The sequence below is a fragment of the Nicotiana tabacum genome, chromosome 1 (genome assembly GCF_000715075.1).
Source record: "Nicotiana tabacum cultivar K326 chromosome 1, ASM71507v2, whole genome shotgun sequence".
In the NCBI taxonomy this organism is placed as follows: Eukaryota; Viridiplantae; Streptophyta; class Magnoliopsida; order Solanales; family Solanaceae; genus Nicotiana; species Nicotiana tabacum.
Genome location: NC_134080.1, coordinates 34,452,375 through 34,524,463, shown reverse-complemented (window position 1 = coordinate 34,524,463; position 72,089 = coordinate 34,452,375). Strand labels below are relative to the sequence as shown.

At 37.2% G+C, this 72,089-nt stretch overlaps 3 protein-coding genes across 4 annotated transcripts; all 3 read right to left on the bottom strand.

Annotated features, from left to right (window-relative positions):
- Positions 1-15,043: 15,043 nt before the first annotated feature.
- Positions 15,044-19,291, bottom strand: LOC107795169 (monooxygenase 2). 2 transcript variants are annotated; one of them, XM_016617751.2, is made up of 6 exons: positions 19,089-19,291; positions 18,374-18,520; positions 17,395-17,460; positions 16,568-16,733; positions 16,275-16,425; positions 15,044-16,061 (listed from the first exon to the last, which is right to left on the bottom strand). In XM_016617751.2, the coding sequence occupies exons 1-6, from the start codon at positions 19,160-19,162 to the stop codon at positions 15,496-15,498; spliced, it is 1,170 nt and encodes a 389-aa protein (XP_016473237.1). In that variant the 5' UTR covers positions 19,163-19,291; the 3' UTR covers positions 15,044-15,495. The 2 variants fall into 2 exon arrangements, with proteins under 2 accessions (XP_016473237.1, XP_016473239.1); XM_016617753.2 differs by having other exon boundaries at positions 16,568-16,728; positions 19,089-19,247.
- A 767-nt stretch (positions 19,292-20,058) lies between these two features.
- LOC107773675 (uncharacterized) lies at positions 20,059-26,917 on the bottom strand. The gene is made up of 9 exons (XM_075249691.1): positions 26,782-26,917; positions 26,524-26,646; positions 23,790-23,870; positions 23,605-23,693; positions 23,416-23,490; positions 23,016-23,077; positions 22,865-22,933; positions 20,960-21,145; positions 20,059-20,460 (listed from the first exon to the last, which is right to left on the bottom strand). The coding sequence occupies exons 2-9, from the start codon at positions 26,644-26,646 to the stop codon at positions 20,381-20,383; spliced, it is 765 nt and encodes a 254-aa protein (XP_075105792.1). The 5' UTR covers positions 26,782-26,917; the 3' UTR covers positions 20,059-20,380.
- Positions 26,918-38,857: 11,940 nt separating this feature from the next.
- Positions 38,858-42,707, bottom strand: LOC107813122 (uncharacterized). The gene is made up of 4 exons (XM_016638337.2): positions 42,337-42,707; positions 40,886-40,988; positions 39,292-39,453; positions 38,858-39,200 (listed from the first exon to the last, which is right to left on the bottom strand). The coding sequence occupies exons 1-4, from the start codon at positions 42,660-42,662 to the stop codon at positions 39,033-39,035; spliced, it is 759 nt and encodes a 252-aa protein (XP_016493823.1). The 5' UTR covers positions 42,663-42,707; the 3' UTR covers positions 38,858-39,032.
- Positions 42,708-72,089: the final 29,382 nt, after the last annotated feature.

Sequence of the window (72,089 nt, the reverse complement as noted above, 5' to 3'; positions counted from 1 at the left end):
TCGTAAGCATCCAAGAACTAATCATATCCTTACCATACCGACTCGGCCTACTACCAAACTATCCCATCTATCCGAGTTTCCTTCTGATTTACCTTCAACTTGATACTCCTTCTTGCTATAACATCACAATTCCTCAACCCAGACTTACCACACGAGACCCAAGCATAAAGCCATACCGTCCTACGGTCCATAAGCCGCTGAACACTCTCTAGATATTCCCAATAACATCACGTTCAAAATGCTTACCCTGAAGAGACTTCCTATGAATCCAAATCCATTACCCTCACCTTCCTAATACTGATATATAGAATCCCATAATTAATATAGAAAATACCACAAGTCTTGACATCTTCCAACGAAAACTCAGTTTCTAGCCACATATACCACTTGAAGATACCCAACTATTACATGTAAAAATCTTGAACCCATTTGAATCATTCTCGAGATTCATCCACTCTACTCGAACTGAAATTAGCCTTATCAAACAAACTGAACAACACGTGCCTCATTAGCACTCTAACACCACAGAAGGTGACATCATTCCATTACAACCAAGCAACTTCCTATGAAGCATCCTATAACCTTTGTTAAGAATTTTCCTTTACTCGAGCCATCCTCGGTCTCAATCTTCGTCGGCCATAACTGATTCACCTGAACGCCTCAAACTAGAATCGACATAGCACATAATTGTGCAATCAACTAGTCAATAGCAGACTCCCCCACTTGGCTCGAAGCCATAAATCATAACACACTTAATAACTCATAACGCATATACTTTATTGTTGCCATAATACAATAGTGAGATTAAACTCAAATCCTTTGTAAGCTTGTGAAACACAGACCATCTAGTACTTTGAATCTTTTGTCAATCTTGCATTCATCCTCGCAACAGCCAAGCCCACTCTCTTAAGTGACCCAAATTTAAATCTTCAACACTTATATTTCACTTGTAAATGAGATATTCTAACAGACAACATGAGGATCACATAACCTCAGAACACTCCACAGGAGATAACCCACCTGTTTTACGTCCAACTAACATTCCTATATACCTTCCACTGTCATAAACATTACACAGTCACTTAGCCTTCCTGAGCTTGAACTCATACCGCAACATCAAATTTACTTCACTCCCAGCTGTGAAACATAAAAAGATTCTTCATACGCCCATAACTCAGGGCTATACCTCAAATCGAGATGAAAATCAAGTACCTAATATTTCTTGCTGCCCCAAAGCAGACCCTTCTCACCTCATTCGATTCATATGAACACATCTCGCAGTCACTTCACCCTCACCACGAAGCTATCCAGTCATTACTTCCCTTAACATGGATATAACAGAACATATAGATCCAAAAACACGCGCTCGCGAAATCAACAGCTCAGGGCTCAAGCTATAGGTAAAATCCGGCCCCAGGTCTTCCAAAACGGCCCAACATCAACACACAGATATCACATCTCGCCCCTCGATCAGGGAATCACAAGCCATCAATGCATATCTGATACTGAGCGCTCATGCGCGCATACGAACGCGTGGAAAGAATTCAAAGAGTTGCTTTTCAAGCCGAATCAAGGACACACGATAAGAAGTCAAGAATGTGAAGTTTTTTCTAAATGTTTTGCAGCCTCCCGAGGATAAGTACAGACGTCTCCGTACCGATCCGCGAGACTCTACTAAACCTGCTCATGACTCGTGAGACCTATGTAACCTAGGCTCTGATATTAACTTATCACGACCCCAAATCGGACCCGGTCGTGATGGCGCCTCTCGTGAAGACAAGGTCAGCAGACACAATTCCCAAATCAACCATTTTCCGATAAAAGTTGTTTTTATACCATTTACCAAGGTTTGAATACAACAAGAGTCTAAAAAACCCGGTTGTTTTTATAAACCCAGGGTCTCACTAGTCATGAGCATCTACCAAGGTCTAAATACGAAAAGAGTCTAAAAATGTACTAAATACAATGATAAAAATGAGAGGACGGAAGCAGTGCTGCGAACGTCGTGCAGCCACCTTGCTAAATCTGATGACTCCGCGTCTGAGCAATCAACACCCGCTACCGGGTTCCAAAATACCTGAATCTGCACACGAGGCGCAGGGAGTAATGTGAGTACTCCAACCCAGTAAGTAATAAGAGTAAATAAAGACTGAGCAGTAGGAAACGATAAATCCACATTTATGATAAACTCAATAAGCACAACAGGCTTTCAAATCGGAATACGAGTCAAACGTCTCATTTAAAATCCAGCTTTTGGTAAAAAATCATTTAAAATGCTTTCCAACAGTTTCAATAGGGGTTCGATACCAATTATAATAAAAGAGATGAAAACCATAATCGGCCCCTCGGGCAAAAACTTAGTTCTTATACAACCCCTCGGGCAAAAAAAACATAAATTTGTACCCATTTCTAACTTAAAAACTTATGTTTGAATGAAAGATTATTTAAAACGTTTGTTCAACATTTTCAATAGAGGCTCGATCTAAAGATGAGTGAAAGCAGTAATTAAATCCACATATTCGATAAAAAAAACTCACTTTAAGGAGGAGTGAAAAACAGTAAGTTCATAACCAGGCTCCTCAGGCAAAGCATCACTCATGTACCTGTATATATATTTATAGCCCCTCGGGCAAGCCTCTCAGTCACTCGTGACTCAACTCTTATCACTCAATGCTCACACTCAGCACTCACACTCAATAGGTACCATATAGTAACCGATGCGGCGTGCAACCCGATCCATATATCGTTGCGGCGTGCAACTCGATCCATATATCGCTGCGGCGTGCAACCCGATCCATATATATAGTCGACTGCGCTCACTGGGGGACTCTGGAGGGGCTCCTACAGCCCAAACGCTATATCGTTGCGGCGTGCAGCCCGATCCTTATATATGTGTGTATATATATATATATATCGGCTTATACATACATAAATATATATTGCTGCGGCATGCAACCCGATCCATAAATATATAATCCTCACAATTATGCTCTCGGCCTCTCTCAGTCATTAACCTCACTATGAGACCCTCGGTTATCTCAGTCATTAACCTCACAATCAGACCCTTGGTCTATCTCAGTCATTAACCTCACAATCAGACCCTCGGTCTATCTCAGTCAATACCCTCATTATCAGACCATCGGTCTATCTCAGTCATCAACTTCACAATCACTCGGACAATCAATAAAATAGGAACTCAACCCAAACAGTTTTCACATTTTAAGAAGTAAAGTGATAAAACCAGATTTAAACAATAACAGGTAAAACATGACTGAGTATATGCTTTCAAAACAAATGGAGTGAGGAAAAATAGTGAAAATGCCTCTAAGGGTCTCAGCAGGTCGGCACAAGGCCCCAAACATGGCATACAACCCAAAATATAATATAAATCTCTAGAACATAGAATATCATAAGATTTCAAATCAAATACGCGACTTAACAGTCGTACGGGACGGACCAAGTCATAATCCCCAATGGTGCACAACTCCACGCTCGTCATCTAGCGTGTGTGTCACCTCAAAGTAACACAACGATGTGTAATTCGGGGTTTCAAACCCTCAGGACAGTATTTACAATCATTACTTACCTCAATCTGGTCCAAACTCTAGCCCGCGATGCCTTTGCCCGCACGAATCGACCTCCGGATACTCCAAATCTAGCCACATCAGTACATAATCATTAAAATATGCTAAGGGAACAAAGCTAACTCGAAAATATCCAGTTTACATCAAAAATCTCGAAAGTGCTCAAACCCAGCCCCCGAACCCATGTCTCGGAATCCGATAAAAGTTACATCAGTAGAATCCTCATCTTCTCATGAGTCTATACATACCAAGAACATCAAAATCGGACCTCAAATGGCCCCTCAAATCCAAATTTCTAGGTCTCCAATTACAAGCCCTAATTCTCCAATTTTAAGCTTTAATTTCCACATATTTCATGATTAAACAAGTAGGAATTAACATAGGATCGAGAATAGAGTTCAAAAATCTTACCTCCAAGTGTTACCCTTCGATTTCCTCTTCAATCTTTCTCAAAAGCTCCACAAATCGATCAACAATGGAGAAAATAGACCAAAGCTCGCGAAACTCATTTTTTAAGCATTCTGCCCCAGGGATACCCGCATCTGCGGTCCAAAACCTACTTCTACGGTACCGCATATGCGGTCTAATCCTCCGCTTCTGTGGAATTCACCTACCAGCCGCAAACCGCATATGCTATTCTCCATTTGCATCTGCGATTCCGCAAATGCGATCCCATTAGCCGCGTCTGAGGTTTCCTATTCCTCAAGCCTCTCCCGCTTCTGGGACCAAATCTCTGCAGTGCCGCACCTGCGGTCCCCAAACCGCAGGTGCGGAAAATACCAGAAGTAGCAATATCAACTGCTGCAACAAGATTCCAACCTCTCCGTTAACCATCCGAAATCACCTCGAGGCCTCTAGGACCTCAAGCAAAAGGACAAATATAACCCAATACCTTATACAAACTTGTACCAACCTTCAAAACACCTCAAACATCAAATCAACCAAAACACATCGGATTCAAGCCAAACTTTCTAAAATCTTCCGAATTCCGTTTTTGATCAAAAACTCAATCAAACCACGTCCGAATGACCTGAAATGTTGCACACACATCCCAAATGACATAACGAAACTACTGCAACTTCCGGGATTCCATTCCGACCTCTATATCAAAATCTCACCTATCAACCGGAAAACGCCAAAATCTCAATTTCGCCAATTCAAGCCTAAAGCTTCCATGGACTTCCAAAATGCATTCTGATCACGCTCCTAAGTCCCAAATCACCTAACGTAGCTAACCAAATCATAAAAATTTCGATCCGAGATCATATACCAACAAGTCAAATCTTGGTCAAACTTTTCAAATTTTAATTTTCAAATTGGGAACTATTCTTTCAAATTCATTCTGATTACCCTGAAAACCAAAACCAATGATTTATATAAGTCATAATACATCACGCGGGGCTTTTCATGCCCGAGAACTAGCGAGCAAAGTGAAAAAGCTCAAAACGACCGGTCAGGTCGTTACAATCCTAAAACGTGAAGTTTAGCTCCACATAGATATGATAGTCAAATAAATCATCCAAAAAATATAAAAATTACTAAATTTGGTGGAAGAAAGATGAAATAATGAACGTCAGCCTCCACGGCGGCGCCTTGCTCTCCCTTGATCGAATTCCTTTCAAAAATTGAGTTTAAGGACTATTTATATGTGTAGAAAAAGTTCTACACAACTTTAACCAAGTCCAAGCAAAAAAGAAAAAAGTTGGCCTCTGGAATGTGCTAGGTGCACCACACTACCTGTAGCATTGACTTTGGATGCTATGGTGAGTGTTGGGCACTGAGGATAGCACTAAAATTGAGTGTCGTATCCGATGCTAGAACTGGGGATATCATTGAAATTTAGTGCTATAATGGGTGCTAGGCGCTGGACTCCCCTCTATGTGCCTTGCCCAACTCTTATCTTCCATCTTTGCACATTCCCTATTATTTTTTGCCACAAATCATGCACATTTACTTTATTCGCTTTCATTTGTTCCTACACATACAAACATCACAACTAAGCTAAAAACTTCACAAAATATTTTTAATACCACTAATATTACGCTGGATTGCAAGGTAAATGACATCATATTGATAGAAAAATACTTTTAATATCTCAAAAAGAAGTATTCTAAAACTATGTCTAGATTCATTTTCACACCATTATATTAATTGGTCATTATTATAGTAATAATTTTAATATATTTGTAACACTAATTTATTTAGTTTGAATTCATTTGAATGGAAATCTGACAATTAAGTGATAGTAGTTATTATACGTTATTTGTTAACGGTTTTATCACATTATCTCATGGGTTACTTTTGTAAAAGATTTTCAAATTTGACACTTAATGATAGCTATTACACGTTAGTCTATCACATTGTCTTTATGATTACTTTTGTAACAGAAAAGTTTTTAATGTATTGCTTTGATTGCGTTTTTTTTTCATCAGATTGTGAAGTTTTGGACTATATACTTTGTTGTTTTTCATCTTTTGAGAGTAATGAAAATAACAAAACTAAGAACTTTTCTTCTCTCTTCTTTGTGTTGGGTTTTCTTCTCGTTAAACTTTATTGTTTATACTCCTAGTTATACTAGAAGAGCTTGTTGAATCCTGGGGGATACGCCTAATATTATTTATCACGGTGTGGGCAAAATATTCTTAAAGACAGTGTCCTTGACACGCCTCAAGCTAAACCTTTTATTCTCCATAATCATCCAATTTCTTCCCACAATCTTAAAGATATTTTACGTTGTTATTATGGAGAATAACACTGCTAATGTTGTTGTCGATGCTACTACTCCTGCTGCACCAACTGTTTCTGTTGTTGTTTTTGGTGGAGATAATTTTAACCGCAAGCACGCTGTTTTTGACTGAGGAAAAGAAATTGCTACTAGAAGTAGCCTTGTGGAGGAGAACAACCGTAAGAAAAAATCAAGTAACAGGTATGATAAAAGAAATGGTTATAAACCCAAAACCAACAATAAAACCTTCAAGGAAAAAGGCAACTGTTTTGTGTGTGGTACACCTGGCCACTATATTGCTCAATGCCGAAAAAGGCTTGGGAATGACAATCCCACTAAGGCTAAAGTAAATTTGACTGAAGCCAAAGTGGATGATGTAATTGTTGCGGTTGTTTCCCAAGCGAACCTTGTGGCCAATGTGAAAGATTGGGTGTTAGATTCTGGAGCCACTAGGCACATATGTGCTAACAAAAAAGACTTTGTGTCTTACGCCCAAGTTGAGGAGGGAGAAGAAGTTGTCTATCTTGGTGACTCAAGAACTACTCAAGTTCTTGGAAAAGGCAAAGTTCTTCTCAAACTCACATCTGGCAATACTTTGGCATTGAATGACCTGTTGCATGTTCCTAGTATCCGAGCCAATTTGGTCTTTGTGGGATTATTAGAAAAAGTGAGGGTGAAGGTTTCTTTTGAATCTGATAAGGTCGTGTTGACCAAGAATAATAATTTTGTTGGCAAGAGTTATCAATGTTATCAATGAAAATGCTAGTACTTCTGCTTACTTGATTGATTCTTTTAATTTATGGCATGCTAGATTAGGACATGTTAGTTTATCTTATATTAAAAAAATGCATTCTGAAGGTCTTATTTCAAATATTAATTTTTCGAATATTGATAAGTGTGAAGTTTGTGCAGAAGCTAAACAAACTAAGAAATCATGTGCTTCAGTATTTAGAGAATCTGAATTATTAAGTTTAATTCATACTGATTTAAGAGACTTGAAACAAACAATGACTAGAGGAGGGAAAAAATATTATGTGACTTTTATAGACGATTTTTCTAGATATACAAAAGTTTATTTGTTGAGAAATAAAGATGAAGCTTTTGATAAGTTTTTAATTTATAAATCTGAAGTAGAAAATCAAAAGAGTTAGATCCGAAAGAGGTGGTGAATTTATTTTGTTGAATTATTATTGTGACAAAGAAGGCATAATTCACGAGATAACTCCGCCATATTCTCCACAATCAAATGATGTAGCGGAAAGAAAAAATAGGACCTTAAAAGAAATGATGAATAGCATGATTGTTAGTTCTGGTGCTCCGGATAATCTTTGGGGTGAAGCCATTTTATCTGCTTGTCATTTGCAAAATAGAATTCCTTATAAGAAAACGGATAAAACTCCTTATGAATTATGGAAAGGGTATCCACCTAATTTGAAATATTTGAAAGTGTGGGGGTGCTTTGCTAAAGTTATGTTGTCTGATCCTAAGAAAAGAAAATAGGATCTAAAACATCTGATTATATATTTATTGGGTATGTTGAAAACAGTGCAGCATGCAGATTTTTAGTAGTCAAAAGTGATGTACTTGAAAACAATACTATTGTTGAAACAAAAAATGCTGAATTTTTTGAAAATATTTTTCCTTTAAAATTTGAGAAAATTTCTAATGCTCCTATTATTCCAAGTGATAATATTTCACATGTTCCAATTGTTCAAAATGATTTTGAAAGTGAGGATTTAAGAAAAAGCAAAAGACCAAGAAAAGAAAAATCTTTTGGTAATGATTTTTATACTTATCTTCTGGATAATGATCCTTTAACATATTCTGAAGCTATTTATTCATGCGATGCCTCATTTTGGAAAGAAGCTATTGATGTAGAATTAAATTCAATTTTACAAAATAAAACTTGGATTTTAGTTGATTTACCTCCGGGGACTAAACTCATTGGTTGTAAATGGATTTTTAAGAAGAAACTCAATCCGGATGGTTCCATTGATAAATACAAAGCTAGACTTGTTGCAAAAGGTTTTACCCAAAAGCAAAATGTTGATTATTTTGATACTTATGCTCATGTAACTAGAATTTTCTCAATTCATGTTTTACTTGCCTTGGCTTCTATTTATAAACTTTTTATTCACCAAATGGACGTTAAAACTACATTTTTAAATGGTGATTTGGAAGAGAAAATTTACATGGAGCAACCTGAGGGTTGTATAGTGTCTGGACAAGAAAATAAAGTATGTAAATTGTTAAAATCTTTATATGGTCTAAAGCAAGCGCCTAAATAGTGGCATGAAAAATTTGATCAAGTATTGATTAATGATGGTTTTTCATCAATTGAAGTAGATAAATATGTTTATACAAAATGTGTAGATGGTACATGTGTTATTATTTGCCTTTATGTGGATGACATGCTTATTTTTAGTTCTAGCCTTGATTTGGTACATAAAACCAAATTTTTCTTGTCTTCTAATTTTGAGATGAAAGACATGGGAGAAGCTAGTGTTATTTTAGGCATGAAAATTATAAGAGATGGCAATAGTTTAATGTTGACTCAAGAATATTATGTTGAAAGGATTCTTAAAAATTTTGATAATTTTGATGTGGTACATGTAAGCACTCTTTATGATGCAAGTAGTCAATTAAAAAAGAATAAGGGAGATCTTGTATCAAAATAAATATGCTCAAATTATTGGTAGCCTAATGCATTTGATGAATTTTACTAGACCTGATATTGCATATGTTATGTGTAGATTGAGTAGATATACTCAAAACCCGAGTCATGATCATTGGAATGCATTATAAGAATAATGAAATATTTGAGAGCTACCATGAACTATGGTATTAAATATAGTGGATTTCCCACTGTACTAGAAGGATACAGTGATGCTAACTGGATCTCTGATTCAGATGAGACGAAATCCACTAGTGGTTATGTGTTCACCCTCGTTGGGGGTGCTGTGGCATGGAAATCAGCTAAACAAACAATAATAGCTAGATCTACCGTGGAATCTGAGTTTGTGGCATTGGAATTGCCGAGTGGTTAAAGAACCTTTTGGCGAGTATTCCATTAGGAATTAAACCGACGCCTTCTGTGTCGATGCATTGTGATTGCCAAGCTGCAATAGCCATTGCCAAAAATAAATCCTTTAATGGGAAGAGTAGACATATCCGATTGAGACATAATGTGATAAAGCAGCTGCTGAGAGATGAAATTATTTTCATAGATTATGTGAAGTTGGCCGATCCTCTGACTAAACCTTTGGGAAGAAAATTAATATCTGAAACATCGAGGGCGGACATAGGTGGTGCATGGCTGTCGTCAGCTCGTGTCGTAAGGTGTTGGGTTAAGTCCCGCAACGAGCGCAACCCTCGTGTGGAATGGGACTTTTGTCAATTTGAGTGATATCAACTATGATGGTAACTCAACCTATGTGATTGGAGATCCAATGAAGTAGGTTCATATTGGTAATAACAAGTCATTAGTTGATCAAATGTGCATTATTAATTATATCCCTTCCTATGGTGTGCGTGTGTATATAGTGCAAGACTGCAAGGAATGAGAGGCTGAGTTATTAAACTCTTAATCTAATAATCCATAGCCTTTTATAGGTGGTGTATTATGCTGCAGAATACACTTGATGGATGGACCTATATGAGTGTGGTGTGGGGCCGCTCCTATGAAATTTATGGAAAAAAATTTCTAGAGCACTCATAAAAACCAGGCGCGCGCATGGCCTATTAGCGCAAAACCGCGACAAACAACAAAGTGTGTGCGGGTATAATGTGATAGATAAGACACTAAACTTACAAAAGAATTGTTGGTTCGTAGAAGTTTTGAACTTCACCAATTGTTCTGTAAGTTTAATCTTATTTTATCTAGGTCCGGTTCATAGTCCAAGAGACACTAGATTCGACACATTATGCTCATTTGTGAAACCCAGCAAATTATTTTATTATTTATTATTTTTTTAATACTTTTTTTGAGATATGTGGGGATTGATAGAAAAATATTTTTAATATCTCAAAAAGAAACATTCCAAAACTATGTCTAGATTCATTTTCACACCATTGTATTAATTGGTCATTATTATAATAATAATTTTAATGTATTTGTAACACTAATTTATTTAGTTTGAATTCATTTGAATGGAAATCTGACAATTAAGTGATAGTAGTTATTATACGTTATTTGTTAACGGTTTTATCAAATTATCTCATGGGTTACTTTTGTAACAGATTTTGAAATCTGACAGTTAATGATAGCTGTTATACGTTATGGCCTATTACATTGTCTTTATGATTATTTTGTAACAAAAAAGTTTTCAATGTATTGCTTTGATTGTTAACGTATTTTTTTTCATCAGATTGTGAAGTTTTGGACTATATATTTTGCTGTTTTTCATCTTTTGAGAATAGTGAAAATAACAAAGCTAAAAACTCTTTTTCCCTTTTCTTTGTGCTGGGTTTTCTTTTCGTTAAACTTTGTTGTTTCTGTTCCTAGTTATACTAGAAGAGCTTGTTGAATCCTGGGGGATATGCCTAATATTATTTATCACGGTGTGGGTGAAATATTCTTAAGGACGGTGTCATTGACACACCTCAAGCTAAACCTTTTATTCTCCATAATCATCCAATTTTTTTCAACACATATTAGGCATATTTTTAGCCAAATATTAGTGGTGCTCTTTTCTTTGTTACTACTTAGGGTTTTTTTTCTTCTTTGTTTTCTTCTTAATTGCAAAACAAATTTGTTAAACTTATTGTTGTTTTGACAAATTGATGATTGGGGTTTGTTCTTTATGATATTTGGAGGTTATATTTCAAATTTGAGCTCGCTTAGAGTAGATTTAGGTATTGAATCGTGTGTTAGATTATTGAAATTCGAAGAAGTTTCTATTCCCGGGCAATTTCCACTTTAGCCCTATTTGGCCTCAGGTGTACGAAGACATTGGTTGAATTTCAGGCCTACTTGGCCTTGAGTGCATCTTAAGTGTAATTTTTGCACTTTACACTTAATTGGCCTTGAGTGCGTTGTACTTCAGAATAAAAAAAATTCTTCAAATGCAGACCTGATAAGTCCGAAGTTGATCTTAGAGTGAGTAAACTTGCAAATTTTTATGCAAAGTGGATGTAATTTCAATAGTGACCCAAAAACTGAGTATAGATGCAAATGCCAAGAGAAATGGCACAACACGGTTATTCAATGGGCTAACTATGTCGTTAAGTGTTGAGCAATCTTCATTTGTAGCCAGCCGCTAGAAACTAACATCAGCTGCTAGCCACAAAATTGTAGTATGTATTTTATAGCCCAAAGTTAATTAAAAGGCTAGCCCAAGACCACTGCCACTCTTCCCCCTCTCTAGGGCATCCTCCTCTGCTCTCTCCGCCGCTGTCAGAATTCAAATTACACCATCCCTTCATCCTCAGCCAACACCAGAACCACCACCTCCTCAAAACCCTAAGCATTTGAACACAATGTTGACGGCGGATTAACGGAATTTTGCCCGGGAGATGACGCAATGAAGAAATTTGTTCCGAAATTTAAGAAATTGACGCCGGAAGGGAAGCAATCTTTGCTTGAGTATCACGGAGTTTCGGTGTATCAATCAATGGATAGCTTGAAATCCAACAACGGCGTAATGAACACGTTAGCAACATGGAGAAATATTGAAGAAGCTGCAGAGAATATTAAAACACTGAAAAATTGTACCTTTTGATGAACTAATGGTCACTGAAATGGCAGTGAACGCGTGTCATCTTTTTCTTGAATTCTCTCTTCTTTTGTTCCACTCTCTGTATAGCAGCTGCACATTACACTCACCATACAAATATAACATTCTCAAAACTCTTGGACCTAGGTTTGTTTTATTTGATTTTTCCTGTACATGTATATCATCTCGTATATTTGCAAGTTCATATTTTTACAAGATTTTAAATGGGGTTTTACAGCAGATCAGGAAAAATCAAATAAAATATATTGGTATTATTACAAAATATATATATACACAAAATAGACTATCACTATACAAAAATTATACAAAATAGACTATCATTATACAATTTATATACAGTAGACAATATATATACAAAAATAGACTGTCATTATATAGAAAATATACTAAATAGACTGTCATTATATGAAACATATACAAAATAAACTGTCACTATACAAAAATATACAGAATAGACTGTCACTATATAATTTATATACAATAGGCTGTCACTATACAAAATATATATAAAATAGATTGTCATTATACAAAATATATACTAAATAGACTATTACTATACAATAAAATATATAAAATATAATGTCGCTATACAAAATAGACTGTCACTATACAACAAATATACAAAATAGACTGTCCCTATGCAAAAACTATACAAAATAGATATTTCGGGTTATTTGATGTAATATGTTTGGGCCGGAGGGCTATTTTCTGTCAATGGGAAAAAATATGGGCTATTAAAATTTGGAATTTTTACATTCTTATACACTATATGAAACTATATTACTCCTCCATACTCAAGTTTTACTATAATTACATTTTATATACCCAATTACCATTTATGTACATTTTAAGAGAATTAATGATAATAATTAGTGTCCTAAAATTAATCTAACTTATTGTCACGACCCGGATTTCCCACCCTCGGGAGTCGTGATGGCGTCTACTAATGTGAGCTAGGCAAGCCAATCCTTAACAGCTTACTTAATAAGTTTTGAAGCTTTGAATTCGAATTTGGGTTTTCAAAAAATATTGTTTGTTTGGATTTGATGTTGTTGCAAAGAATTGAGAATTCTCTCTACGTCTCTCTCTATCTCTCAATCCCAAATTTCAGTAATGTAAAGCAAAGGAAAAGAGAACAGCAATTCTACCATTCACAACTATTAAAAAGCTTTGAATTCGAATTTGGGTTCTTAAAAATCATTATTTGTTTGGATTGGGTGTTGTTGCAAATAATTGGGAATATAGTTTGGAGTTTATATCTCAATTTTGAGGGATTTTCGTGAAGATTAGACTTGGTTTTAGCTTAATTTCAAATTGAAACTCGAAGAAGAAGAAGAAGAAGAAGAAGAAGAAGAAGAAGAAGAAGAAGAAGAAGAAGAAGAAGAAGAAGAAGAAGAAGAAGAAGAAGAAGAAGAAGAAGAAGAAGAATTTTCAGGGGTTTTGGTGAAGATTAGACCTGGCTTTGGCTTAATTTCAAATTGAAACTCGAAGGCATGACATACATTATACTGCAGAATTGTAGAAAAATTATAGAAAAATTATATTCTGTTGTTATATATTTTTCTTTTATTTATTTAACTATTGTATGAAAGTTGAACAACATTGTATAGAAACTATATTTAAGTTGTATGATATTATAGTTGTATATAACTGAGTAAAAATAATGTATGAAAATTATAGATAAGTTGTATAGTATATAATTAGTTGTATGAAATTTATTTTTACTATATATAAATCAGATACAAAATATACAAAAGACATAGTATATAAAATTTGTATTTAAGTTGTATGTTATTGTAATTGTATTTAAATGGCTGAAAATAATGTGTGAAAGTTATAGATAAGTTGTAGATATATTGTATAATATATAATTAGTTGTATGAAATTTATTTTTACTATGTATAAATAAGATACAAAATATACAAAAGACATATTATATAAAAATTATATCTAAGTGATATTATATTGTAGTTGTATATAACTAGGAGGTGAGAGAGGCTTTGGCAAAGGTGTCTTCGTCGCGTGTTATCAGGAATGAAGAATAATACCACTGGTTCCTATAGAGTTGGCAAACGTTAAAATTCCAGCTTTAGGAATCCCTGCGACTTTCTCACGCCTTTGAACGCAACAGGTGAACTAGTTGCCCGTACCCAAAAAAATTTTAATCAAAATGCAGACAAAATTGGCTCTTTGTCCTCCATATCTACTCCAGATTTAAAGTAAAAAATATATATTAAAGTTTTGTTTTATTAATTAATGTTTTGATTGTACCAATCTCAAACCAACTTAAGAAGCGTAGGAGCTTAATATAAATTAAATTTTGGACTAACTAATTAAAGATTTAATTTTTTATGCTACTGCATCATTGTTTTATTGTGAATAACCACTCTAGCCTGAAAGTAACGCCTATTATCATTAACTGTTTGTTTGAAAAAGAGTTAGTGTGCCAAGATAGAGTTTAAAATAATTGTTGATGGGTATCTTGTCCATTTTTTAGTGGATTGTTGCTAAAAAGAGTGGCAATTATTTGCTTTCTGTTTGGTATTGTATGGAAGTATCTGACTTTTAATTTGTATTGTAGGAATTCGAGAAAATGAAGGAGAAAGACAGAATCTCGAGAGAAGAGAGGAGAGAGGAGGGAAAAAAAAGGAAAAGGGTGTAACTAAATCCCTTAATTGAAGGCACTAAAATTGGATTGGGAGCCTTTTAAGGTGGAAAGTATATATTTTGTAAACAAAACTTGTGTAGGTAGGGTAATTTAGTAAACATGAACATTTAGGGTAATAAAGTTTCCAATAGTGTATAAGAATGAAAAAATCCCTTAAAATTTTGAGGGGCTATAGAGGGTAGTTTTCTCTTCTCTAAGTCTTAGGTGTTTGGTTTCCACTTTATTGCCTAATTGACCATGTATTCAAATGGAAGACAGGAGTTGCATTTTAACCATTCAGTTCGAGTTAATTCAAGGTTATGTTATTTGTTGTTTAGGTGAAGACCAACCAATCAACTTTTAATTTAGGCACTAGTTCATCTTCATTTACATAATTTCAGTCAGAAGAATGGATTTCAACATCAAAAGATCCACAACATCCTGCATACATATGTACTGGAGAGCCAAGCAATTATAATGTTTGTTTATTAACCAGGGACTTGCTATCGGTGCTTCTTCATCCTTTTCGCTAAAGGTCTATCCGAAACAATCTCTCTACACGTCCAGGGTAGGGGTAAGGCTGCGTATATACTGCCCTCCCCAGACCCCACTTGTGGAATTACACTGGGTTGTTGTTTATTAACCAGGGAGGAGTTTCAATGGAACATGCCACAAACTATGCTGTTGACTAAGTTATACAAGAAGAATAGTATATCATAATGGCCAAAAAAAGTTGGAATTTCACCAATGTTGGCACCTCTTTCTTTCTTCAGTTCAACAGTTTGAGATGTATGGACATACATTTCAAGAAACAGTGAGTTTTCCGCAATCGTAGTTAGCCATTCTGAGTGTAACTGCTATAGTGACTCCAGCCAAAAAGCGTTCTCTTAAGAAACTGATTACCTTGCTACCACTCTCTTGTATAAAACCAGATAAATAAGCAGCACTGATGAATGTAAAACTCCTCCATCTCCTCCCTTTAGCATACTTTTCAAGTCCTTTTTTGATCTTTATAAATTCCTCCTCGTCCTCGTCCTCATCTTCTTGTTCAACTCCTCTATCTGTTATCGGTTTCACCAAAGCTTCTCTGAGGCATTTTGCAATAACAACACTGTCTTCTAAGGCAGAACATCCACCTTGACCAAGGTCTGGAGTCATGGGATGAAGTGCATCACCTACTACGCAAATGTTATTCTTCAAAATATTCCCCAGCAAAACATTCCACGGCAATCTCAATTTCAGCTGAGCGCAAGATATACAGTCTAGCGTTGTTCTCTCTACAACGGCGAAGAGTTCTTTAGACACATTACTGGCCTTGTTCAACACAAATTGCTTCAGTTTAAGTGAATCTTGTTCTGCATTTCCATCAACTGCAGTCCAATTAAAAGGGAACAATTAAACATGTTTAGATTGATATTCTGTAATGAGAAACACAAGTTCTTAACATCACCAAATTAGAATAATCTGTTTGCAAAATAACAGTATGTATGAGCTTTGCTCACAATGGATAGCAGATGGTGTGAATGTGCAAAACTAATACAAACTCTTCTCATCACTAGGAAGAAAGCCAAACCGAAGTCCACCTCCAAAAAATGCATGGAACTTAGGCTGATAACCATGTTTGTCCGGATACTCAACGAACCCTCTAATTGCAGATCTCCCAGAATAAACAGGTTTCTGAAGCCCAAGCCAGTTTGCCACCACAGAATTGACTCCATCACACCCAATTAAGGCCTTAATTGAAGATTGTCATAGTTAGTCATATCAGACTACAATAAGGAATTTTATATTTGAAGCTTCAATACGTATAAGGATTCCAAGGTTGAAGAAAAAGCGATCTTGGACCATAAGTGAAAGATTCCACAGAAAGATATACCTTAGCTCTAATAGTGGAACCATCTGCAAGATGTACCACTTTCATTGGTCCAGATTCTTCAATGGAAACAACCTTGGAAGAATATCTAATAGCGCCTTGAGGCAGTTCATTCGCTAATTTCTCCAACAGATCTTTCCTTCTCACGCAACGGCTTTCATAATCTATACTGAAACATGATATAGCTCGCCTTAGATGACTTTCTACTGACTTCAAAAACAGAAATTTTGGCAGAGGAATCAGTCCATCCGGTAGTTGAAGGAAGGCATACTCAACTCAACAAACAGATCTAAGAAACACATTGTCAGCCAAGAGAAACATTGTTCAAAGATGAACTTTCTTTTTCGTAATCATAGGGATTAGGACAATGAACCAAATCACTTCACCAATGAACAATCAGACAATTGGTATGCAGCATCCCCTGAATACGCGATGGTGCAGTGCATCCTATTCATACTTAAGACCTTTGTGACATATGTGATTGTTCTGTCCAAAGATGTCGTGAGATCGTCAAGGCTTATATGATAGTACACGGAGATTAAATACATTAGTTTTTCTTGTTATACTTACGTTACTTCGGTGTTTTTGAGTTAATTTTTATCATAGTTAGAGATTTGTATGTCTATGTAGATTGTGATACTATTTTAGAGGATTCCTAATTTGTCTTAAAACCTAGATTATCTAGTGTTAGAACAAAATGTACCTAAATAGAGGTGACGCATAAAAAGATTAATATAACCGACCCCAACTAATATGAGATTGATGTATAGTTGATCGATTGATTGAACAACTATACAAATAAATTAATCAGTTAAGCATTGAATATTTACCAGTTATCATCCACAAATGATACCTCCTTGATAGGTGCTCCTGAATCCGCAGAGAAACTTTTAATCCTGCAGCAATAGTTGATACTTGATAAAGAGTAAAACACAAGAAATCCCATGCAATTTGGACAATCAAATACTAGTGTAGTTAGTTGTGTGAATACAGCTTCGAGGGACTGATCGAGGATGGGCTTTTACTAATTGAGGAGAGCACTTATGTGATTGTACCTTGATCTAAAGGAATGCATTTTGCTATAGGATAAGATATGGTTAGAGTGTTTATGTGATTGTACAGAAGCGACGACAACAAACAACAACAATAATAATGAGGACTGGAAGAGCGACTAACAAGATCAGCAAATAAAGCCATTGCTCATTTTTGGTTTAGAAATGTTCTAAAACCAAACCAACCAAATCAGTTTAGCGTTTAACCCCTAAACAATGGGTTTTCGGTTTTGCAACATCAGCTTTGATTATGTGTTTGGTTTCTGATATCTGGAAATTTAATTTTGGCCTCCCTGTTTTCTATATGTTTAATTTTCCACATTTCAAAAACAATTATTTTTCTCTTTATCAGCTGTTTGAAATTACTGCTGGACAACCTCCCCCCCAACCCAATTCAATATATATTGATATAGAGACAATTTCTTTTGCTTTTCAGCTATCCGGAAAATAAATTTATTACTGAACTAAATAAAGGTGTTTAGTTGATTTTCCTGCTAATTTTAACCATATGAAATCGCTATAAAGTTAGGATTTCAGTGATATTTTTCCAAAAGGTTTTGACTGAAGTTTAAAAGACGAGACTTTCCCAAATCAGTTCTTCTATGACTAACTCCAATCAGGTATAATTGTTTTCTTCTGAGACCAACCTAAATTAATTTTTCCAACAACCAATTTAGAAACTGATCCGTATGCTATCGGATTATGTTGAATTCAATCAGATATCTCATAAGATTGAAATATAAGGGGAAACTCTTACCCAGTAATGGATAAGGAACTTTGTCTAAGAGAGTCTCCAATTCCCAGTGCATCCAAAGCTCTCCAGGCGTTAGTCCATAATGCCAGAGCAAATCCAGTCGCTCGCAACGAATCTGCTGATTCCAAGACAATACTCTGCAGCCCCACCCTACAAAACAAAGCATTTATGCAATTCGTCAAACATATTTGTGTAGACACAAACGACATTTGTAGAAAATGTTTTTGTGTACCAAGGTTTTTGATGGAATCCCACGTCGAAAATGGATGGGTTCCTTGGACTCTTTAAATGGCTTGGCCAGTCCTCACCCTTTCAGTGATGATGGAATCCCTCACCGACACCGGAGATGGATGGGTTCCTTGGACTCCTTATATAGCTCGGGCAATTCTCACCCTTTAAGCTAGCTTTTGGGATTGAGTTATGCCCGATTCTTATCAGGTTTCTCCGCCACTATATAGACACAACACTAACTCTCAACTCAACAAACATATGCAGTATAATACATGACACATTTTGCTACTGGTGAATTAAGTTTTTGAAGGTAGTGAATACACCTCTCAATATATACACAAACTTTTAAATTTGTCTAAGCCCCTTTTACATAACTCGTAGCTTATATGCCAGATCTGTGGTCGTCAAACAAGTACAGCTCCCAAAACTCAACATACTTATGCAGTAATATCTATGATAAGTTTTGCTAGAGTATATTCTTTCTTACCTGTGAAGTGCCAAACAAGTAGCAAAACCAGCTATGCCAGTACCCACAATTACAATGTTCTCTTCTCTCTCCATTTTTTTTTACTGAAGCTCTTCTTCCACTCTATGCTTTTGCTTCTTCCCAACTAGGAACTGTCCTCAAACTGAGTTTGTCTCCTTCATTAAAGGAAAGGGAAATCTGATCTTAATATAAGGCTATAAGCTTTAGGCAATCATTAAAATGGTCCCAAGAAGATGAAATGACATAGGCACATACTTCAGCAATTGAATTATAATAGTAATATTATAATTCCGACACCATGAATAATCTTCTGAGGTTCTTGGAGCCTAAGTAACGAGCCATGTTCTCCCAGATTAAAATAGTTTTCTGAAATTAAAAATCATTTCTTTTGGTTACAAAAAAAAAAAAAAAAAAAAAAAATGTTTTCTGAAAGCAAAACATTACTTTCTCAAAAGATAGATGGGTTATTTTTGTCGTTTTAAATAAACTAAAGCTAAGCTAAACTTTCTTCTACGTTGACCCACAACCTTATAAAAATTTGTATCATTTTGACTCTTCTTTATAGGTTACTTTTTCTCTCATTATCATGTTCAAACTTTTTCTATAGCTCCCTTTTATCCTATGCTAGTTATTAAAATTTACAATTACATTGTACTTCTTAGTACTGTGTTTATATTAGTTCTTCAAAACAAAAAACAAAACACGCTTGATATCATGCAGGTTGTTTCGGAATAATTTTATAATGTCATATGATGTAACTGAAATTAATAACGTGAACTGCTGATAGATAATTATGCAAAGTAAAAGGTTGCCTGATACAATTTTTGTTTAGAAAAATATCAATCCACACACAACTGTATTCTAATCACTTTTTACATGGATGGGACATTTTGTTAAACACCAGACTAATCTCAATTGCCATGCAACAAAATTGAGAAGATAATAAAAGCTGATGGCTGTAAGAAGCAGATACAGTAAACAGGGTATTATTGGCAGTCCTTGGGAATGAAGTCAACACTGAATACCTGACAAACATATAAAAGAATGTGCTGCTCGCTATTGAAATTACACTTGATCAAACACCTAACCTACTTGAAAAAACATGAAAGATCTTAAGGAAAACAAAAATGCTCACCACAAGGAGGGTGGTACTGAGTTCTAATGCTAGTCTACACTGATTACATTATCAAAATAACCTAAAGTTAATACGAACAAATGAAAGAAAAACGTTGAAAAAAAAGGAGCAGGCACTCATAGAACATAATCTCTGTGTTGCTTCCAAGTTTGACCAACTAAGCAGCAACATGGATTGGTGGCCCATTAGGTCTGAATCCACGTCCCCTGCCACGAGGTCCCCTGCCACGTCCACGGCCTACAGCAAAATAAACCCTTAGGAAGAGGAAGCATGGGATCAATAAATTACAGCAATAACTACTAGTTAACCTTCCACTTGTTAGAGTAGCATTTTCTTATGTCCACTCACAATTTCTTACACTACTTCAGTAATAATGAATTTTAAAACTCATCATGCACGAGGCACAGTTACGCTAGTGGTAAAGCTCCTCTAGTGGGAAATCACTGTTAACCCCTGTGCGGAGGGGGTGGGTGGGTGTAAAATATAATTATCATCTCTTCTGTCCATTCTATACCATTTTGCTCTGAGCAACACTCTCTATAACTGGAAGCTTATTGCACTTAACACAACTCCATTAGAGGGCAAAACCAAACAAGCTGGGGAAATTTATAAACATGAACACAAAGGTTGTTAAATTTTAAAAAGGGAAGAGTGAACCAGCATTAGAAATGTCTTAGAGGAGTTATTTTAATTACTCAGAGGAACATACAACTATGCAAAGGCATCGACACCTTACCTCGGCCCTGAACAGGTGCTTCTTGGATGTAGCCACCAGCATCTTGCTGAGTGTCCAGAGCACCACCATACCCTCCTCTTCCACGCCCACGGAAGTTCCGACCCCTGCCTCGACCCCTGCCCCTGCCGTAGCTCCGATTCCGATCATACCCTCCATCATCATACTCCGCAGGCATAAAGCCATTCCCTGAATAAGATGCAGCCAGAATGTCATGAATAACCATCCTCAGTTCACATGTATGTAAATATATTTGAACATAGAGTGGGGACAGAGAACTCCACATCAATCATCACCCACTTGGTGGGGCGGTCAGGATTTTGGTGAAAGCAATTATTAGGATAGCATAAAAAAATGCATCACATTTTGAATCAATATCATGGTTTTGTAGACATCATGGTGAAAGCAAGTATTAGGATAGCATAAAAAAAATGCATCACATTTTGAATCAATATCATGGTTTTGTAGACATTTCAACAGAAACAACAAACCCAGTATAATCCCATAAGTGGGGTTTGGGAAGGGTAGTGTGTACCTTCCTTACTCTTACCTTGAACGTAGAGAGGTGGTTTCCAACAGAACCCGGCTCAAGGATTTGTAGACATTTCTGAACTATGAAAAAAGCTACTCTCTTTGTTTCAAATTTATGTGAAGCTATTTGATTGGGCACGGAGTTCAAGAAAAAAAAGAAAAGACTTTCAAACTTGTGGTGTAAAATGAGGCATATATATGTGTGTGTGTATATATATTGCGTGACTATAAATCAATTGCATAAAGGTAAATGATTTTCAAATATGGAAATGGGTCATTACTAAAAAGGAAATAGGTTCGCATAAATTGAAACGGAGGAAGTATTACAATTGACACAACATGGTTTCTCCCCTACAAGCCATTTATGAACTAAAATTATTTCTTTGCATATAATGCTCCAACCTTATGACTTGAGAATTTGGCAGAGCATTTATTTAGTACTTACCACATCATTTCATAAAAAAAAAAAAAAATTAGAGAACAACTTCAAGAAAATTGAAAGGCTAGTTCAAGACACTTTGCAAAATTAAAATACTTCTAGCACTCCCTTTCCTCCCAAACCCCCTCTCTAACATAATTCTTAGTTGACTTGGTTCATCATTCTTTTTCTTTTTCTTTTTCTTTTTTTGATGGGTGACTTGGTTCCTCATTTTTTTCCTTTGTCCTTTTTTGATAAGTAAACTTATCAAAAAGGAAAAAAGTAAGGAATTGAGGAATTCTGTCAAAGTATCAACATCATATACATTTGACATCTTACACCAGTACTAACGTAAAGATACAATCTGCTACAAACAGATTGTATTTGATCTTCTACAAGCATTCCTTTCTTCCTTCAAAAATCCTTTGCTTTCTCTGCTTCCAGATCACCCACCAAACCAAATAGCTGCTGCACCTACTTGGTGCCACTTTCTAAAATACTTACCATACATTATCAAAAAAGAAATCAAGTAAACTAATTTAATTTCACCTTAAAAATTGCACTAATGGCATGCAGTTAGTGACTTGGTTCCTCATTCTTCTGCGGAAACCTTTGCATAATTGATTTATTCCCTTATAGATGAATCCTTTTATCACAAGCCATATATGACCTAATTCCTCACTATATAGTTTTACAAAAAAGAAGCATGTGCATTAAGACATGTTAATTTCAGCCTCAACTGATAAGTTGCACATACAAAGAGTATATACACGTTACTGATTAAAAAATATGCATACACTCAATTCCATATATCCCAAAAGAAAGACTTGCACAACCAGTGAACAACCAATGCCCCAATAGAATCAAACATGTTGTGTTCGCAGAGAAGTTGCCCTGACATGTGAGTGTAAATTTACATATCAGCAGAGTTTTTACAACAATAAAGCTCAACGACGTACCTGAATAACCTCTAGACCTTCCTCTTCCTCTACCACCACGACCTCTTCCTCGACCATTAGGTGATCCATCTAAAGATCATATATTACCAAATAAATTCCATTTTGTTTCACGTGTAACCAAATTCTTATTCATTTGCACAATATAACAAACCTCCTTCATAGTCAATGTCTGTAGACACCTTCACCTGGTCAGCTGGAATTGGAGGTTGGTACCTGCCAGCACAGAGCATAGCATGACACACAGATTTTGTAAGCCAATTAGCAATTGGTCTAAGTACAAAAAGTTTGACAACACGTCTTTATGCTTATACAATAAGCAGCAATCCAAATAAAGAAAGAAATATTTATGGCTCAGGAAATATTCAAGAACTGGCATATTCAGAACGGAAAATTTGACATAGTAGGTAAAACTGAAGATAACTAGAAAGTAGGCAGATAATTTCTATATGAACGTGCTTAAGTTCTTCAGAAATACTGCTTCTTTTCCAGGAAAATGGAATAGAAGTCGAAGATGCAAAGTCCGGGAATAATTGAAAAATTAAGAAGCTCACCCGATGTTATTCTTATCCAGCTCCTTTTTAGAAAGAGTAATTGTAATCATTGAGACATGCCTGGTTGTTTCAAGACTGCAGCACAAAAAAAAACATGTACGGATATAATTAAGTTAAATGAGGGAATGGTTAAGGCAGTAGAGAATAAGACAAAAGCTCCAAGGCATAGTTTCAGTAAGATCCTCTTACGGCAGGAGGCCTTCCTCAAGGGGTTCCCATGTATCAGTAATGTCTGTGGATGTAATTGAAGTAATTTGGTGAAGACCAACAATTCTCCTCTGCATTGGAACCATGCGATCGAATCCAAAAGTCTATTAGAGATCTAATATGCAACGATCAAATGAACTACAAAGGAAAAAGTAAGCATTGTCTACCTTAATCAATTCCACAATTGTCACAGTCTTGTTGATTGCCCTGCCCATGGCCTTGAACACAATCTCATCTGATGTGTTTTCCTGCAGATTTTGCATCGAAAGTAAGAACATCAAGTATCATAAGAGAGCAGTACACATGAATCATATTATCAATAGAGATATTAAAACAATCTCATGCAAATTATGCAGCAATATGCAAGGTGTAGAAAGCTAATTAGCTTTTAAACTTTTTAAGGTTGATGCTAATTCCCATGCCCCTTTTTCCAACAGCAAAAGGGGAAAGAAGAGAATCAGCAATAAGGCAATATCTTCCCTGGTAAGCCATCTAGAAATGAAAGGTCAAAGTAGGGGTATTCATGGTTCAAAAAAATCAAACATGCACTAAGTCGGCTTGTTAACTGCATAAACCAAATGAAACAAAAATATTGACAAACGGTTTCGTTTATTCTGTTTTTGTTTTTCATTATTGCCTTTTTATCAGTGCTAAGTACTTTTTTGACTTTGGTTAACTTGTCTGCGAAGAATGTGCTCTCTTGCATCTATTTGAAGATTCTAGGCAGTATTGGAGATAGAGCAAGATTTTAAAACTGAATAAACTTGTTAAAAGAAGAAGAAACACAAAATGTTAGCGTTACATGACTAGTGAGAAGCAAATTATTATCAAGAACATATTAGACATTCTGAATTTAGCTTACCTTAAGAGTATGAGGCCTCTTACTGAAGTTACCTTTAAAAGGTTAAACTCTAGTAGAGACCTAAAATTTAATAGGCTATATTCATGAGGAGGGGATAGATTCTTCTAATGTTAACATCAAAGTCCAAACTCCAAACCGTATCAACGTAAAGAACATGTCAGTTTTTTAAGTCAGTTTGAGTCGGTTTTCTGCTGCAGAACAGTTTTTAGCTTTCCATACCCATAGGGCAAAGTACTCATTATGGGACAATAACCTCACCCACCAAAATCCAATATAAAGTTCTTAGTATGGCAATAAAACCTCACTCACCAAAATCTAGCAGTCTCTTGGTAATGTAGTTTTCACCAAACTAATACTGCTCCAGATTTAAAAGTGCTTCTTTCTCTTCCTTTTCCTTTTCCTTCTTTTTGGGGTCCTTTTTGAAATTGATGGGCAGAAGCATTGTTTCTATAAGGCTTTGGCAATATATTCACTCTTCAGCAAACTAATTGGAGAAATTCATGATTTTCTTTTCTTGGTATTTCGAGAAACTGACGTACTGGACCTTAGGATAACTAGATAACTCAGAACTCAGAAGTAACTCAGAAGCTAGAGACATCAACAAATGGACAACCAAATCTATATTCTATACAAACTAACCTATCAACCATGTAAACTCACTGTTGCTAGCCTAACACCAAAAGAAACTGGAAAGCTAGAACAGAAGGATATAACAAAGAAAACATAAGATCTTTTTAGAGAAAAAACCTGCAACAGGCTCATTTCAAGACCATACACTGAAACCCACATTACAGAAAAAAGGAAAGCTAGGAACACTAATCAAAGTACGCAATAAAGAGTAAAAAGTAAGAAATTTATCAACGAAACTGGAAGCACGCTCATTTTAAGAGCAAATAATAAAAGCCCCATTCATATTATAACTAAGAAATCTCGGAGGAACAGTGCAAACTAGGTGGATGATGCCCCACCCACCCACCCTTATCCACTTAAATACCAGTCTTTGTTTATGGCAGCGTTCGAACTCGTGACATGTTTGTCTAATCCACACATCACATGTTCCAATTTTACCACTAAACCAACGCCCTGGGGGCGTAAAAGCTGTATTATGAAAACTAAAAATAAAAGATAATTAACAGAACACAAACAGAAGCATGGAAAGCTAGGAACACTAGTTGAAGGATACCATAAAGAGCAAAAGGACAAGATTTTTATCAGAGAAATGCCTCAAGCAGGCTCATATCAAGGTTATGCAAGACTATAAAATGAAACCGTTTTGAAATATAGAAAAATATATAAATCGAGAGTGCAAACATAGAAGCATGGAAACATTAGAACACTAGCAGAATTATTCAATAAATAGCAAAAATTAAAAAATTTATCAGAGAAGCAGGCTAATTTCAAGACCGTAAATGAAACCAACATTATGAAAAATTATAGTATTGATAACAAAAGATTGTGAAACCCATTTCATTTCAAAACTTAATAATTTATCTTCTAAAACGGAACCCACATTATAAAGCAACACATTAAGAGCGCAATCACAGAAACACCTGAAGCTGGATATCTCAAGACCATAAAATGAAACCCACATTACAAAAAATTATGAGACAGAGATTATGAAACCCATTTCATTCCAATACTTAATAAGTTGACTTTTAATACGAAACCCAGATTATAAAAATAAACAAAAAACAACATTAAGAGGTCAGATATAGAAGCATGATAAGCAAAATAACTAGCATAACAATTTGAGTAAGACTTAAAAAGATAACATTTTTATCAAAGAAACACCTGAAGCAGGCTCATTTCTAGGCCACACTATGAAAACCACATTACGAAAGTCTATAAAATAGATTACTGGGAGATTATGATAACCCATTTCATTCCAATACTTAATAATTTGACTTTTAATATGAAACCACATTATTAAAAAACAAAAACAAAAGGAACCGAAACACAGCAGCATGGTAAGCAACATCATAGCACAAAACAATACGATAGATAAATAATTCTTTTAAGGAAAGAAAAGATTTTTATACCTGAAGCAAGGTCATAGCGTAGGTAATATAGCTTCTCATGCGGCCTTGGCTGGTGATACGAATCTCATTTGCATCAATGGGTGTTTCTACTCTTGGCTTTTCCACCTTCTGGTACCGATCCATCTATTATTAATAACAACAAATCAAGTCAAAAATCCAAAGAAGAAATTACTACTATTTCAGAAGAAAGAACACAAATTTGGAATTGTTAGGAGTGTAAAATGGAAGCTAGGGTTTGAGAGATGGGATCTGGAATACCTTTTGTTGTTGTTGAGAATAAGGATAAGATAGTAGGAGTTGTTCTTTGGCGAAGGAAGAGCAGTCTTGTTCGGCTTTGTTACGCCCCCTGACCGTTTACAGCGAGCGAACTTGGGGGGATTATTTATACTCCCGGTTTCTTAGCTGCCCTAACTGCATTCAACCGGTCTAATCGGTTTTTACTTGGGTTTTTCTTCTTTTCCTTTTTTTTTTTCCTTCGGTAGAGAAATGCTGCCTCCGTTCCAATTCATGTGAACCTGTTTGATTGGTACGAAGTTTAAGAAAAAAAAAAAAAAATTATGATCCTAAACATGTTAGAATAGGGTCCAGAGTACTTATATGGTTATAAAAACTTCTCATTAAGGGTAAAATTAAAAAGTTAAGCTAAATTATTTCCAAATTTAAAAAGGGGTCATTCCGGTTAGAATGGACCAAAAAGTAAATACGTTCACCCAAACTGGAACGCAGGGAGTATTAACTTTTAAAATTGTAACCTTAAGAAACATAGTAGTATAATATTTGCGTGGCTTTAAAAACTCATTAAAAGTGAATTGAGATATTTAAATTATATATTTTTTTAATATTTATTTTGGTTCGTGAAAGACTATTTGATATTTGTTTTTTTTAAAGAACAGAGATGCATTTGTGTTCTGTTTTTAGAGAACTTCTCCAAATATTTTTATTCAAAGGGGAATCGTTAAAACTTGATATCATATGTTCTCAAATCTCAAGGTCCCTTTTCTTCTCATTTCCCCCCCTCTTTTTGTTGTTCAAAAGGTGTTACAAGTTGGGGGAAAATATGGGGTTCACGTTTAAGTTTGGAAATAGTGAAAACAAAACCAAGTATAGATATTTATTAACCAAAACAATATTCTAATGGGGGAAGAAAATGTCTACTGCATTCGGGAAATATATAAAAGGACTATTCAAGAGTTGTTTTAGTACCGTTCGTTAGACGTGCAACCACATGATTTTATAATCCTACCATACTAAAGCTAGCAGGGACGAATGCAGCATACTGCATACGAGTGTCAGACTTCAACTGAACCTAGTAAATATTATTATATTGTATTTGTAAAATAATTTTGGAGAAGAAAAATAACTTATAAATAGAAATGTAGAAGAAACAGAATTTAATCCGAGTCCACTGAATTCACAGTGTTTTCTTAAGGAACTTAATCATCTCCTAGTACCCGAGGTTGTGGATTATTTCCTCCCATGATAGAACAAATTACACACTGGTGTAGCGGTGCTTCAAACCCCAGTGTTTCAGCGAACACAAATGACGGCAGCAAATCACACTTACGTTATTTGTTTTGTGTAAGAAAACAATGCAGAAAGGAAGAGGAGAACTCAGAAATTTCGTATGAAAAATCTAAGGGAATAATGTGCTATTTATAGCCAACATGTTGAGTTTAAACGAAGAGGTGTAGCTCTTCAGAAGGTTTGTCATGACTGTTCACGTAAAACTGCCATAACGTAAATGGCTATTTACGCAAAACAAAACGGAAATTTAAAACGTGTGTTACATCTCGTACTTTAATATTAGGATAAGTCATAGTAATCCCTATGAGCTTGAAGGGATTAATATCATTCATGAGATTATAGAGGATTTGTGACTATGTTATTATAAGACCCCGTAAGTTTAACAACATTGATACCGTTAGATAAATTTTGATATGGTATTTATTTTGAGTGAGACATTTATTGTAGAAAAAAGTTTGAAAAATATGATTTTATATAGTTATTAATATTGCTACTTCTGGATATGCTTTAAATTATACACATAATATAAGAAAGTTTATGAGATTTTCTTTATTGTAAAGATAGAAATTATTTTTCTCACAAGAAAAGAAGGTTATCTTTTACCATTTTAAGAATTAAGCGTACGAAAACTTGTACTCTTTATATGAGATTAAGAAAATTATAAGTTGAGAAAATATATGTATTTTTTTTACATGAATGTTTTAATGAAATAATAATATATTTATTTATTTATATGGTACCACATGACCATGATAGTAGGGTACATAAAGTGTATTAAAAATAGATAATATTTTAAGTAATTGGAGATAATTTTTAATTATATGAATAATTTATTAATTAATAGATAAGTATTGTGTGGGCATCAATCCACGTGTAACTAGACATGCAACTCGCTAATTTAATTGTTCGCTATGTATTGAGCTTGTGCCACCTATACTTGATTGTTTATTACGTGGGGCTATTTTGTTCATTTTGTGAACATAAGACATTCTAATTAGTGCAAGTAGAGACTTAATAGATAATATATTTATATAGTGTCTTAGAGGGTTACCATTACAAGGAGTTAGTATATTATTATTTTTTAATTTTTTTTCATTGTAGAACTCCGCAAAAAAATTTCTTTGATTAAGCTTTGAATTGGGATTATTTTGTAGCACGAACGATGTTTTAAATGAAGCTCTTTTTCTCGTTTTCTCCATGTACTTGTGGGAAGGTGAGACATGGAAATGGAGGTGGAGTTACGGTCAAAACTGATTTCAGTTGTAACACTGACTCTATTGCAGCTTTCTCTTTCAATATTTCAATCTATATTTGGTAAACTAGATGATGATTGGCTCGTGCAGTAATTACAACATCGTCTTTCATCTATTTTTAAGGAGATTGTTCATGGATACAAGTAGAAATTTGGCGACAAAGGTATGTTAAGGCTATCCCGTCTTTCTTTTAGCATGATCCAAGTAACGATACGTAAACATAATAATATTTCATAAGTGGTTCTACTCTTAGCAGTTAAGGATGTCTATGTTATTCATTCCCGTAAAGTAATATTCAAGCATGTCTAAGTATGTATCTAGTTCCCTATTGAGGTATTTGATAAAGATGTTAATGTTTATAATATAGTAATACATGCATCTTCATGCATATGCATTTACCACTATGCTACGACCGGTTATGCAGTTATATATTTACCACCGTGCTACGGCCGGTTGGGCAATTATATATTTACCACCGTGCTACGGCCGGTTGGGCAGTCATGCATATTCATTTATCATCGTACGACGGCCGGTCGGACAGTTACCACCGGTTGGGAAGTTATGTATCATTATTTACCACCGGTTGGGCAGTCATACATTTACCACCGTGCAATGGTCGGTCGGGCAGTTACCACTGATCAGTTGGGCAGTCATGCATCATATGATATGGATAAAAGAAATAGTCTCAAAGAGAAGCATTATATGTGTAAGTATAATAAGTATGCATATACGGTGACACTTCATAGATTCAGGTTAATTCTTATATGTCTTTAATTAATGTTGACTTATTGTTATGTTTCAGTTTCTTCCTTACATACTCAGTACATTATTCGTACTGACATCCTTTTGTTGGGGACGCTGCATTCATGCCTGCAGGCATAGGTAATCAGTTTGACGAGCCCTCATGGTAGACAAGGTTAGCGTTCAGCAAAGGACCGGTAAGACTCCACCTCTTTTGGAGTGCAGCCGAGTCTATAAGTCATCGTGTCAGAGTTTTAGCGACAGACTTATGGGTAGGTCGGTACCTTGCCCATTTGATGTCAAATAATTTTAAAGGCTTTGTAGACAGAGGTTCATTTTGTACAATATATCAGAGGCCTTGACGGCCCATATGTATTCATGTTTTAAGAAAAATGGTTCAGTGGTACAATGTTTTCCACTTACAGTTGTACATTATGAGTTATGGCTATGTTGGCTCATGATAGTTACGAAAGGAATGAGCTCAGCTAACTCAGCCTATGTATGTTCTAGTTTTGGTCGAATGATCATGAGTTAAAGAGTGGTTCGCTCGGGCCAGTGCGACACCGAGTGCCAACCACACCTCCCCAGATTTGGGGCGTGACAACACGAAGGAGAATTAAATTTCCATTAAAAAATGGATAATTTGGATTGAATAATATTATGGTAATTTTTAATATTAACAAATAAATTTGGTTCAAAAAATTAATCAATCAATCGATCATTTGACCAATCCTAATCTAAATCCGAAGACGAAGCCGAGACGAGCGAGCGACAACGACTACGGCGTGAGGCTTGCCTTCTTCTTAACTCTTTAAGAGCTAGAAGAAGAGCAATTATATATATACCCATCAAAAGTCTTTTCCTCCTCCAATATGGGACAATGTATCATTCATCCTCTTTTAAGCTAAAATAAGCTTAAAACCCCAACAATCTCCCACATGAATGGGGAATGGATATATCATGGAAATATACATGAAAACTGTGTGATTCGCAAGCAAGGATTAATCGCATCTGGATAAGTAGGTTTTCCTTTGAACTTTCCGTAGTGAACTTATGTCGGATATACTCGATCAATCGATAAATTTGATATTTTTGAACCGTCGAACTTTAGTGTATACTTATACAAACATAAGTCACACAATCAACCCTTAACCGTCTTTGATTCTCATTGTTGTGTTCGTTTCAGCTATGAACACTGCCTGGTTTCATAAGTGCATAGAGAACTGGCCTTACAAAATTCTCCTTGAAGCGGCTAACACTTCACACTTACATAGGTGATTCCTAAACATTTTATCTCGTAGATACACTATTTGATATACCCCGTATCAAATTTAGAAACCATTAAAAAGCCTTAACGTTTTATCCTTGGTACTGAACATTGTCATATCCCGAGAATGGACTAAGATTTTAGTTGACAATGTTGAACCGTCACTAATGACTTTGTTTGATTTCCTTGAACCTAGATCTTGGGATCTCTAGTCTTCTAGGTAGAGTTATCGCTAGAATGACTTGTCCTCGGCCATAGTCCCATTTCCCTAGATGATTTCTCAACTATCTCTCTAGTTAGGCCTTTCGTAAGTGGATCTGACACATTATCGCTTGAATTTACATAGTCAATCGTGATAATTCCTCTTGAGAGTAATTGCCTAACGATTTTATGTCTTCGTCGTATATGACGAGATTTACCGTTATACATAACGCTCCCAGCCCCTTCCAATTGCCGTTTGACTATCTCAATGTATGCATATTGGTGCCAACGGTTTGGGCCAAAATGGAATGTCTTCCAAGAAATTCCGGAGCCATTCAGCTTCTTCACCGACTTTATCTAAGGCTATGAACTCAGCCTCCATTGTAGAGCAGGCAATACAGGTTTATTTGGACGACTTCCAAGATATCACTCCTCCACCAATAGTGAATGCATATCCATTTGTGTACTTAGAATCAGTTGAACCGGTGATCAAATATGCATCACAATATCCCTCAATTACCGCATGATAATTACTGTAGTGCAAAGCAAAGTCCTGGGTATATTCTAAATATCCCAAAACTCGTTTTATTGCCATCCAATAAGATTGACATGGATTACACGTGTATCGACTCAATTTACTTATAGAAAAAGCTATATCTGGTCGTGTACAATTCATGATATACATTAAACATCCGAACACACGAGCATAATCCAATTGTGATATTCTTTGGCCTTTGTTCTTTGTTAGTGCAAGATTCACGTCAATTGGAGTCTTTGCAACTTTAAAATCTAAGTACTTGAATTTCCAAGTACTATCTTAATATAATGAGATTGTGACAATGCCAGACCTTGAGGAGTCTTATGGATCTTAATGCCCAGAATTAAATCAGCAACTCCCAAGTCCTTCATATCAAACTTGCTAGTTAGAATACGCTTAGTCGCATTTATGTTGGCAATGTCATTACTCATTATATCATCCACATACAAGCAAACAACGACTATGTGATTTGCAACATTTTTAATGTACACTCATTTATCACATTTATTTATCTTAAAACTATTTGACAAAATTAGTTGGTCAAATCTCGCACGCCATTGTTTGGGTGTTTTAGTCCGTAAAGGGACTTAACAAGTCTACATACCATCTTTTCTTTACCTGGAACCACAAACCCTTTAGGTTGTTCCATGTAGATTTCTCACTTTGAAGGAAAAAAATAAATTTTTCTACGATCTATTTAGATTATGTATAGGATTCATTCAACTGCTTCCATTAATTATGTTTCATTTATAATTTATATTTATTAATGTTGTCTTAAAATTACCAAGTGACTTCATTTTAGCTTGCCACTTGTCTTAACCACATGCTTCACTACTCTCCTTTTAATATAACTAGTATTAGTACCCCGCGCGATGCGCGGACAAATCATTTCAAATTGCGATGTATGTTGTTTGAATCATGTACAAATAACCTTAAAATATATATCTCTCAGATAAAAATTATATAACATGAGAATTTAATTATGAAGCAGGATATGAAATTATTGATCAAATCTCGTAGTAGACAACCAATCTTTTTAACATATATTTGTAGCAACCTAACCCCTTGATTTTAGTACTTGCATTTCGTTCCTTTGTCGATATTAAAGAATACTAAACATGTCATATTGTGATCTGTCTTGTTCGAGCACATTAGATCATATTATTTTAACAAAATTCTTACAATCACTTTATTTTTATCACAAAGTCAAATATGTCTTATTCATCACATCATTTTTACATAAATTCTTTTTTTTTGTTCTTTTCTTATAGTTATATTATTTAATATTTCATATTATCATAATATCATATAATTTTTTGTTAGCTTATGATTAAATTAATGTCTTGCTTATTATCCTTTTAATAGTATATGATAAAAATAAATGTTTTATTCTCGAAATTTGATATATTTTTATGCTTTTATCCTCTTATTCATAATATTTTAATCATTTAAATTTGCCAATAATATTTTTAAATATAATTTAATTAATTGATTTTATATATATTAAAATTAATTTAAAGTATAAGTATCCTCACACTACTTCTATTTTCTTTTTAATATACATTCTCTTCCCTACTATAAATGTTAACTAGTTTTATATTAATATTTTACCTATAACCAAAATAATGTCATATTTTGTTTTAAATTGTAACTTTTAATTAGTCTAAAATATTAATACATAAGTTATTTGATTATCATATTCCAAATGTATTGAGTTCTCTTATAATTAATTTCATATTAGATGCAGTTAAATTTTCTTTCTTTTTAGCTATAAGATAAAATTTAATTTTAATTTTCATTATTAAGATTACCAATATTAGAAATTTATTTTGTATTTTTAAAAATTTATTTAATCATAGAAAAAAACTTTCTTAATTTTATGAACACATTATTTCTAAATATTGTAATAATATTTTTACTATTATTTTAATTCTTTACGTAATATTTTTTTAAAAAAATTCATCTCAAACTCAAATAATTCTTATCATTTTATTTTCTAAACTGAACCACATTTTCAAAAAATTATGCTATGCATTCAAACTCAAACTAACTATACTCGATTCAGATATTAATCATAAGTCCTAAAATATTAATACATAAGTTATTTGATTATCATGTTCCAAATGTATTAAGTTCTCTTATAATTAATTTTGTATTAGATGCAGTTAAATTTTTGTTCTTTTTTAGCTATAAGATAAAATTTAATTTTTAATTTTCATTATTAAGGTTACCAATATTAGAAATTTATTTTGTATTTTTAAAAGTTTATTTATTCATAGGAAAAAACATTCTTAATTTTTATCACATTATTTCTAAATATTGTAATAATATTTTTACTGTCATTTTAATCCTTTATGTAATATTTTCAAAAAAAAATCTCATCTCAAACTCAAATAATTCTTATCATTTTATTTTCTAAATTGGACCGCATTTTCAAATCATTATGCTATGCATTCAAACTCAAACTAACTGCACTCGATTCAGATATTAATCACAGAAAAATATTTTCTTAATTGTTTGAACATATTATATCTAAATGTTGTAGTAATATTTTCACTGTCATTTTACTTCTTTACATAAATTTTTTTTCTTTTTTATTTTAAGATACAAATTTAATTTTTATAAAATTACCTATATTAGAAATTTATTTTATAATTTAAAATGTTATTTTATTATTGTTTTATTTTTTATAAATAAGACTTCAATTTCGTGGTATTATTCATAATTTGAGCATTTGCAGCATAGTTTTAAGAACTTTCTAATCTCAAATTCAAATAGTCTTTTCTTTTCATTTCTAATAGTAAATTTCTAATAAGTTAACATAATTTTCCTATTTTTTAATCTAATATATAGTCTTATTATGTTTTATGTGGCTTTTCATTAACTCATAACTTTATTGAATATCATTCTCAACTACTTTTCTTTAATAATATAAGATAAATATATAATCTTTTAATTATAAAATAAATATTTATTTTGTTTTAAAATTATTGCTCGAAAATTTTAAATTATTTAAAATTTAATAATATTTTTAAGTATTGTATATTTACTTTATTTTATTTTCTAAACTTATGATTTATAAATGTCCTTATATTATCTCTAATTTATTTTTATTGTTCAATATTTTTAGTTTTTGATTTTACTACTATTAGACTTGAGTTATGTGGACTTATATTATGACTTTTCTTATCATAATATAAAAAACTTTCTCATCTCAAATTTAAATAAGTTTTACACTTTTTCCTATGATAAAAAATCTTAGTTTTTTTTCTATTTATTCTTTATTATTGATTTTATATTATTCAATACCTAATATTATTACATTGTCATGTGAATTTTTATTAGCCTGTTTGAATTTAATATCTATTTTTACCACACTCATTCTAATATAATATAGATAAAAATTAAAATACTTTCTCATCTCAAATTCAAATAATTTTTATCATTCTATTTTCTTAATTGGACCATATTTTCAAAAAATTATGGTATGCTTTCAAACTTAAACTAACTAAACTCAATTCAAATATTAATCATAGAAAAATATTTTCTTAATTGTTTGAACACATTATAACTAAATGTTGTAGTAATATTTACGTATAAAATATTCGTTTGCACGATTTATCAATATTAATATGAATTTATTTTTCTCGTTATTAAAATATCTTTTGCTGATTATTTTTTTTCTTACCTTATAATTAATTTGTATACTTTATGTAAGATCTTATTTTATTGCTTGAATTTATTTAGTTTTTAAACTCAATAAATCTTTAATATCTTAAGTAATTTTTAGTTTTATTTTATATTTTAACTTACTCCAAAGTATAAATAGTCATAGGTTATCTCAATTCACGTCTTTATATATATATTTGTCACAGGTTATCTCAATTTATGTCTTTATATATATTTTTTCTATTATAGTTTTTAATTAATTTTTCACCTCCATATTTCTAGCTAACATAGAAGAAAATCTATGAGTGGATCAATATATAGATATAAATATAGATATAGATATAGATATTGATACAAATATAGATATTGATACAAATATACATATAAATTTAAATATAGATATATAGATTAGATTTGTCTAGATCTATTTAGATTATGTATAAGATTCATTAAACTACCTCCATTAATTATGTTTCTATATATAATTTCTAATTATTAATGTTGTCCTAAAATTGCCAAGTGGCTTCATTTTAGCTTGCCACTTGGCTTAACCACAATGCATACTACTCTCCTTTTAATATAATATAGATTTGACTCAAGTAAGTAAGAAAAAGCTGAAATTTTATTATTCTCAACGACCATTACATTCAGTTTGAAAAGGCCCTCAGTGAGGTAACTTTTTCCTATAAACATCTCATTCTTACTTATTACAACTTTATCAGATACAAAGACACACTTAAACCCGTTCTTAACAAGAAGTGCAGTAGAGATTACGTTCTTCCTAACTCGAGAATATGAAGGACGTTGTTCAGAGTCACCACCTTGCTAGAAGTCATTTTCAGAAATATCTTGCCACATCCTTCTATTTTGGCTGTTGCAGAATTTCCCATAGAAAGTGTCTCTTCGGGTCCAACGGGAGCATAAGTAGCAAACGCTTCTCCAACAGCACAAACATGGCGAGTTGCTATAGAATCAATCCACCATTCTTTAGGATTTTCCACCAGGTTGCATTCAGAAAGCATAACACACAAGTCGTCAATATCCTCCTGCTTTTCAACCATGATTGCTTGACCCCTTCTTCTTGTCTTTTCTTGGAGCATGACAATCTACAAATTTGTGCCCAGTTTTTCCACAGTTGTAGCAATTTCCTTTGAACCGCTTCTTGCTTTGGTTGTTTTTAGGTCCAGAAGCCTTCTTCCTCTTTCTATTATTTTGAGGAGCATCCTCAAAAATGTTTGCTCCCATTAATGTTGGGTTTCCACGACCTTTCTTTTCAGCAGCTTTGTTGTCCTCTCCGATTCTCCACCGAACAATGAAATCTTCAAGCGATATCTCCTTGCGTCTGTGTTTCAAGTAATTTTTGAAGTCCTTCCACAAAGGAGCCAATTTTTCAATATCACTGCAACTTGGAATGCTTCATTGATGACAAGGCCTTCAATGAAAATTCTATTAGTAATGATAATATAATTAATATTTTCAACATCAATATTAATTCGACTTATACCTTCAGCAAGAAGATCGTGAATAATCACTTGCAATTCCTTGACTTGGGTAATAACAGACTTGCTATCTACCATTTTGTAGTCCAAAAATTTAGCTGCAACGAATTTCTTCAACCCAGCATCTTCAGTTTTGTATTTCCTTTCAAGTGCATTCCACAATTCTTTTGACGTCTCCACATTACTATAGACGTTATACAGATCGTCCTCCAGTCCGCTAAGAATGTAATTCTTGCACAAAAAATCAGAATGCTTCCACGCCTCAGTCACGAGAAAGCTTCCATTGTTCGTCGGGCAGAACAGGAACATCTTCCTTAATGAACTTATGTAGACTTAAAGTCATCAAGTAGAAGAACATCTTGTGCTGCCACCGCTTGAAATCAATCCCGGAAATTTTTTCAGGTTTTTCTGCCGGTGCCGGTGCCAACGGCACTGTTGTTCGGCTTGTCGATGCATTGGCAGTCACCATAGGAACATTCTGGTTTCCATTCTCATTCGTCATTTCTGTAAAAGAATGACATAAACAAACATTTAATAAACGATGAAGTTTTTATATCTTCAAACTGAATAAAACTGGAGTAGAAAATCACGTAGATTTTAATCTTCATAGAGTAGAAAATCACTAGGATTTTAATCTCCGAATAACAGATAGTAAACCAAAATAGAATATACGTTAAAGTAAACAAATGGAGTAAAAGACCACGAAGGCTTTAATCTCCAAAATGAGATTAGAAAACCACAAAGGTTTTAGTATCCAGAACAGTGAGTATAACACAAATAGAAAATATTAAGTTCCTTAAGCTTGTTACTATACTGTATTTGTAAAATAATTCTGGAGAAGAAAAATAACGTTAAACATAAATGTAGAAGAAACATAATTTAATCCGAGCCCACTGAATTCACAGTATTTCCTTAAGGAACTTAATCCCCTCTTAATACCCGAGGTTGTGGATTATTTCCTCCCAGAATAGAACAAATTACACAAAACGGTACTTCAAACCCAGTGTTTCAGAGAACTCAAATGATAGCATCAAATCACACTTACGTTATTTGTTTTGTGTAAGAAAACAATGCTGAAAGGAAGCCAATATGTTGAGTTTAAACGAAGAGGTGCAACTCTTCAGAAGGTCTGTCCGAGCGAGCGAGCGACAACGACATCGCAAGGCTTGCTTTCTTCTTAATTCTTTAAGAGCTAGAAGAAAAGCAATTGTATATATACCAATTAAAAGTCTTTTCCTCCTCCAATATGTGACAATGTCCCTTTGTCAAGGAGAGAAATTCAAATATTTTATTTTTCCTCCATTTCCCATTCACCCTCTTTTAAGCTAAAATAAGCTTAAAAAATCCAACGGTAACTTCGACGCGGAGCATATATTTATGTGTAAAAGTCCACCAAAACTACAAAAACTAATAAATATGAACTCATAACTAAAAAAATACAATAGGTTCAATCCTAAAAATATTTGAGGTTAAACCTATAGAGTTTATCCTAGATCCACCTCCAAAAGCTAGGCCATAAATTGATCGAAAAAGGATTGATGCAAGGAAACATTTAGTTGACATTTGAATCTAACTTAGTTCCTAGAATTTGTGGGTATTTAACATGCGGGTTCCCAGCTCATCTACCATATCAACAACATTAGCTAAAGAGAGTTCACAATCCATTATCCATTAACTGTACAGAAATATTCATACTTAATCACTTCAGCCAGAAAACTACATTAACAACCGAATTATTTTAAACAAGATACAGATTCGTCTTTCTCAGTAATCTAACTATTGAGATAGATGCAAATAGATAGTTAAAGATCTGTGATTCACAAGAAGAAATGCAAAAGGTCATTCCTCCCGGTGTCCTGCTGGTGAATCAATGGATCGAGCACGCGTCTCCACCCGTTATAGTCCACTGCTGAGCCAGCGTCTGGTAGGGGAAACCCATTTACAAAGAAAAAGGGAGTTCCATACACACCTTTCACACAGCCATACTGAGAAAAAACATAAATGAATCAGCTAGAAGAAGTAAAAGGGGAGAAAGAACAAGGCGTCCGGCATCAGTGATAATTAACGATAATTTACCTTGAAGGAAAATCGTGTCGATTGATCAGTTTTGTAGTCAGTAAACCCAGCCTTAATCACATCATAATTTGAATTCCCAATTGCATTAGTTGAAAATCTCGCAACTTTTTCGACAACAGATGCTCTAGACAAGTTGAAAGTCGCTTTGTTGTAAAACTCTTCCTGTTCAACAATGCACCGTCAAATTAAGTACTCAAATACATGTCAAACATCGTAAATTAACAATTTTGTGCATTCAATCAGTTGACTAATCCGTGGTTCACGATCAGCCATGTTTTTCTAGGTTCTTTTGTTGCTTCAAATTATTACACTCATGCACATCTTTTAGCTCACCAATGTCTAAAAAAGTAGTGACATTTCATAGGCGTTTGGACAATATTTGAATTGAAGTTGAAAAGGAGAATTTGAATTTCTAGATGAAAATAAGTTTGTGATTCAGTTGTGTTTGCACATGAACTTCATTTGGAATAAAAGTTGTGAAAATTGAAGATTTATGAGAGGAAACTAGTATTTCACTTGAAATAACCTTCCAGAATGTCAATATTTCACTTGAAGCAAGCTCAAATACTGAAGTTCAATATTCACAAATATGTGCCAGACTAGTATAGGCAAAAAATATGTTGAACTAATATGAAGGTAATATTTCATGGCCAAACGGGTGCGGTCCCCTTTTTGAAATGTTATAGTAGCTTGTTTTTTTTTTTTGTCCGTTTTCACTTGTCTTTCACTCTGCCTTGACAAAGCTTTAATCAAATAACGAAAAGGTTTTAGGTTCACTACTTTGCTTTGACAAAGCTTTAACTACAGAACTAAGAGGTTTTTGTTCACTATAAACTGATTAGCTAGCTTCTATGCCTGAATTAAGAGGTCATTTTTCTCTCTCTCTTTCATCTTCTCGGGATTTTCTTCCACCAGGGGTGGGGGTATGAAGGGGAGGAAAAGAATTGAAGTAATAACAAGTCATAACCATCAAACAAAATTCTCCAATTTTCGGAATTTGAACATATTGCAAATTGCAATGCTTTCTTTTGAATAATTTTCTTGACTAAAAGCACTCCAGCTACAGATCAATAGTTGAAGGAACTTGAGTGATAGAAGACCTACTCTTTGAGGTAATTTACCAGGAACATAATAGGCCACACAACTAATGATGTCAAGGTTGTTTAAAGTAGAAGGAAGATGCTATGAAGCCATAAATTGAAAGTTACCTAGTCGTAAGGTTCCAAAAACATCATTTACATTGCCTATAGACACCTCAAAGTATCTTATAAACTAGAATAAGAAGTCCATGACAATAGCAAGTAACTGGAAAGTAGGAATATAAGCTAAAGGAGTAGGACTTTTGAAGCATCACGCTAAAGCATACAATAGAGCAACAAGTATATTAGGGGAAAAGAGAAAAGGAAATCAGCAGCATACACTTTCATCTTGAAAATTAAATCACAAAGAACATTAACTATCAAGGCAAAAACAAACATGGACATAGACAGAAAAATGAGAGATGCATGTATCTTTTCACTTAGAACAATGGTTTTTAACATGAGTTATTGACAGTAGTTGAGGTTCCACATACTCAGTACAGAAGTCCTCTTACCTGATGATCAAAGAAAGACTCCAGTAGCTTGTACGTGGCAGATGCATTCAACTTATTGACAACATGCAATGCGCGCGAGGTAAGAAATGCATTGTCATGGTAACTGCAGAATAGCAAGAGCAAACAAGTCAATCTCTGTCTGGTAGGATTTATTTCCAAAAGCTGAACAGGAAAACAACATATTGTCATGCATTACTCATGCAACATTTGAATCTCAACAAAAAAGAAAAAGAGGAAGAGGAAAAACGCTAGCAATTGCGTTTGTGGGAGGAAATACACACCATTTTACACAATGGTATAGCAAGTTCAAAAGAATAATGAATTTTCAAATACAGACATTGCATTAGCTAATACTTTCTAAAGATCAACATAGCAGTCGATAACTTTACTGTGCTGAAGCAAAGTTCAAAGAAGCATCATTCATGTTCATCTTAGCATGTAGATGTTAAGTAGGCAAGTTCTCGATAAAGATGACACCATCTTACATAATGCTTCAGACAGCAAATGGAGAATGAAAATATATACAGTGATATATGACCAGTGACCACAGTGTTTAACCATTACTGAAGCAATTGGATGTTCAATATATACCAAAGAGAGTAAACATATCAGATAGTCAACCAAAACATCGGCAATTTGAGCTCAAAAGATTGAGATAGAATGCAAAAGAAGTCTACATAGAAAAGAAAATTACATCAATCAGCAAAAAAGAGCCTACACTAATGAATATATCATCATTTCAGCTAACAGCAAGCAGAGATTCACCCAAAAAAATTCTCTTTTTACCTATATACAACAACAACAACAAACCCAGTGTAATCCCGCAAGTGGGATCCGGGGAGGCTAGTGTGTACGCGGCACCTTACCCCTACGTTCAAGAAGGCAAAGTAATTATAGGTTCTCACGAATTCTTGAAACTCAGTAAAGGGAGTAATAAATCGGTCAAATCATTCATATTTCCACTTAGATTAACTTCTATTCCCCTCCCTCCCCCACCCCCCACCCCTCCCCCAACACACACACACACACAAAAAAAAAAAGGGATTTAAGTTCCAGATATAAACTGAAAGTTAAAAATCAATCAACTACACCTCATTTAGCTATATGTAAAATCCTATATATCCAATAGATTCATTTCATTCCAATACCATACTCCCCATGTCCCAATTTGTGTGATACGTTTTTCTTTTTAGTTTGAAGGAACGATACATTTCTTCTATATCTAGAACAACTTCACTTTAAGATACTCACATTACCCTAATTGAAGTAATTATTAGATCACAAGTTTCAAAATCTTTTTTTAAAACTTATGTCCAGTCAAACAATATCATATAAAATGAGCCACCAGTATTTGAAGTAAGATGATAGCCAGCCTAAAATAGTCTAACTATGACAAATCAAACAATGATATTTGAAAAATAAACAACAAAAGGTGTTAGAAAAGAGCATACGGCAAAGGGAATGGATGGACAAGAAGAGAGACACGAGAACCGTATTGCTGTAGAGCTTGTTTAAGTGGGGGCCATGCGTCTCTACTGTCGGGGCAAACTGGGTCAAAGAAAGCCTCGATCAAAATTGAATCTACCTTTGGTGTTCTGTTCTCGTACCAGAAGCCATCTTGTTTGGCAGGGATCGAAATTTGATAACTTACAGAAACAAAGAGCAGGAGAAAAATCAGCAAAAGAATTGATTTGAGAAGAAAATGGGATTTCCGAAGCTCCATTTTCTTGCAAAAAGGGTTCCTCTTTTGGGTTAAGATTTTAGCAGTGTAATGCATAAGGACAGAAGTTTAATGGAATTTGATTATCACGACAAAATGTAAGGAAGATGACGATACACGTTTTTATTTTTTTTGTTTTTTGTTTTTTGGTCTTTTACGGCACGTTGAATCCAAGGTCGTGGGTTCTTGAAAATCAGAAATTTTAATAATTTAAACTAATTAACAAAAATAATGATTTTTTTTAGAAATAGAATAAACATAGGTGTGAGTGTGACAAACCTAAATAATACTCCCTCCATCCCATTTTTTTACTATTTTCATACCTATTAAGCAATTCACCTCTTAACACTAATTAATAATAAAATTGATTATATTAACCTTAGTTTAGTCATTAAAAATATAATAAATACTCCTAGGCTCTTTACTCTAAGGATAGGTTTGAAAAAAAAAGGTTAATTCTTTTTTTATATTTAAAAAAAACAAATAATATGAACCATAAAAAAACACTAAAAAATTAATTAAGTGGAGCGGAGGGAGGAGTATTCTTAAAAAAATTATATTCTCACATGTACACACACTCAAAAGTTGAAAAATGCATCCTGAAATTCACGGAAGAGTACAACAACTTAGAAAGACGAGTTGTAGTAGACGTGAATGAGATGTAACTGTTAGTATAATTAGAGGCGGATCCAGGATTTTGAGACCATGGGTGCACCACCGGCTTTAACGTAAATTTGGTGTTGTAAATAGTGTTAAAAATAATTGGTCAATAATGTGAGAACATTTAGTATTTTGACTTATTATCAATTTTAAATAGTATTAATTAAAGAGATAACTTATACATTTCTTAAATAATTTAGTTCTTATCTTCTACAATCAAAACAAAGAAAAAAAAATGTTAATGATAATTTAATACCGTAATTTGAAACTTGTGCAAATTTTAGTGCAAAATAAAGCACAAAATATAAGGGAGTAATGAGTAGAAAAAAAGAAACGGAAGGAAACGAATGAAAGAAAGGAAAAGACGGAAGGAAACAAATGAACGGAAGAAAGAAAGAAAGAAAGAAAGAAAGAAAAATGTAGGGCGAGGAGGTCCAAGGGGATTCGATCCCTTGTTCTTGGGGAAATAAAACAACCATCCAGCCAGTGCACCACTTAGCTGTAATATGGCTGTCCAACGGGACGGGACGAAACAGTCATCCCATCCCATCCCGCTAACAAACGGGATGGGACAAGATGGGACGGGACGAAACGGGACAAGACGGGTTCGTGGGCCTTAAGTGTATTTTCTTTAAAAAACGACTAGTTTTTTGAAAATTACTATGTTTTTAAAGTTTGCAACGGCTAGATTTTTAACTTATTTAATAAACTTAAATGTTAAAACGAAAATTAGAAAACTAAGTAAAGAATTATAAAATATTAAAACAAAAGACTTGTAATGAAATATTCTAGCAATTATAAATTTATAACAGAGTTATAATTTATTTAATATAATTTCAAAGTATTAAGTAACTAAGATAATTCATAAAAAAATCCAACTCTTAGAGCCTTTTATTTTATTAATAGAACTTTCAAATCTCAAATACAAATATAACGAGTGCACCGTGATTAAATATAACGAGATGGAATGAGTGCACTGCGATTAAATATTGAAACTTGAATAAATTGCCCAAAATATTGCTCCAAATACTTGACGAATTAATTTGAAGCTTGAAAGTTGCTCAAGGTCATCACTTGTTTTAGAACTAAATTCTGTGTTCTGAGGCCTTAAAACCTTCTTTTTGTCTCGCCTCGATTTGCATGCGCAATCCGAGCATGTATACGGAAAGCCATTACGTGAAAATCTGTGAAAAATGATAAATTTTGCTTTTAAAATAAACTTGAGTTGACTTCAGTTAATATTTTGGGTAAACGGACCCGCACCCGTGATTCGAAGGTCTCGGAGGGTCCGTAGGAAAATATAGGACTTGGGCGTATGCCTGGGATCGAATTTCGAGGTCCCAAACCCGAGAAATGAATTTTTAAAGAAAATTATTTTCTGGAATATATATGAGTTTTTGGAAATGAAATATATTTGAAATTGATGGTATCGGGCCCGTATTTTAGTTCCAGAGCCCGGTACAAGTTTGAAATAATAATTAGGTTGAATCTGTAAAATTTGGTAAAGATCGGTATTGGTTTGGTATAAAACGGACTTAAAGTTGAGAAATCGGAAATTTTGGTGTTCTTGAATGATTTCATTAAATTGGGATTTAATTCATAGTTGTTGATATTATTTTGATGATTTGATTGTACGAGTAAGTCCATATGATATTTTTAGGTTAGTGTGCATGTTTGATTTGGAGCCCTGAGGGTTCGGGTGAGTTTTGGATAGGTCACGAATTGGAATTAAACAGGGAAATTGCAGGTTTTCAGCTGGTATGTGTGCAGGCCCTGATCTCGCAATTGCGAGGTCAGGTGTCGCAATTGTGAGCCTATCAGGCTTGGCAATTGCGAGGGCCACTTCGCAATTGCGAAGTATGCCTGGCCAGCCTATCTCACAATTGCGAGCAATCTTTCGCAAATGCGAAGAACCCGGATATCCCCAGATGTCGCAAATGCGACACTCCCTTCGCAAATGCGAGTTTGCAATTGCGAACACCTTATTGCAAATGTGATGATCAGGTCCTGAAGGGGTTCGCAATTGCGACCCCCGGTCGCAATTGCGACATCTGAGACCTGCAAATTCATAACTTAGCCGAAAATCTTTCATTTTCAAACTTTTTCAAAACATAAACTCTCTTGGGAGATTTTTCAAAGTAAATTTCTTCTCCAAATCGATTGTAAGTCATTTCTAACTCGTTTTCTTTGATCTCTAACATCTTTTCACATGATTTCAACTCAAAATCAAGGGTTTTCATGGGGGAAATTGGGTGTTTTGTGTAGAATCTAGGTTTTTCAAATTTTGGGGATTTGGACCTCGATTTGAGGTTCGATTTCAAAACAAATTATATATTTAGGTTCGTGGGTGAATGGGTAATCGGGTTTTGGTCCGAACTTTGGATTTTGACCATGTGGGCCCGAGGTCAATTTTTGACTTTTTGGGAAAAACTTTAGAAAATCTATTGTCATGCAATATAATTGATTCATTTAGCATTTATTGATGTAGTTAAGTAACTTGTGGCTAGATACGAGCAAATTTGTGGTGGAATCAAGAGGTAAAGTGGTAGTTGAGGCTTGAATTGTGTCCATGGCATCGAGGTAAGTGTTTGGTCTAACCTTAGCTTGGGGTATTAGGAGTTGTGTCCTATTTTCTATGTGTTAGTTGTTGAGTACGACGTATAGGCATGATGACGAGTATCTATACGTTGGTGTCAAGCATGCTTGTGAGTCTTATACTATGATTAATGTGACTTCGTTTGTATTGTTCATGCCTTGTGTGATGATTTCTATTGTTGAGCAAGGCTTGTGGAAGTAATATTGGTATTTGAATATTGAAGAGCGCTGGCTCAAGTTGAAAAAGCATTGGTTCAAATTGTGAATTGAGTTGTGAAGTAAATGTGAAAAAAGAGGATTATGATATTGTTTAACTTGCCGGGATATTGTTGTTTTAATGTTATCTCCCTTGCCGGGATATGATTGTTGTACTATTGTTCACTTATCAGGATTTTATTGTGAATTTGTTGATTCCCTTGCCCTTATTGCTTTATGATTGTTGTTTGGGTGAGGAAGAGTGTTAAAGTACGAAAGGTGATGTCGTGTATGATTTTCTGTGAGGAAGAGTGTAAAGCACGAAGGGTGATGCCGTGTATGATATTTGTGAGAGAGTGTTAAAACACGAAGGGTGATGCCATGCTGCACGATGTACAGTTCTGTGCCGATTATATTGATTTTTATGGTGAGGACGAGAGTAAAAGCACAAAGGGTGATGCCGTACAGATTATATTGATTCTTATGGTGAGAACGAGAGAAAAAGCACGAAGGGTGATGTCGTGCGCTTGTTTGATTTCCGATTCTTGTTGATAATTGAGTTATGGTGTGCCTTATATTTACATGTTCTTCTTCTGTTATTATTTGATGTTCCCCGCAACATGTTTCTCCCTCCCATCCTTCACTGTACTTTCATGCTTTTATTTTCCACTGTATGTGATTTAACTGCACAAGTTTATTTGGTAGTCTGGTCCTAGCCTCGTCACTACTTCGTCGAGATTAGGCTAGGCACCTACCAACATATGAGGTCGGTTGTGCTGATACTACACTCTGTACTGTGTGCAGATCTTGGTGCAGCAGCTTTCGGACCATAGTTTTGGGGTTGCTGCCTTCATTCCATTCGGAGATCCGAGGTAGTCCTGCAAGCGTCCGCAGGCCCTAACGTCTCCTTCTATCCTTTCATCCTATTTCATTTATGTATTTCAGAGACAGCGTTGTACTTATCTTTCGGACATTTATTTGTAGCATTCCTAGACCGTCTGTAAAATTGTGACACCAATTATGGGTAGTCTTTGTTTAAAGAATTGTATTGGTAATATTTAAATGGTTGTATTTTGTTCTTCCGCTTATTAATTCCGCTGTTTATATAATGTTGGTTCATAATTGTTAATGGATAAAAATGGGAAAAAGGTAATTAATTCAAATGGTTGGCTTGCCTAGCTTTCACTAGTAGGTGCCATTACGACTCCCGAGAGTGGGAAATTCGGGTCGTGACAAGTTGGTATCAGAGCTCTAGGTTACTTAGGTCTCACAATTCACGGACAAGCTTAGTAGAGTCTGAGGGATCGGTACGGAGACGTCTGTATTTATCCCCCAGAGGCTACAGAGTTAGGAAAAACTTCACATCTATTCTTTCCTGTCGTGCGGTTTGGTTTCTCAATGCTAATTGAATTTCTACTCTGTTCTTTCATAGATGGCAAGAACACGCACTTTCTCATCCACTGATCAGCAGCCCGAGCCCCCAATAGCAACTCCCACGAGGGGCAGAGGGCGAGGTCGAGGTCGTGCTAGAGGCCGAGGTAGGGACAAAGCTCATCCTAGAGCAGCAGCACCAGCGGCGGAGCCTCAGGTTGAGTTTGATGATTAGGTTCCTGCCCAGGCAGTTCCGGTGGGCCCAGCTTAGGTCTCAGAGGGGTTCGTTGCTACCCCAATACTTCAGGATGCTCTGGTCCGTCTAGTGGGCCTTATGGAGAGTGTCACCCGGGCAGACTTGCTTCATGTAGCACCAGCTGTCTCTCAAGCTAGAGGAGGAGCCCAGACTCCTGCTACTCGAACTCCGGAGCAGATGGCCCCCCAATTTCAGACTCCAGCAGCTCAGCCAGTTGGAGCAGTTCAGCCGGGTGTGGTAGCTCAGACCGGTGATGGAGCAACTATGTTTGCCGATGCCTTGTAGAGATTGGACAGGTTTACCAAGCTCTTCACTACCACTTTCAGCAGTGCATCTTCTGAGGATCCCCAAGATTATCTAGACAGTTGTCATGAGGTTCTCAGTAACATGAGGATAGTGGAGACCAATGGGGTCGACTTTGCTACTTTTCGCTTATCTGGATCCGCCAAGACTTGGTGGAGATATTATTGTTTGGCTAGACCAGTTGGGTCACCAACTTTGACTTGGGATCAATTTTCTCAGCTGTTTTTGGAGAAGTTTCTTCCTGTCACTCAGAGGGAGATCTATCGGAGTCAATTTAAGCGTCTCCAATAGGGTTCTATGATTGTTACTCAGTACGAGACCAGGTTTATTGATTTGGCCCGTCATGCTCTACTTATACTTCCCATTGAGAGAGAGAGAGAGGAGGTTCATTGAGGGGCTCATTCAGCCTATTTGACTTCAGATGGCTAAGGAGACGGGGAGCGATATTTCCTTTCAGGATGCTTCCAATGTGTTCATGAGGGTTGAGATGGTTCTATCACAGGGGGTGGTCACGGGTCTGATAAGAGGCCTCGTTATTCAGGCAGATTCAGTGGAGCGTCATCTGGAGGCAGGGATTCGTATGGTAGAGGCCATCATCCTAGGCCTTTTTATTCAGCACTTCAGGTTTCTCATGGTGCTTCAGGTGGCCGCGGTTCTCATATGCAGTATTCGGATTAACAGTCCTACAGTGCACCGCCAGCTCCTATCAGTTCACTGCCGCTCCAGAGTTTTCGGGGTGGTCATTCAGGTTGTCAAGGTCAGCAGTCTCAACAGCTGAGGGCTTGTTATACTTGTGGTGATATGGGGCATATTGCTGGATTTTGCCCTCGAGTATTGAGCAACTCTCAACATCAGAGTTCCCGTGCCATGGTTCAGGCACCGAGTGTTCCACAGCCCGCTCAGCCAACTAGAGGTGCTAGAGGTGGAGGTAGAGGTACTAGAGGTGGAGGTCAGGCCGCTAGAGGTGGAGGACAGCCTGCAGCAGGCCGTCCCAGAGATGTCGTTTAGAGTGGTGGGGCCTAGCCCCGATGTTATGCTCTTCCAGCCAGGCTTGAGGCTGAGGCTTCCGATGCAATTATCACATGTACTGTTCTGGTTTGTAGTAGAGATGCTTCAGTTTTATTTGATCCAAGATCTACGTACTCCTATGTGTTATCTTATTTTGCACGGTATCTGGTCATGCCTAGTGATTCCTTGAGTGCTCCTGTATATGTGTCTACACCGGTGGGGGATTCTATTATGGTAGATCATGTCCATCGTTAGTGTATAGTTGTGATTGGGGGTCTTGAGACTCGTGTAGATTTGTTACTTTTGGATATGGTTGATTTTGATGTCATATTGGGGATGGACTGGTTATCACCTTACCACGCTATCTTGGACTGTCATGCCAAGACTGTGACCTTAGCCTTGCCGGGTTTACCTTATTTAGAGTGGAGAGGGACTCCTAGTCATTCTACCCGTAGTGTTATCTAATATATGAAGGCTCGGCGTATGGTCGAGAAGGGGTGTTTGGCTTATTTGGCAAATTTTCGTGATTCTAGCTCTGAGATTCCTTCTATGGATTCTGTGCATGTTGTTCGTGAGTTTCCTGAGGTATTTCCTTTAGACCTGCCAAGTATGCCACCCGATAGGGATATTGACTTATGCATTGATTTGGCTCCGGGCACTCAGCCCATTTCTATTCCGCCGTATCGTATGGCCCCGCTTAAGTTGAGAGAATTGAAGGAGCAGTTTCAAGACTTGTTTGATAAAGGCTTCATTAGACCTAGTGTCTCGCCTTGAGGGTGCACCGGTGTTAATTGTCAAGAATAAGGATGGATCGATGAGGATGTGCATAGATTGCCAACAGTTGAACAAGGTTACAATCAAAAATAAGTATCCATTGCCGAAGATTGATGATTTGTTTGATCAAATTCAGGATGCCAAGGTATTTTTGAAGATTGACTTGAGATCTGGCTACCATCAGTTGAGGATTAGGGCATCCGATGTCCCTAAGATAACTTTCCGCACTCGGTACGAGCATTATGAGTTCTTGGTGATGTCATTTGGGTTGACTAATTCCCCAGTAGCTTTTTTGGATTTAATGAACCGTGTGTTCAAGCCTTACTTGGATTCGTTCGTGATAGTCTTCATTGATGATATCTTGATCTGTTCCCGCAGTCAGGAGGAGCATGATCAGCATCTGAGAGTGGTTTTTTAGACTTTGAGAGATAGTCAGTTGTATGCTAAGTTTTCGAAGTGTGAGTTCTGGTTGAGTTTAGTTGCATTCTTGGGTCATGTTGTATCAGTAGAGGGTATTTAGGTAGATCCAAAAAAGATAGAGGTAGTCAAGAACTGGCCTAGACCCACATCAGCTATAGAGATCCGGAGTTTCTTGGGTTTGGCAGGCTATTATCGTCAGTTTGTGGAGGGGTTTTCATCTATTGCAGCCCCGATGACCAAGTTGACCCAGAAGGGTGCCCAGTTCAGGTGGTCGGATGAGTGTGAGGCGAGCTTTCAGAAGCTCAAGACAGCTTTGACTACGGCACCGGTGTTGGTTTTGCTCACAGGTTCAGAGCCATATACAGTTTATTGTGATGCATCTCGTATTGGACTAGGTGCAGTGTTGATGCAGGATGACAAGGTTATTACATATGCTTTGCGTCAGTTGAAGATTCATGAGAAAAATTACTCGGTCCATGAGTAGCAGCCATTGTTCATGCGTTGAAGATTTGGAGGCACTATCTGTATGGCGTGTCATGTGAGGTGTTCACGGATCACAAGAGTTTGCAATACTTATTCAAGCAGAAGGAGCTAAATTTGAGGCAGAGGAGGTGGTTGGAGTTATTGAAAGACTATGATATCACCATCTTATATCATCCTAGAAAGGCCAATGTGGCGGTCGACGCTTTGAGTAGGAAGTCAGCCAGTATGGGCAGTCTTGCGTATATTTTGGTCGGTGAGAGACTGCTTGCTTTGGATGTTCAGGCTTTGGCCAATCAGTTCGTGAGGTTGGATATTTCTAAGCCCAGCCGTGTGTTAACTTGCACAGTCGCTCGTTTTTCTTTATTGGAGCGTATCCGAGATCAGCAATATGATGACCCTCATTTATGTATCCTTAGGTACACGGTGCAACACGAAGGTGCCAAGCACGTAACATTAGGAGATGATGGAGTTTTGAGGCTGCAGGGCAGAGTTTGTGTGCCTAACGTGGATGGGCTTCGAGAGTTGATTTTAGAGGAGGCCCATAGTTCCCGGTACTCTATTCATCCGGGCGTCGCTAAGATGTATCAGGATTTTCGGTAGCATTATTGGTGAAGGAGGATAAAGAAGGATATTGTGCATATGTGGCTCGGTGTTTGAATTGCCAGCAGGTAAAGTACAAGCATCAGAGACCTAGTGGTTTGTTCTAGAAGATTGAGATTCCTCAGTGGAAGTGGGAGCATATCACTATGGACTTCGTTGTTGGACTCCCACGGACTTAGAGGAAGTTTGATGCAGTGTGGGTCATTGTTGATAGGCTGACCAAGTTAGCACATTTCATTCTTATGGCAATCTCCTATTCTTCTGAGAGGTTAGCTGAGATTTATATCTGGGAGATTGTTTGTCTTCATGGTGTGCCCGTATCTATTATTTCGGACCGAGGTACACAGTTTACCTCACATATCTTGAGAGCAATTCAGCAGCAGTTGGGCACACGGGTTGAGTTGAGCATAACATTTCATCCTCAGACGGACAGGCAGTCCGAGCGTACTATTCAGATTTTGGAGGATATGCTCCGAGCTTGTGTCATTGACTTTGGAGGCTCGTGGGATTAGTTCTTGCCTTTAGAGGAGTGTGCCTACAACAATAGTTACCAGTCGAGCATCCAGATGGCTCCTTATGAGGCTTTATATGGTAGGCGGTGTCGGTCGCCGGTTGGATGGTTTGAGCCAGGAGAGGCTCGATTGTTGGGTACAGATCTAGTATAGGATGCCTTGGAAAAGGTCAGGATCATTCAGGATAGGCTTTGTACAGTTCAGTCCAAGCAAAAGCGTTATGCTGACCGTAAGGTTCGAGATGTGGCATTCATGGTCGGCGAGCGGGTGTTGCTTCGGGTGTCACCTATGAAGGGCGTGATGAGATTTGGGAAGAGGGGCAAGCTTAGCCCTAAATTCATTGGCCCGTTTGAAATTCTTGATCGAGTGGGAGAGGTGGCTTATAGATTTGCATTGCCGCCGAGCTTATCAGTCGTGCATCCAGTATTTCACGTATTCATGCTTCGAAAGTATCACGACGATCCATCTCACGTGTTAGATTTCAGCACTGTCCAGTTGGACAAGGACTTGTCCTATGAGGAGGAGTCGGTAGCTATTCTATACCAGCAGGTTCGTTAGTTGAGATCGAAGAGTTTCCCTTCTGTTCGTATTCAGTGGAGATGTCAGCCTGTTGAGGCAGCGACCTGGGAGTCCGAGTCCGATATGCGGAGCCGTTATCCCCATCTTTTCTTCGACTCAGGTACTTCCTTCTTATGTTCATTCGAGGACGAACTGTTGTTTTAGAGGTGGAGAATGTGAGGACTGAAAAGGTTATCACTTGTTTTAGAACTAAATTCTGTGTTCCGAGGCCTTAAACCTCCTTTTTGTCTTGCCGCGATTTGCGTGCGCAGTCTGGACGTGTATCCGAAAAGCCATTATGTGAAAATCTGTGAAAAATGGTAAGTTTTGCTTTTAAAATGAACTTGAGTTGACTTTGGTCAACATTTTGGGTAAACGGACCCGGACCCGTGATTCGATGGTCCTGGAGGGTCCGTAGTATGGGACTTGGGCATATGCCCGGAATCGAATTTCGAGGTCCCAAACCCGAGAAATAAATTTTTAAAGAAAATTATTTTCTGGAATATATATGAGTTTTTGGAAATGAAATATGTTTGAAATTGATGGTATCAGGCCCGTATTTTGGTTTCGGAGCCCGATACAAGTTTGAAATAATAATTAGGTTGAATCTGTAAAATTTGGTAAAGATCGATATTGGTTTGGTATAAAACGGACTTAAAGTTGAAAAATTGGAAATTTTGGTGTTCTTGAATGATTTCATGAATTTAGGGTTTAATTCATAGTTGTTGATATTATTTTGATGATTGTATTGCACGAGCAAGTCCGTATGATGTTTTTAGGTTAGTGTGCATGTTTGGTTTGGAGCCCCGAGGGCTCGGGTGAGTTTTGGATATACCACAGAGTGGAATTGAACTTAGGAAATTGCAGGTTTTCAACTGGTATGTGTTGCAGGCCCTGATCTCGCAATTACGAGGTCAGGTGTCGCAATTGCGAGCCTATCAGGCTTGGCAATTGCGAGGGCCACTTCGCAATTGCGAAGTATGCCTGGCCATCTTTTCTCGCAATTGTGAGCAATCTTTCGCAAATGCAGAGAACCCAGATATCCCCAGCTGTCGCAAATGCGAAACTCCCTTCGCAAATGCGAGTTCGTAATTGCGAACACCTTATCGCAAATGCGATGGTAGCAGGTCCTGAAGGGGTTCGCAATTGCAACATCTGCGACCTACAAATTCATAACTTAGCCAAAAATCTTTCATTTTTCAAACTCTTTCAAAACATAAACTCTCTTGGGCGATTTTCCAAAGAAACGTTCTTCTCCAAATCGATTGTAAATCATTTCTAACTCGTCTTCTTCGATCTTTAACACCTTTTCATATGATTTCAACTCAAAATCAAGGGTTCTCATGGGGGAAATTGGGTGTTTTGGGTAGAACCTAGGTTTTTCAAACTTTGGGGATTTGGACCTCGATTTGAGGTCCGATTTCAAAACAAATTATATATTTGGGTTCGTAGGTGAATGGGTAATCGGGTTTTGGTCCGAACTTCGGATTTTGACCATGTGGGCTCGGGGTCAATTTTTGAATTTTTGGGAAAAACATTAGAAAACCTATTGTCATGCATTAGAATTGATTCATTTAGCATTTATTGATGTAGTTAAGTAACTTGTGGCTAGATACGAGTGAATTGGTAGTAGAATCAAGAGGTAAAGCGGTAGTTGAGGCTTGAATTGTGTTCGTAGCATCGAGCTAAATGTTTGGTCTAACCTTAACTTGAGGGATTAGAAGTTATGTCCTATTTGATATGTGTTAGTTGTTGAGTACGACGTATAGGCATGGTGACGAGTATCTATACGTTGGTGTCAAGCATGCCCGTGAGTCTTATACTCTGATTAATGTGACTTCGTTTGTATTGTTCATGTCTTGTGTGATGATTTCTATTGTTGAGCAAGGCTTGTGGAAGTAATATTGGTATTTGAACATTGAAGAGCGTTGGCTCAAGTTGAAAAAGCATTGGTTCAAATTGTGAATTGAGTTGTGAAGTAAATGTGAAAAAAAGGATTATGATATTGTTTAACTTGCCGGGATATTGTTGTTTTAATGTTATCTCCCTTGCCGGGATATGATTGTTGTACTATTGTTCCCTTATCAGGATTTTATTGTGAATTTGTTGATTCCCTTGCCCTTATTGCTTTGTGATTGTTGTTTGGGTGAGGAAGAGTGTTAAAGTACGAAGGGTGATGCCGTGTATGATTTTTTGTGAGGAAGAGTGTAAAGCACGAAGGGTGATGCCGTGTATGATATTTGTGAGAGAGTGTTAAAGCACAAAGGGTGATGCCGTGCTGCACGATGTACAATTCAGTGCCGATTATATTAATTTTTATAGTGAGGACAAGCGTAAAAGCACGAAGGGTGATGCCGTGCAGATGATATTGATTCTTATGGTGAGGACGAGAGAAAAAGCACGAAGGGTGATGCCGTGCACTTGTTTGATTTATGATTCTTGTTTATAATTGAGTTATGGTGTGCCTTATATTTACATGCTGTTCTTCTGTTATTATTTGATGTTCCCCGCAACATGTTTCCCCCTCCCATCCTTAACTGTACTTTCCTGCTTTTATTTTCCACTGTATGTGATTTAACTGCACAAGTTTATTTGGTAGTCTGGTCCTAGCCTCGTCACTACTTCGTCGAGATTAGGCTAGGCACTTATCAGCACATGGGGTCGGTTGTGCTGATACTACACTCTACACTGTGTGCAGATCCTAGTGCAGCAACTTTCGGACCTTAGCTTTGGGGTTGCTGCCTTCATTCCATTTGGAGATCCGAGGTAGCTCTGCAAGCGTCCGCAGGCCCTAGCGTCTCCTTCTATCCTTTTATCCTGTTTCACTTATATATTTCAGAGACATCATCGTACTTATTTTTCGGACCTTTATTTGTAGTATTCCTAGACCATCTGTGAAATTGTGACACCAATTCTGGGTAGTCTTTATTTAAGGAATTGTATTGGTAATATTTAAATGGTTGTATTTTGTTCTTCTGCTTATTAATTCCGCTGTATATATAATGTTGGTTCATAATTGCTAAAGGATAAAAATGGGAAAAAGGTAAATAATTCAAATGGTTGGCTTGCCTAGCTTTCACTAGTAAGCACCATCACGACTCTCAAGGGTGGAAAATCCGAGTCGTGACAAAAAATTTGCTCAAATACTTGAAACTTGAAAGTTATCACTTAATAGTTGATAGTAACAAAATTGAGAGAATAATATATATAGAATATTAGAATGTAAGAGATTTGAGAGAGAAGATTGATTTTTTATGGGAAAAAATGAAGAAGAATGGGGGTATTTGTAGTAGAAAATAGGACCAAAGTGTAATTTAATAAACTTAGGGATTATATTAAAAGTTTGGAGAGGGGTAGTGGGTGTTTGGGGGAGGGGGTAGGAGGTGTTTTGCCCATTTTTGGCCGTTGGCAACGGCTATTTTGCAATTTAAGTCGTTGCCCAACGACTAGATTTTTTTAAAAAAATTCAGGCGGGATACGGGACGGGACGAAACGGGATGGGACAAACGGGACGAAATGACCATCCCGTCCCATCCTGTGTCCTGTTTAACATTGGCCCATCCTGTTTAATTTGAAGTGGGACGGGAGGGGATGCATGATGGGACGGGCCGTCCCGTCCCGTTGGACAGCCATAGGCTATATAGAGCATGGGTTCCTCAAGTTAATATTAGACCATTTATGTAAATTATGTACATGAAAAAACTGATTTGCTAGGAAGACTATGGGTTCACGTGAACCCCAATTTGTAGGGCAGATCCGCCCCTGAGTATAATGTATTTATAACTAGATGAGTATTGCTCGTGCATAGCATGGACCCAATATTTTGAATTCTAAAGTTGTTTTGGTTGTGTCTAGTCTTGTACCCACGTAGCTTATGGTTTAGAATAAATATAAGTTCATAAATACGGAAGCACAGTTCCAACCTTGGAAAATCGTGACAAACATAGAACAATGTATATTGCCTCCTTGGACTTGTTGAAATTGAGCAAATATTTATGTTTCTTCCACTTCCTTTAAATACAATTACAAAATCAAACTCAAGCATACGCCTTATTAGCTCTTAATTTTCTACCCACAATCCTAAGCTACGTGATCAACCAAATGTATCAGTTGCTATTATTGTTTTCACTATGAATAAAAGAGATAACATAGTCCAATTGAGAGCCATAGAGTATTACAAATATTTGTTCATTACGGGAAACATCTGCTACTATGTATTCTTCAAACAACTTCTTGTCCTATTCCAAAAAGAGAATAAGAAGTCAAACATTTTTAGATAGAAAACATTAACTAATAAAAGTCCCATAGCAAGAACTGAAAAATATCATGGCATAAAGAGACGTGTGGATGTGGGTGTGCGTGTGCATGTGCGCATGCGTATGTGTGTGTGTGTGTGAGAGAGAGAGAGAGAGGGATCATATACATAAACCAAGGATCTCCACAAACAAACTACTCCAGAGTACTATATCCAAGAGTCGAGTTATGGACCTTTAGAGAAGAGGGAGCAAAGAAAGTAAAGGGAAAGACACTATTACTACTATCTAAAGATGCATCATAAATCTAATTTTTTTCTCTTAAAACGGTATAAGATCTTCCTATCCTTAAGATTAAACCACTTAACAATTAATGAAATAATAATAAAAAAATGCTTGGCCTTATTTGTTCTTCGATAAGCTAATTGTAACGACCTGACTGGTCGTTTTGCTTTTTAGAACCCTGCCCCCTAAATAAAACTTCTTGCGCTTGCTTTAACTAATTTACGACTCGGGGGGATGGTGGGTTCGGGAATTGGAAGGATTTGGGTTGAAATATGCTCATTTGATTCCTTAAGATTTTCTTAAAAGACTAAGTTTGACTTTGGTCAACATTTTTAGCAAACGGACCCGGATTCGTATTTTGATGGTCTCGGAGGGTCCGTAGAAAAATATGAGACCTAGGCGTAGTCTCAGAATCGAATTCTGAAGTCCCTAGGCCGAGTAATGAATTTTTATTAGAAATTATTAAACTGAAATTCTAAGGATTTAAAGAAACTAATTAATGATTGATCATATGGGTATCGGGCTTGTATATTGGTTTCGGAGCCCGGTACAGGTTCAATATAACATTTAAGACTTGCTCGCAAAATTTGGTGCCAATCCGAGTAGTTTAGTGCGTTTCGGCTCGTTAGAGGAGAATTAAGAACTTGAAGTTCATAAGTTTGATTCAATTGGTTTCAGGGGGTGATTCTTACATTTAGCGTTGTTTCGGGCGTTCCGAAGGTTGGAGCAGGTCCGTTTCATGATTTTAGACTTGTCAGTACGGGGCTCGGGAGCCCCGAGCATCAATCAGACGAGTCTTGAGAGAAGTTGGAAAGGTTGAGAAGGGCTGAAGCATCTGCTTCTGTCATAACCGCACCTGCGGTTGGTCAGCCGCAGGTGCGAGACCGCAGAAGCAGTCGTCCTCTCACTGATGCGGCCAAGGCAGGCCGGGCCCAAAACCGCAAAAGCGGCTCCCAAGCCACAGAAGCGGCCCCGCAGAAGCGGCTTCAAGACCGTAGAAGCGGTCCCAGCCTTCTTGGCCAATTCCACGGATGCGGTCTCTTCCTCGCAGAAGCGGGACCGCAGACGCAGTCCCTTGACCTCAGATGCGGAAATTGCTGAAGCAGTGAGCTTCATTTAATATGGTATCTAAGTCATTTTTTCCACTTTTCACTCCTCTATTGGGCGATTTTGGAGCTTTTGAGAGAAGACTTTTACCTAGCATCTTGAGGTAAGTTTATCCCACCTATTCCTAGTTTAATACTTGTATCTTAGGTAGATTAAACATTAAGATTAAGGTAAAATTATGGGGTTAGAGAAAAACCTAGGATTTTGATAAAACATAGATTGAAATTGGTTATGAAGCGAAGTGAAAATCATATATTATCGATCCTTAGGAAACAAAGAACAACTTTCTTTGAAAAATTTGAGAATCCGGGCACGTGGGCCCAGGTTCGGATTTTAGGAAACTTGTGTTTAAGGTTGGGAAATTGCTTTAATAGTTAGGATGCGACCTTATGAGCTTGTACTGACTAGTTCTTACCCCATTGAACTAGTTTTGGATCGTTCGGCTCCAAATTGAGGGTTCGGGCTCGTTCTTGGTATTGGAAGTGCACTTTGGAGTGAGGTGAGTCTCCTTTCTAACCTTGTAAGAGGGAATTGTCCCCATAGGAGTAATAATTGTATAATTTTCTACTAAATGCGGGGCTACATACACATTAGGTGACGAGCGTTCGTGCATATCTACTAACATGTTAATTGTCCGGGTAGTTTAGGACCGGTGTCATGCTATAATATGTCTTCTTGTTAATACGATCAGTTAGGATATACTAGAGAATTGGAAATGAACATAAGTGAACATATGTTGTGTTGAATACTTGTATGAGTTTATTTGAATATAAATGCGCCTTCTTGTATTCTTCTGTTGAAAATTGATATTTGTGGATCTGGCCGATCACCTTGGTAGGAATATATGCATGTATGGTTCGTACCATTCGACCCTCTGGCAGTGCACAGTTTTTTTTATGTTGGATCGGGCCGTCGACCTCGGCATAACGTGCGCATGATATTTATGTGAATTTATTATTGATGACCTGCCTATATCATGGTTTAAATTGTAAAGGATTAACTGGGGTATTAAAATGACATGACTTAGAAATACTTATTTCACATGTTATATATTGTGACCATCATGCCGAGCATAACATCATATTATATTATTTGGCCCTAGTAGGTATCAAGTCGACCTCTCATATCTACTTCTTCGAGATTAGACGGGATACTTACTGGGTACAAATTATTTATGTACTCATGCTATGTTTCTGTACTTAATTGTACAGGCTCTGAGGCAGGTTCATCTGACTATCAGACCGGTGCAGGTCCCTTATCATAGTCCGAGACTTCCACGGTGAGCTGCTTTCCTTTCCTGTGCCGATCAGCAGCTGGATGGAGTCTTCCTTACTTTTGACTGTCTATTCTGCTTCAGACATTAGGATAAATATATTATTTTGTATATTCTACTAGTTGCCCACAACTTGTGACACCAGGTCTTGGCACACACATTAGTAGTAGTTTCTTTTGGATTGTATAATTATTATTGAATGTTGCATATTATCACCTACTTTTAATTGCAAATTAAGAAAAAAAATGTTGTAACTGTTTTAGGTAAGTAAAATAAGAATTCACTAATACTTTCGTGTTGGCTTGCCAGACAACGGTGTTGGGCGCCATTTTGGCCTATTATGTAAATGGGTCGTGACAACATGGTATTAGAGCTCTAGGTTCATGTAGGTCTCAAAAATCATGGGCAAACCTAATAGAATCTTGCGGATCGGTACAGAAACATCTGTATTTATCTTCGAGAGGCTATAGGGTGTTAAGAAACTACTCTTTATTCATTTCCTATCTTGCAGTGGATGGTACAATAAATTTCTCCCTTCTATTCTCTCACAGATGGTGAGGACACGCACGACGGATGTTCCAGACCCGGGAGGGGCTCCTCCCCTTGTTGCTAGAGGCCGAGGCAAAGGCCAGGGGAGGGCACCGACCCGAGGAAGGGGACGAGGCATCCCAGAGCTTTTCCAGTAGCACCACCAGCAGATCCTACGGGAGATCCTATTATTGAGAAGCAGGGCGAAGTGCCCGTAGCTGAGCCTACCTCGGCGGACTTTATGACAGCACCAGGATTCCAGGAGGTCATGTTCGTATGCTACAATTCATGGACACCATAACTCAGGCTGGTTTATTTCCAGCAGATCCAGCTACATCACAGGCAGGAGGGGGAGCACAGAGCCCTACTGCTCAGGCTCATGGTCATGCAAATGTAGTGTATCAGACTCCCGGTGCACTACCCGCGGATGGGGCTCAACCAGTTGCTGCAGTGATACCCGAGCCCAGACCAGCTGCGAATGGTGACTCGCAGAAGCTGTTGGATAGATGGACTAGACTTTACCTTCCTGTATTCGAGGGTGAGCGTCATGAGGATGCTCAGGACTTCATTGATAGGTGTAGGGACAAACTGCACAATATGAGGATATTGGAGTCGCATGGGGTTGACTTCACCACTTTTCAGCTAGAGGGCAGGGCTGGTAGATGGTGGCAATCTTATTTTCTTGACAGGCCAACAGGTTCTCCTCCCATCACTTGGAGTCAGTTCACACAGTTATTCCTGGACAGGTATATTCCACCCTCTAAGAGGGAAGAGCTACGGTATCAGTTCGAGCAGCTGGAGCAGGGTCAGATATCGGTGACCGACTATGAGGTGAGGTTTTCTAAGTTATTCCGCCATGCATTGATGATACTTTCTACTAACACAGAGAGGGTGCAGAGGTTCGTTGTAGGGTTGCATTCTGGCATCAGGGCCAACATAGCCCAAGAGGTGGAGATGGAGACTCCTTATCAGTTAGTGGTGGAGATTTCTCGGAGGATTGAGGGCTACCGTCTGAGGGGTAGGGAGCAGATATAGTAGGATAAGAGGGTTAAATTCTCTGGAGAGTTCAGAGGTTCCCCGGCCTAGGGAAGGGGTTAGTTTGGGAGGGGACAGCCCAGTAGGCCCCCACATTCAGCACCACCACCTGCTCGGGTTGCTCCAGCGCGTCCCTATTTCAGCACCATACCAGAGAGTTCTTATCGCCCACCAGCTATTCAAGGTTCCTCCGATGGGTGTTCAGGTCCTCAGGGTTCTTCTGATTCTTATTTCAGTGCTATGCCGGAGTGTTCATACCATCCACCGGCTATTCAAGCTTCTTCCAGTGGGTCTACAGGCCATCATGGTCAGTCGTTAGGGCAGCAAGTTGCCGCACTGCGGGGTTGTTTCGAGTGCAGAGACCTTGGTCATATGAGGAGATACTTCCCCAGGCTTCAGGGCAAGGCAGTACAACAGGGTCAGCAACCTATAATTCTAGCACCGTCCTCCCTGCCACTTAGAGGTGGAGGGCAGACTGGTAGGGGCCGTCCTAGAGGTGGAGGCCAGGCAGGGAGAGGTCAGCCAACTACTAAGTCAGGTGGAGGCCAGCCATCCAGCGCTCTAGCCAGATTTTATGCCCTTCCGGCTAGGCCAGATGCATTGGCCTCAGATGCCGTCATCACAGGTATTATTTCCATTTACGGTAGAGATGCTTCGGTATTATTTGATCCAGGGTCTACCTATTCGTATGTGTTATCTCTGTTTGCTCATTTTCTGGCTATTGCTTCTGAGTCCTTGGGCACTCTTATTCATGTGTCCACTCTTGTGGGCGACTCTGTGGTTATGGATCGAATCTACCGGTCCTGTGTGGTCACATTCTGTAGTTTTGAGATTAGAGCAGACCTCCTGTTGCTTGATATGATTGATTTTGAGATCATCCTGGGCATGGATTGGTTATCTCCATATCAAGCTGTCCTAGATTGCCATGCCAAGACTATTGCTTTAGCGATGCCAGGGTTGCCAAGGTCGGAGTGGAAGGGTTCCACAACTGATATGTCTAGCCGGGTTATCTCTTTCCTGAAGGCTCGGCAAATGGTCGAGAAGGGGTGTTTGGCTTATTTGGCTTATGTTCGGGACACCACCGCAGAGTCTCCGACGATTGATTCAGTTTCAGTAGTTCGGGAGTTTGCCGATGTGTTTCCTACTAATCTTCCTGGCATGCCACCAGATCATGATATTGATTTCTGTATTGACTTGGCTCCAGGCACCCAACCTATACCTATCCCACCGTACTGAATGGCTCCAAAAGAGTTGAAGGAGTTGAAGGAGAAGCTTGATGAGTTGTTAGTAAAGGGGTTTGTTAGAACCAGTGTATCACCTTGCGGTGCACCAGTGTTATTTGTGAAGAAGAAGGATGGGACTATGCGGATGTGCATTGATTACCGCCAATTGAATAAAGTCACCATCAAGAACAAGTATCCATTGCCTCACATCGATGATTTGTTTGACTAGTTACAGGGTGCTAGGGTGTTCTTTAAGATCGACTTGAGGTCGGGGTACCATCACTTGAAGATTCGGAACTTGGATGTCCCGAAGACCGCATTTCGGACGAGATATGGCCATTATAAGTTTCCAGTGATGTCCTTTGGTCTGACTAATGCCCCAAGAACATTTATGGACTTGATGAACAGAGTGTTCAGGACTTATATTGATTCCTTTGTCATCGTCTTCATTGATGACATCTTGATATACTCCCGTAGCCTGGGGGAGCACGAGCAGCATTTGAGGGTAGTGCTTCAGACCTTGCGAGAGCAGAAGCTATATGCTAAGTTCTCTAAGTGTGAGTTCTGGCTAGAGTCAGTGGCATTCTTGGGGCATATTATGGAAGGGAGGGTATTAAGGTGGACCTCAAGAAGATTGAGGCAGTTCAGAGTTGGCCACGTCCTACTTCAGTGACCGAGATCAGGAGTTTCATGGGGTTAGCAGGTTATTACAGACGATTCGTGCAGGGCTTTTCATCTATTGCATCACCTCTAACTAGATTGACCTAGAGGGTGATCCTTTCCATTGGTCTGATGATTATGAGACGAGCTTTCAGAAGCTCAAGATAGTATTGACTACAACACCAGTTCTTGTATTGCCTTCTAGTTCAGGGATGTATATGGTATATTGCGATGCTTTGCGCATTGGATTGGGATGTGTATTGATGTAGGAGGGGCGAGTTATTGCATATGCTTCACATCAGCTAAAGAGCCATGAGACGAATTATCATATGCACGATCTAGAGTTGGCCGCGATTGTTCATGCTCTTAAGATATGAAGGCATTATCTATACGGGGTATCATGTGAGGTTTATACTGATCATCGCAGCTTACAACACTTGTTCAAGTAGAGGGATCTCAATTTGAGGTAGCGTAGATGACTTGAGATGCTGAAGGATTATGACATCACCGTTCTTTATCACCCGGGCAAGGCAAATGTGGTCGCAGATGCCTTGAGCAGGAAGGCAGAGAGTATGGGTAGTTTGGCATTCATTCCAGTAGAGGAGAGACCAATAGCTTTGGACATCCAATCCTTGGCTAACAGACTTGTGAGGTTGGATATTTCAGAGCCCAACCGAGTCTTGCATGCATTGTTGCTCAGTCTTCATTATTAGGGCAAATCAAGGCCTGGCAGTTCAATGATCCACATTTGGCAGTTCTTAGAAAGACATTGCTTCAGGGTAGTGCCAAGGAGGTTTCTATTGGCAAGGACGGTGTTTTGCAACTCCAGGGTCGCCTATGTGTTCCTAATGTTGATGGTCTGAGGGAGAGGATACTAGAGGAGGCACATAGTTCGCGGTATTCCATTCATCCGGGTGCTATGAAGATGTATCGTGACTTGAGGCAACATTATTGGTGGCGGAGGATAAAGAAAGACATAGTGGAGTATGTGGCTAGGTGTTTGAATTGCCAACAGGTCAAGTATGAGCTCCAAAGGCCGGGTGGCTTACTTCAGCAGATGCCTATACCAGAATGGAAATGGGAGCTCATTACTATGGATTTCGTGGTTGGCTTACCCCGAACCTTGCGGAAGTTTGATGCAGTATGGGTCATCGTGGATAGGTTGACCAAGTCGGCACACTTTATACCAGTTGTGACTACTTGCACTTCGAAGAGGCTGGCTCAGATTTACATTCGGGAGATAGTCTGGTTGCACGATATGCCTATTTCCATCATATCAGATAGAGGCCCTCAGTTCACTTCTCATTTCTGGAGAGCTGTTTAGGGTGAGTTGGGGAACCGCGTGGAGCTTAGCACAACATTTCATCCACAGACCGACGGGCAGTCGGAGCGGACAATTCAGATCTTGGAGGACATTCTTAGAGCATGTGTGATTGACTTTGGAGGATAATGGGATCAATTCTTGCTTTTGGCAGAGTTTGCTTACAACAACAGCTATCAGTCCAGCATTGAGATGGCCCCATTTGTGGCTTTATACAGTCGGCGGTGTCGTTCTCCTATCGGGTGGTTAGAGCCTGGTGAGACTAAGTTATACAGTACATATTTGGTGCAAGATGCCTTGGAAAAGGTAAAGTTGATTCAGGAGAGGCTTCGCGCAGCTCAGTCCAGACAGAAGAGTTACGCGGATCAGAAGGCGCGCGATGTATCATTCATAGTTGGCGAGAAGGTCCTGTTGATACCCAATTCTTCCATATATATTTTCAATATGAAAAATAACTTCAAAGAAGCATACATATGCATATATAAGCAAATCCAAGCGTTTTATTATTTTTCCATAATTTTTAAAAAATTTTAATTGATTTATTTCTTTTTTATCCATAAAATCCCAATAATTATTTCCAAAATTATTATTTTTAGTAATTCATCTATTGTATTTTCATCTTTATGCCAAAATATAGCTGAGTTAATTTTTACATATTTTTACAATTTTATTTAGTATTTTTAAAGCTAATTGCATATAATTACAATATTAGCCTTTTTAAGATTTAATTGTGTTTTATAATCATAAAATTAAGCCCTATATTTTTAATTGTTATTTACATGCTTTAAATCATTTTAGTGCTTTCCATTTATTTCCAGAAATTTATTTACTATTTTTTATAATTTAAAAGGGGGAAACTTGGCTATTTAAATAACAACCCATTTGTATTTAATTTTTAGCCTAAATTGAACCCCAAATCAAACCCAATTTCCCCAGCCCAATTCCAATTAAACCTTATCCCAACCCAATTTCAACCAACCCAAACCCGGATTCCCCACCTACCCGTTTAATTCAGGCCGTTGATCATTTAGATCAACGACCATCATTCACCCTTCCTAAAATAAACTTAAACGACCCCTTACCCTAATTCATTTTTCACCAAACGCTGCCCTTGAATCCCTCTTTTCTCAATTCTCTCTACAGCCTCATATGAACCCCAACCACCGCCACCTAATTCCACCCTAATCCACCCCAATCCCCACCTAATCCATGGTCTCCTATGGCCGTTTGAGATGTATACCAGCCTCCTGCATCTCCCGGTGGCCCGTTTGAGATGTATCATGGCTAGATCTCAAAGAGATCTGGTCCAGTCCTTGCTCAACTTCCATTCATGGCCTTTCTCCGGCCATCCATGACCGTTCAAGTCAGATCCTTGACTTTTCTTGCTAGATCGGTAACTTTTAAAGTCTTTCTCACTTTTTCTGGGATCTATGAAACCCTAACCTTTAGGATCTTTCAATTTTCTTCAGATCTATCTTAGATCTGTGCATATTATGAACTTCTTAAGTGTTTTTCTCAAAGGTTCTATAATTTTCTTTCAAAGTGACTCTTCATTTTTCAACAATTAAGGTTTCTCTTAACTTCTTTTAAAGGTCTCTTCTCTAATTTTTGGTGTTGTTTTAGGATTTTACTATGTTCAAACAACTTGTTTATGCTTTCCTTCTACTTGATTCAACATGTTGAAAACCCTAGGTCCTTTTGATCTTATCCGAGTTCTGAAACTGTTTGTTTAAATATGTACTTGTTCGATTAAGTTCTTTGTTTCTGACTCACTTTTCCTTGTTTGACTTATCTGATTTGAGTTTTTATCATCTCTTAAACTTGACTACTGTCGAAGCCCTAATTTCTTAAAAGGGGTTTTTCTCACTTATTACTACTGTGAAACCTTTACTTGTTTATGATTTTTCTTACCTCTTACCATGTTCTTCTTCACTGTTCATTCCATGTGACTACTTGACCTACTTGACTACTGTGTTTCGAATATTTTCTTACTACTGAATCCTAGCTTACCCCTACTGCTACTGTTGCTTCTTTTGTCAACATGTTTGACCCTAAATGCCTGTTCAGTCCTTGCTATTTATATGTTGAGGTGCAGAATCATGACCCTTTCTTGATTGATTCTGACTCCATCAATCTTATGACTGATTGCAAAGGGTTCCCTTATAAACCCTAATTTTTTACTCATCTGTTTAAAATTAATTGATTCTTTTCCTTTACTATGATGTATGATCTCGCTGAATCCTTTCCCAAAACTAAGCATATTTTGTACTTAGACTTGATTATTTACTTCATGCTTTTACTGCCCCCTTATATGGCAATAATCAATCTGTTTCAAACTGGTTTTCTTTCCTTAATTAACCACTGTTAGTATCCATTAAGTAGTGATTCCTCAATTATAGGGAATCACTTACGTTGATTGAATCTGATTTGTGATTATTTCCATGTTTGTGTTAAGACTTTACTTATTACCTTATTTTTCACTCGTTTTCAAAATTATAAATACCCACCCTCTTTTCTTCTAAAAAAATGAACAATTGAGTTCATAATACACACTTACACTCAAAACTCTCTCTTTTCTCTACTACCACTTATGCTACTACTTTGTCTAGCCGGCTAAAAGCCAAGGCTAGACTGTGGAATCTTGCTTACTTTTCATTTCTGCACTTTGCTTCTCTACTGGTATGTCATAGTTAATTTTTAAATGCCCCAACAACATCATGTTCCTTTGATTGTTCCAATTCCTTTCGTTCTTATCTACTCCTGCTTATGTTTCTGCAGTCAAGTTATATTACTAGCATGCTTTAATATGTTTCCTTCCCTTTTAAATTAATGCTTCCCTATGTATGTATTGTGTCAGTCACTTGTTATGTATTTGCTGACTTATGAATCCCAAACCCCCATATCCCCTCTATGTGTTTGTGTTCTCTGGCTGGTTTGTGGGCATGCCAGCATCAGCTATTGCTGCGCATGACCAAACCTGACCCCTTTTGGGTCATATGCTTTATACAATGTACTCCCAAAACCCCTTGACCCCTTTGTGTGACTACTGATTCTGTGTGTTTGAGTTTTGTTCATTACCCCAACTGATTTCAAACATTTCTGCTACTGATCACTTTTAAAATGAACTTGCTAGTCCAGCTTAAACAAACTCTTTTTCAACTACGCTATGTTATTTCAGTATACTCCTAGAACCTAGGTTCTGCCCCTCTTGTGTGAGCCTTGCCTTGTACCCCTGAGCTCCATCTGAACTTGGACACATAAGGGGTGACCCTTCCACACTACACTCATTCTATCTGATTATGCAAATTTGTGTGTGAGCACCGCCCGGGATCCCATGAGGTCCTTAGGGAACTCTGACACACCTAGATATGAGAAAGGCTTTAAACAACATTGGCATTTAAGGTGGTTTATTCCATAACTCAGAGAGGAAGTCAGAATCAGGCTTCCTATGGTTGTACCTTCTTATTTTTGCACTTTTTCTGATGTAATTCAATCATTTGGTCTATAATAATTTGTAACAAATATTGGGATTAGCTAGTAAAAAGGGATGGGGTGATTATGCACGGTTTAGCCATTAGAAGGGTAGATAACATGTCTATAGGGTGTATTTCGATTTTCAATATGATTTGTTAGAGAACATGCCTATAGGATCTGCTTTGGTTTTAATAAAATTCTGCATGCTTACTTTCACAATTAGGAACCATGTCTATAGGATCTAAAGGGCTTTTAATAGAAATCATGCCTATAGGATCTGCTTTGGTTTTAATAAAATTCTGCATGCTTACTTTGTTCAATTAGATACCATGCCTATAGGACCAAGGGTCAGCTTTAATGCTCGGATACCATGTCTGTAGGAATCAGCTATGATAGAGATCATGCCTATAGGATCTAAAAACTAGTTTAGTTAAAAATCAGTTTGGCTCGCATCTATCTGTTCTGAATCAGATTAAATAACCTGCTCTTTTAATTAATACGATTTAGAAAGCATGTCTATGGGATCCAAATCGCTCGTTTAAAATTGTTTACTGTTTTACTGCACTCCTAATTAGTAATAGATATCATTCTCCTAGGACCTCACTGTTACGCCTAGGCAAGCCTTAGGTAATAATAATGATAAAACTGAATCTGCCCTTATTTAGCAAATGCTACAACCAGCAGGCAGGCCTGATTCAAACTTCTTATCTGAGTTATGTAATAAATTTGGTCTGCTTCAACAATTTAAACACCCTGCTTTAGTGTTTTAGAATTCAGACCCTAATTGTGTTTAAGTCATGCTATTTATATGTATTGTCTGTAGAGGTATATATGAGCCCTTTAATTATTTATATGTCCCCTTTAAAATGCAGTCCTACATGTTTTGTATGTCGCCTTAGCCTTTTACTTTTAAAACCTAAGAGGCAGCCTAAAATCCTCCCTCTTATAGGAATAGTAGTCCTAAATTCCTCCGGGAATGATAGGAATGGTACGGGTAATAACATGCAATAGAGGTCGAGACTAATCCGCGCTCTAATACCTTAACGGGGTGGGAAGGGTAGATATGGATATGATGACCGGTGCGCTAATACCACGTGTATCACCTCTTCTGAGGAGAGTCATACCGGGTATCGCATTGATGTGATCCATATTATAAACAAACCTAGGATCCCCCCTCCCTTTTACATTCTTAAGTATGTTTTAACTCTTTTTTTTTTCAAATTTTGCCTTTTAATAATTGTTTTCAAACTCTTATGTGTTTAAACTTAAATTCCCTACTATTTGAGCCTATACTTGTCTATTTCCTAATTGTACAAAATTCACAAAAACTGTCTGGCTGGGAACCACACTAGTGGATCCTGAGGGGTGCCTAACACCTTCCCCTTAGGATAATTTCAAGCCCTTACCCTATCTCTGGTTATCAAACAAACTTAGAAATGAACCCTATAGGTGTCCTAATGCACCTTAAATCATTAGGTGATGACTCTTCGAAAAATGCAAACCCAGTTCCCAAAAGGAATGCGTTGTCCCATACCCAAAATGTCATAAACCCAATTTTCTGATGTGAAAAGGGAAAAAGAGGGCGCGACAGCATGGCGTCTCTACTGGGGATTTTTAGGCTTTTACCATTTCAGATTGTTCTAGTGAATTTATACCCTCCCTATGTGCAATTACTTGTTTATTTTCTACAAAGCATTTAATTTCTTCTTCAACTACGAAACTGACATGTCTTCTTTGTTTCTTTCCTTTATTACTGCTTTAAATTATGAAACTATTGTATTTATCGCTTTCTTAAAGTGCAAATACATTCTAACATGCTTTTAATTATTACATAATTATGCTCAACATCATACTCCACTCGTGCCGAACAAATACCATAGCAACGCTTTGAATGAGTGGTTGCGCTCTTCCCATATTATTACCCCTTAAATTCGAAAAGGCATATTTGTGGTAAACTAGTCGATCAACGGTGTAGTCGACAGTTCTGTGCCTTTCCCTTGAGTTGTTCGCTCAAGGGTACTAGTCTAAAACCCATAGAAACCTTACTCTGTTTATATTGTGCATGCATTATGGTCAAACCTAGCCGGGTCAGTTATGTTGTCCGCATAATGATCCTTTAAAATAGCCTTGTCCAAAAGTCCACCTGGTTTCCCTAAACCCAAAAGGATGTCGTCACGTTCTGTGCATTTATTTGAAGAAATAAATGCTTCATGCTAATTTTTGATATTAAATAGTCGAGTCTGGTGGGGGTAAGGGCCTAACCTTGTTTATATTGCAGAAAAATGAGGCACGAGGTCCCCAGTTTCGATATGATTAGCACGCCCCCACTCTTGCTAGACTGGTGGAGGAGTCTTCCATTAAATGACGAAATCAATGAGTGGAAAGAGAGGTCCGCCAAAGCTAGCAAAATGTTGGAATATCTGGAATACAATTTGCTGGAATTAGAAGGAAAAATGAGGAAGAGAGTCATCGACTGCCAGAACACTGAGGGAAACGAAGGAGAATACCTGACAAAGGCATTTTTACTGGTGAACCTACGCAAACTAGAGGATTTGATCAATGAGAGCATTCAACCTGAGGAAGGTCCTTCTAGGACCAAGTAGATAGAAGTTTATCTTTTCGCTTTATAAATGTGATAAGGCCAATGGCCATTAGTGACTTTTATTTCCTGTCTATTTAGTGGCGATTTGGGATTCGTCTTATTTATTTATCAATAAAATGAGACATTTAGCATTCTAAATTCTCCAAATCAACTTGTCGCTAGGTCTACCCCGGGCATAAAGAGGTCCCCAAAATAGGACACGATTTACATTCCCACACTATGTGTTTAAATATTATAATACTTTTTATGATCCTCACTAACTTGGTTACCTTTTTGTTTTATTATTCCCCTCCCCAAAGGTTAGTTCGTACACTCTGACATCATCATCTTATTCCACGATATCCAGGGGCCCTCCACCCACACCTCATCTCAGTCTTGTCAAAAACAAGAACAAAAGCAAGATGGAAGATTTGAACAACGTCAGAAAGAAGAATCTAACTGAACGGGTAGAGGCCACAAATGGCCCTGGTACTCAGGTTCCTAAGGTGAATGTATCCTAACTTGAACAGAAGCTGCTGAAATTCCAAGAAGCGCTCGATCAGGTTCGGAATCTGGCAAGCCTGTCATTTTCCCTCAACACCCCAAATATCAACTTTCCCAACACTCAAAACCCTACACCTCCTCAAAATATCCCAAAGCAACAAAATCATCCCGTTTCTCACCATCATACTGTTCCACCAAAGACCCAATGTAACACCTACCATACCCCAAACAACACTCCACTACTCATCCCAGAACCCTAAAACTCCACAAACGACCACTTTCACACCCACCATAACACCCCTATCTACGTGGAAACCATGCCACACTCCACCCAACCTATCTCAAGAACACCTGAGTCTGATGAAAAAGATCTGCTTATTAGAAACTTGGATGAGGAACTTAAGAAATTTACTAGCCGGATTCAGGGCATTGAGGGAAGCAAAGGAATCGAAGGGCTGAACTATGAAAATCTTTGCATACAGCCCAATGTCGAACTACCCGAGGGGTACAAACCTTTGAAGTTCGAAATGTTTGATGGTACAGGAAATCCAAGGGTCCATTTAAGGACGTACTGCGACAAGCTAGTTGGAGTAGGGAAAGACGAGAGAATCCGCATAAAGCTGTTTATGAGGAGTTTGAAAGGAGATGCGCTGTCTTGGTACATCAGCCAAGATCCAAAGAAGTGGTCAAGCTGGGTAGGCATGGCATCCGATTTTATGGACATGTTCAGGTTTAACAAAGAGAATGCGCCAGATGTGTTCTATATACAGAATCTAAAGAAGAAACCCACAGAGATATTTCACGAGTATGCCACTCGCTGGAGATCCGAAGCTGCTAAGGTCAAACCTGCCTTAGAAGAGGAATAAATGAACAAGTTCTTTATCCGGACTCAGGACCCATAGTACTATGAGCGGCTAATGATGGTTGAGAACCACAAGTTTTCCAATATTATCAAACTAGGTGAAAGAATTGAAGAGGGTATCAAAAGCGGTATGGTTACAAACTTCGAGGCCTTGCAAGCTACAAATAAGGCTTTACAGTCTAGTGGTGCATCGAAGAAAAGGGACGTAGGGGCCGTGATGGGTTCATAAAGGACCAAGTCTCCCCTCAAATACCAAACTTACCCAACACCTCCACTCACATATCAGCCAACCCCAAATTACCAAGCACCTTTACCCTCATACCAAACTCCACCGACTTATCAGTCATCTCCACCTCCCGCATATCAACCTACTTCACCCAGATACTCCCAACCTGCTCATGTCTACCAAACCTATAATACTTAACCATCCCACTATCAATCACCTCCTTCACGCTAAAACTTCCCTAGACTTCGGCCAAATTTTGATCGCAGACCTCCAAAACAATACACAACCATTGTTGAACCCATTGACCAGTTGTATGAGAGACTCAAAGCCGCTGGTTATGTCACCCCCGTCCCTTCTACAACCCCTGAGAACCCTTCTCAGTGGGTCAACCCAAATAAATCTTGTGCATACCACTCC

Excerpts from the sequence above, each read along its gene's own strand:
- LOC107795169 (XM_016617751.2), bottom strand. The coding sequence starts at position 19,162 with ATGGAGAGAGAAGAGAACATTGTAATTGTGGGTACTGGCATAGCTGGT. Across the intron at positions 16,734-17,394 it reads TCATTTGTGGATGATAACTG|TATAGATTATGAAAGCCGTT; the intron begins GTAAATATTCAA and ends ATCATGTTTCAG. Across the intron at positions 16,062-16,274 it reads GTTCCATGCATTTTTTGGAG|TTGATGGAAATGCAGAACAA; the intron begins GTGGACTTCGGT and ends ATTGGACTGCAG.
- LOC107773675 (XM_075249691.1), bottom strand. The coding sequence starts at position 26,646 with ATGGATCGGTACCAGAAGGTGGAAAAGCCAAGAGTAGAAACACCCATT. Across the intron at positions 22,934-23,015 it reads AGACATTGACTATGAAGGAG|ATGGATCACCTAATGGTCGA; the intron begins GTTTGTTATATT and ends TATGATCTTTAG. Across the intron at positions 21,146-22,864 it reads AAGGTCTAGAGGTTATTCAG|GGAATGGCTTTATGCCTGCG; the intron begins GTACGTCGTTGA and ends CATCTTATTCAG.
- LOC107813122 (XM_016638337.2), bottom strand. The coding sequence starts at position 42,662 with ATGCATTACACTGCTAAAATCTTAACCCAAAAGAGGAACCCTTTTTGC. Across the intron at positions 39,454-40,885 it reads AGTCTTTCTTTGATCATCAG|GAAGAGTTTTACAACAAAGC; the intron begins GTAAGAGGACTT and ends ATTGTTGAACAG. Across the intron at positions 39,201-39,291 it reads CGACACGATTTTCCTTCAAG|TATGGCTGTGTGAAAGGTGT; the intron begins GTAAATTATCGT and ends GTTTTTTCTCAG.